The sequence below is a fragment of the Dendropsophus ebraccatus genome, unplaced genomic scaffold, assembly GCF_027789765.1.
Source record: "Dendropsophus ebraccatus isolate aDenEbr1 unplaced genomic scaffold, aDenEbr1.pat pat_scaffold_1215_ctg1, whole genome shotgun sequence".
NCBI lineage: Eukaryota > Metazoa > Chordata > Amphibia > Anura > Hylidae > Dendropsophus > Dendropsophus ebraccatus.
This window is the reverse complement of record NW_027208632.1, coordinates 1-51,391: the sequence shown is the minus strand read 5'-3', so window position 1 is coordinate 51,391 and position 51,391 is coordinate 1. Positions and strand designations below refer to the sequence as shown.

Below are 51,391 nucleotides of genomic sequence, written 5' to 3'. Positions count from 1 at the left end.
CCTTGCTGACCCTACCCTCTAATAATAATATGCTTGTGACTTGGGCAGACTATACAGCATGTGCTGATAATAATGAGATGACTATGCTGATCATGTTCCAGTCTACAGGGCAAATCCGACAAGTGGGATGCAGAAAGCATAAAATTTCCCCTATTGTGTCTTCTCTAATGGCCAGTGTGAGAAGTGCACATTTTTGGACATTTTTCACAAAAACACCACTAAAAGTAAATATGTCTATATTGAAAATCACAATTAACCCTTAGGGGACACAGCCAGTTTTGGCATTTATGACACAGCCAAATTTTTCAAATATGACATGTGTCATTTTATGCCTCTGTAACTTTGGAATGCTTTTATCAATCCTTGTGATTCCAAGATTGTTTTTTCGTGACATATTCTACTTTATGTTAGTGGTAAATTTGGATCGATACCTTTAGCGTTTTTTTGTGAAAAACTCCAAAATGTTGTGAAAAATGTAAAAATTATTGCATTTCTCTAAATTGAAAGTTTTCTGGCCAATAAGGAAGATAGTTATACCACATAAATTATTGATTAATTCATATCTATAACCAAGTCTACTTTATATTGGCAGCATTTGGTGAACATGCTTTAACTTTTTTGGGGGATTTTAGAGACGTAATTGTTTAGTAGCAACTTTCAAAATTTTTGTGAAAATTTTAAACTCAGTTTTTTTTAGGGACCAGATCAGTTTTGAAGCATATTCTAGAGGCCTGTTTACTAGAAAACGCCCATAATTCACCCCATTTGAAATCTTCACCCTTTCAAGTATTCAAATTGACATTCATACAGTTTTTTAACCCTTTACGCATTTCACAGGAATAACTTCAAAGAAAGTGTGGAAAGTAAAAATTTCCACTTTCTTTGCAGAGATCCCAATTCAATCCTATTTTTTTCATACCAAACCAGCTATAAAAAGTAAAATGTAATAAAACATTTATTCCTCTGAATCTGCAGTTTTTTATTAATACCCCCATTTGTGGACATAAAGTGTTGCACAAGCGCACAAACATGGCTCGAGAAGAGAGGGAGCACCCTTTGGATTTTGGAGCGTGGATTTGGCTGGAATAAATGTAGGAGACCATGTTACAGTTACAGAGCCCCCCCTAGTGCTGAGACAGTGGGAACCCCCCACAAGTGACCCCAATTTGAAAACTACACCCCTTAAGGAACGTAACAAGGGGTACAGTGGGCATTTGACCCCACAAGTTTTTCACAGTTTTTTGCAAAAGGGGCCCATGAACATTAAAAATCAAATTTTTCACACTTACACGTTAGTGAAACCCCAAATTTTCCAAATTCCAGAAAGCTTGGAGAAGCGAAAGCCCCCCCAAAATTTGTAAAGCAATTTCTCCTGAGTAAGAAAATACCCAATTTGTGAACGTAAAAAATTGTACGGACGCACAACACGGCTCAGAAGAGAAGGAGCACCTCTGTCTGTGTGGGCACTCCTACTGTAGCAGTAAATGCAACGACGTTTACTGACACTAACGAAGGCTGATGTTTATTAACGGACGCTGAATTACACTAACAGACACTGACACTAACGGACATTGATGCTTACTAACAGACACTGGCGGTTACTAATGGACGCTGACTGATGCTTACTAACAGACACTGACTGGCGCTTACTAATGCACGCTGACTGACACTTACTAACGGATGCTGACTGACGCTTACTAACGGACACTGACTAATGAGTACTAACGGACACTGACTGACACTTACTAACGGACACTGACTAACGATTACTAACGGACACTGACGCTTACTAACGGACACTGACTAACGATTACTAACGGACGCTGGCTGACGCTTACTAGCAGACACTGACTGGTGCTTACTAATGCACGCTGACTGACACTAACGGACGCTGACTGACGCTTACTAATGGACACTGACTGACGCTTACTAACGGACACTGACTAACGATTACTAACGGACACTGACTGACGCGTACTAACAGACACTGACTGGTGCTTACTAATGCACGCTGACTGACACTAACGGACACTGACTGACGCTTACTAAAGGACACTGACTGCCGCTTACTAACGGACACTGACTAACGATTACTAATGGACACTGACTGACGGCTTACTAACGGACACTGATAACGATTGCTGGCTGACGCTTACTAACAGACACTGACTGATGCTTACTAATGCACACTGAATGACACTTACTAACAGACACTGACTGACGGTTACTAACGGACCACTGGACTACGATTACTAACGGACACTGACTGGCGCTTTCTAACTGACGCTGACTAAGATCTCCCTTATCACTGGGAGATCACAGGGGAGGGGTATTTATTATGTGTGTGTGTTTTGTGTATACACTATGTGGATGCAGGCTCTGATCTCCTCACATAGCATTCAGCTAGTGGGGGATCAGACCCTGCATCCAGCCTCTGGTCCTCACTGTCAGACACTGTGATTGACAGCTCTGATCACAGAGCTGTCAATCACAGTACAGAGAAGCAATGTGACCAGCGTCATTGGACAAACGCTGGTCACATGCTTCCCAGGAGGAGGCCGTCCCTGGATCCCTGAGCTCAGGGTGAGTCCCGGGACCCAGGGGGCGTGGCTATCGCGGGTGGGGGCGTGGCTACTTGCGGACGGGGGTGCCGATCGCGGGGGGGGGGGGCCGCGGGAATCGCGGGGGGGGGGGTGCCGATCGCGGGGGGGGGCCGCGGGAATCGCGGGGGGAGGGGGGGGCGCCGATCAAGTGCGGGGGGGGGGGGCTCGATCGTGGGGGGGGGGGGTCATCAGAGGCAGGGGAGGAGGAGAGGGAGGGATCTCTGCCCAGCTTCCCCCGGTCCCGGACCTCAGCAGAGACCGGGACCGGGGGTTACTGCTGAATGTGCACCAGCATCAGTGGATCGTTACCGATCCCCTGATGCCGGTGATTGCCTTTCCTGGACCCCTGCTGGGGGTCCAGGAACGGCTTCACTAAACTGTCAGCTATCAGCTGACAGTTTAGTTTCAGCTCCCGGTCACTGTTTACATAAACAGTGAGCATCGGGAGCCGGGAAGTTATAGTACGTCCTGGTGCGGAAACTAACCTCCTGCCAGGACGTACTATAACTGCATGGTGCGGCTATGGGTTAAAGTGACTCTGTACCCACAATCTGCCCCCCCCCCCCCCCCAACCACTTGTACCTTCGGATAGCTGCTTTTAATCCAAGATCTGTCCTGGGGTCCGTTTGGAAGGTGATGCAGTTATTGTCCTAAAAAACAACTTTTAAACTGGCAGCCCCATGCCCAACGGCCGTGGCCTAGATTGTGTATGCATTAGGCTGGCACACCCTCTCCGTTTCTCCTCCCCGCCTTCCTCATCATTAGGAATGTTCAAGGCAGATTGTCTCCTCTTCCTTAGCTGTGTCAGCCCGGCACATGGGCTGGATCGTTAAGATATCTGTGCAATGTTCAGACAGGAGAAAATGTTCCAGTAGCATTTCTAACGATGGAGAGGGTGGGGAGGAGGGACGGAGGGGTGGTGAAAAGTTAGGACACAGATACTCTAAGCCCCGGTCGTTGGGCACAGGGCTGCAAGTTTAGAAGTTGTTTTTAGGACAATAACTGCATCACCTGCCAAACGGACCCCAGGACAGATCTTGGATTAAAATCAGCTATCCGAAGGTACAAGTGGTTTGGAGGGTTTAGATTGTGGGTACAGCGTCACTTTAAAGCAAACTTATTACTAAAAAGAAACTTTTGATGTGTCACAGGGAGCTAAAAAGACCACCACTGATCAGGAGAACAAGTACATGAGCAGTAGCCCACCACTTCCTCACTCTCAATTGACACTATAGACTTTTAGTGTCTGTACAGAGATTGCTGCGTACAGTGCTACTGTACGTTTTTCCTGACTCTTTCTTCTTATCAGTAGGGGTACACTTTTTTTTTTAATGCCAGTGCCTATTTAAATAATATGGAATTTTCTGGTAACAAATAGAAAAAAAAACTGATGTGGATTAAAATTATGTATAGTCACCATGGTATTATAATCTATTCATTAGATGACTCCTATGCTTTCCTGTTGATCTGACTCTTTGATATTAAAAACTCTTTTGTGTTCATATGAGGTTTTAGGATAATAATGTGACATTTTGGGGCAAAAATGCAGCATATCAGACCAAGACTGGATGAGAGGATGGCAAAAATTTCCACTGCCACTGTGTATTTTCCCTTGGTGCTAACATAGGCTGGGATAAAGGAGATCCAGACACTGGTGAAGACCAACATACTAAATGTAATGAACTTGGTCTCATTGAATCCATCAGGGAGGTTCCGAGCTAGAAAGGCAATGACCAGGGTCAAAAGAGCCAAAAATCCCAGGAAACCCAACATGACATAGAAGAAAGTGATGGATTGATCCCTGCACTCAATGGTTATGACACCTTTAGTTGCCTTCATATTGAGTTCTGGAGATGATGGATACATGATGACCCATGTTGTGCAGATGACACATTGGATGCTTGCACCTAGGAGGATCGTGGAGTTGGGAATTGAGGATCCCACCCATTTCCTGAGGGAGCTGTTTGGTTTGGTGGCACTAAAGGCAATCACAACAGTTATAGTTTTGGCAAAGATACAGGACACACAAAAGGAAAATATAGTCCCAAATACAGCCTGTCGAATGAGGCAGGTGATGATGGAAGGCCGGCCAATGAACAAGAAAGAACAGAGGAAGCAGAGGAGTAGGGCCACAAGCAGAAGATAACTCAAGCTCCTGTTGTTGGCTTTCACCAGTGGAGTATCCCGGAACCGGAAGAAAATACAGAGAACTGAGATAGTGAGGAGAGAGCAGGCACTGGTGATGGTAGACAACGCTATGCCTAGAGGTTCTTCATACGAGAGAAATTCTATCACCTTTGGGATGCATTTGACTCGGTTCTCATTGGGCCACTGATCTTCTGGGCACCTCAAGCAGTCATTGGTATCTGAATAAACAGTGCACAACATTTAGATACAATGTAATGTATAATCCATATAATTATAATGTAAAATCCATCACTTTATCTGTCATGGAGAGTGCCACAGTATTACATCAAAATGAGCATAAAAAACAGTGAGAACATTGCCTTACAGTGCATTGTACAAGTGATAAAATAATCTCTGATTCAAGACCTGCACCTAAAGACACTGAACAAAAAAAGTAAAGAACAATTGAAGTTTTTAAATGATTAAGATACACCAGTAATTAAAAAAATCCACTTACACACGTGTGTGTGTGTGTGTGTGTGTGTCAGATATGTATTAATGGTCTCATGTACCCAAAAGTAATACCAATAAAAACTACATCTCACGCTGCAAAACGCAAGTACAAATGAGCAAATTTACAGTGTTAGCATATCGAAGCGCTTTGTTAGCTTGGTAGTCAACCTGCTGCCTTTGAACTCCATGTTGCTCTTCCCTGGGTGCCTGGAAAAACTGTGTCCAGTCCAGGACTGCATCCAGCTTTTCCCAGTACCAGGAACAGAGGGGCACAAAGTTTAAGGAAGCAGGCTGATTGAGCTAACTGCCAAGTTAACGGTCCTCACACAGGTGGTCTTTCGAAAAAGAATAAAGAAAAGTTACAGGAATAAGAATATGACAGTGCAAAATACTTTTATTTTTGCCATTATTAGACTAACATACAGTAAATTTACTTCTGCAATTTAACTTCATTAAAAGAAGCTAAAAAAATTGTTAATTTTTCTCTTTAAAAAATGATAACTCCTCTGTGGGGGTAAGAAAACTGTTATCGGTCTTGGAAGGTGGGTATAAAAACACATAAAGGTTGTTGCTAAATATTACTGCTTCTAGAAGGGGCTAATTGCAACTAGTTTGTCTATTGGTCAGTTTTCACAGTATTATAGTGCCATCTAGTGGTAGAAGTAGCAATTGCAGATTAGTAGTAGCAATAACAATAGCAATATCAGTAGTAGTGGTGTGGTGGGGTGGTAGTAGTAGTGGTGGTGGTGGTAGTAGTAGTAGTAGCAGCAGATGCAACAGCAGCAGCAGTAATAGTAGAAGTAACAGCAGTACTTTGCAAACTACTCTACAGATATGCAACATGTAAACGTTATACCGTAGTAGATTAATATTTCTGTCAGCCCCCTTTCACCTTGAGACTATGTTCACACTACGTATGAAACCGGCTGTTCCGTGACTCCGGCCGGGTCACGGAAAGGCCGGTCTCACCCTGGATCATCATGGCCGGTACTTAAAGTGACACTGTCACCCCCTTTGTGCATTCTGACATCTCTACACAGGTGTAAAGGGTAAATTTAGTGTTTTCATATCTTATTTCATATCATATGTCATGGTGCTTGTTCAAGTAAAAAGTGTCCTTTTATCAACTGCAGATTGTATTAAGTGGGCGTGGCCTCGCGGCACTAGCGCCACATAACCCCGCCCACAACGGCACGGTTGACGCCCCCTTGACGCCCATTGGTTGTCCAACGTAAAGGGGGTGGAGTCTAGACCTTTCGGCCAGCCTGTTCCAATGGCCGGCGAGGGGGCGGGGCCAATTGTGCCGTTGTGGGCGGGGTTATGTGGCGCTAGTGCCGCGAGGCCACGCCCACTTAATACAATCTGCAGATGATAAAAGGACACTTTTTACTTGAACAAGCACCATGACATATGATATGAAATAAGATATGAAAAACACTAAATTTACCCCTTTACACCTGTGTAGAGATGTCAAAATGAACAAAGGGGGTGACAGTGTCACTTTAAGGATGATCTTTCCTCCGTGAAGCTCTGATGCGGGCGCATCAGCGCGCGCCCGCATCAGAGCTTCCCGTAGCACAGAGTGAAGCAAGCGGACGGAGCCACTCGCTTCACTGTGTGAACTGACAGGTACTTCTGCGGGCGGAATTCATTGAATTCCGTCCGCAAATAATGGACCTGTCAGTTGTTTGCGGCGTCGTATGGGAACCGGCCAGAGCGTATACAATGTGTGTACGCTCCAGCCAGGATCCCATAGCAAATAATGCTATGTTCCACCCCGCAAATCTACGTCTGGAGTTCTGCAGCGAGAACTACGGCCGTAGATTTACGTAGTGTGAACATAGCCTGAAAGTAGATTTACAGCTACTTAAGAATTGAAAAATAATGTTTTGTCCTTTTCATAAGAATTTAGGGAAATTTAAATGCACACACCGGTCTGGTTGGAAATTTCTCCATCTGAGCAGGGAAGACAATCATAGCAACAGAATGGCTGACCTTCTCGGGGAGCCTTTCTGAATCCTGGGGGACAACTATCACAACATATGGATGGGGGAACCTGGAAAGAAACAGATGAGGAAATGAATTACATGACAATACTATACTGTGGTCTCTCAACTTACAATGGCCTTAGGTTACAAAGTTTTCAACATACAATGGTCCTTTCTTGACCATCATATCTTAAAACCAGACTCAACATACAATGCTGCAGACAGCGGAACAGCTAGACTAGCTAGATCATCGACCAATAAAAGTGTAAATTGGCTGCCTAGTAGCCTCTATTAGGTAGAGTGTGATACAACATGTCCTGTACTTCTCTTTACCTGTACCAGGATGAGCTGCTCCTTTGGGCACCAGGTGAGGACGGCTGCATTTTATATTTCTGAGACCATGTGTGATATGTACAGGACCCTTCTTCCACCAGTTCTGAGCTGCTGCTTTCTACTGAAGACAAAAAAATCTCCAAGACAGCTGATGTAAACAAGTCCCTGGCAGGCTCTATCTGTCACTTTGTAGCTTCCTTTTAATGCTCGGAAGGTTAATCTGGGGTCAAGTTGCTGATGAACTCACTGTGATTATACCTCCTGGCATTAAAAATTTGCAGATACAGCCTGCCAGGGACTTGTTTACATCAGCCATCTCAGAAGGGAGGGGGAGAAATGGAGAGAAAAACTCACACACAGCTTTTTGTGTCTTCAGCAGAAAGCAGCAGCTCAAAACAGGGGGAAGGAGACTGAATTAGAGATGAGCGAACCTCGAGCATGCTCGAGTCCATCCGAACCCGAACTTTCGGCATTTGATTAGCGGTGGCTGCTGAAGTTGGATAAAGCCCTAAGGCTATGTAGAAAACTTGGATATAGTCATTGGCTGTATCCATGTTTTCCAGACAACCTTAGAGCTTTATCCAAGTTCAGCAGCCCCCGCTAATCAAATTCCGAAAGTTCGGGTTCGGATGGACTCGAACCCGAACCCGGTTCGCTCATCTCTAGATTGAATATATAATAACAAGTATGTGATGGATTGTTAGCTTCATCATGGGCTGCAGCATATGAAAAGTTATGTTTGACCAGAATACCCCTTTAACCGCTTAACGACGCATGACGGGTATACCCGTCATGCGGCCATTAAGGGAGATCAGAGAGGGCTCCCAGCGTGAGCCCTCTCTGCAGCCCGTGGTCCCCGGTTGCTATGTAAAGCCAGGGACCGCAGGTATTAGCCGCCGCGGCCAACTAATTAACTATTCAAATGCAGCTGTCAAAGCTGACAGCTGCATTTGTATAGTATCTGTGCCCCCTCTCCCTGGTGTCTAGTGGGGAATCTCCCCCCCCCCTGCAATGCGATTGCAGAGGGGAGATCTGTTGTAATGAGCCGGCCGGGGCTCAGCGTCGGAATGACGCTGATCCCGGCTCGGCAATCTATTTAGATGATCTACATCCCTGCTGCGAGTTTGTCCCCAGCCCGCCCTGTTAACCCCCCGGCCGCTGGAGCATATACTTTACCTGATCCCGGCTCCAGCTTGCTTCGGCGGTTCCCGGTGTCTTCAGCAAGCCGGAGCCGGGATTAGGTAAAGTATATGCTCGCTCCAGCCGCCCGCCCGCAGCCCCGGCCGCCTGATCAACCCCCCACCCCCACCCCCCCCCCGCAGCCCCGATCGCCCCCAAAATTGCGCATTTTTGTTTACATTAAATCCAGAAAAAATGTAATAAAAAGTGATAAAAAAGTCGCATATATGCAAACAAGGTACCAAAAGTAAAAACAGATCGTGGTGCAAAAGATGACACCTCAATCAGCCCCATAGACCAAACAATAAAAGCGTTATAAGGATGGGAATATAGTGATTTTAAACACATTTTTTAAAAGGTTTACATTTTTTAAAAGCCATCAAATAATATAAAACTTATACAAGTTACATATCATTGTAATCGTACTGACTTGAGGAACATAGATAACATGTCACTTTTACCATAGGGCGAATGGCGTAAATACGAAATCCCTTGAAATAAAATGAATTGCACCTTTTTTTTAAATTTCAAACTTCAGTGCATAATTTTTTTTCAGTTTTTCCAGCATATTTTTAAGAAAAATTAAGTCTGTATTTGCAAAGTATAATTGGTGTCGCAAAAAATTAGGGCTCATGTGGGTCTGTAGGGGGGAAATATGCAAGCGCAGTGGCCTTTTAAATATGAGGAGGAAAAAACGGAAGCGCAAAAATGAAAACTGGCTCAGTCCTTAAGGGGTTAAGGGACCCAAGTAATATCTTAAACAGTGTAAATGCAGTGTAAAATCCAAACAAGACAGCTGGGAACCATTGCTTCAGAACAGTTATAGGCCCACAGGCAGGGGCCCCCCACCCATAGCCACATAGCCCCCCTGAGCAATGAGAAGATGGCCCCTTGTGCATCCCCCTACTAGTCATGTATAAACCTGTGTAGCCCCCTATAGAAGATGGTCCCCTGAGCTGCTGCCGACTATAGTAGATGGCCCTAGTCCTAATATAATAGATGGCTCCCTGTGAGTAGTCCCCCTATAGCAGATGGCTTGCTGTGAGTAGTCTCCTATAGTAGATGGCTTCCTGTGATGCTGCCCCCTAGTTGTAGCCCCCCATAATAGTCGGAAGATAAAAAAAAAAGTTAAAAATAAACTCACTTGCCATAGGCTCTTGTGTTGCTGCTTCTTCTCCTCTTGTGTGCGCTCCTCTTTTGTGTTCCGGCACAGGTAGTGTGTATTACAGATGCTGACTGGGTCAGGAGTCTCAGCCACATGTCAGCACCCCTTAAAGGCGCACACACATCCCATGACAATGCTGCAATGAAGCACGTCACTCTCAAGTCTACCGGAGGAATGGAGGGTCCTCTAGTAGGCCCCTGAGTGATGTGCTGCACTATAGTTCCACTTCAGCGTGTATGATGATGTGGGGGGTTCGGGCGGCCATGGGCCCCCAAGGTCAGAAACCACTGCTCTACAGTCTATTCACCTCTTTGTAGTTCTCTCCCCATAGTATGCCCTTTTCATTCAGGACCAGCTTTTCACCATTGGGGCCCCAGTCATCAAAGATTCCTACTTTGATGAGTCCTCCTTTCAGATCATGAGAGACTTGCCAGTTCAATACATCATAGAGTCCTTTCAGCTCTCCTTTATCATCAAAGGCAACTCTCTCCCCGGCTGAGTTTAGAAATTGCACACGTTTAATATAATGGAAAAGCTAGAAGGCAAAGAACAGACAAAGAATGGTTATGTTATTGGGTAGTGGACTATGGACTAAATAAACAGTATCGGTTTTAAGCAGATTGATAAATTTAGCTGATAAACTCTGCTGATTCCCTAGTGAGCAGCTCTGTAAGGCCACGTTCACATTTACTTTTAGTATCCACAGTAGCGTATTATAATAGGTCCGTTTTGGGCGGTAGCCCGGGGACCTGAGCTCCTGGGGGGCCCATGGCCACCCAAAAAGACTGATACTTTTTCAAAAGCAATTTTGCACAATTCAGGGCATCATGACATTATCTATCCTGTACTATAAATACCATGCTAGCGGTACCTTAGTCACAGTGGGTTGGGGGGGGGGGGGGGGGGCCCAGACTTGGTGAACAGCCCGGGGCCTATGGTAAAATTAATCCGCCCCTGAGTATCCAGTGCCAATATTCGTCAGAACACCAGCAAAAAGGTATGCCGGCATATACTGCAGTGTACTCACTACAATGATCCTAGTCTACTAGTGACAGAGTTTGGTCCATGTTCTGAAAATATACTTTTTTAGTGAGGAATTTGAAAGTGCATAGTCACATAGTAGACTACATTTGGCACTTGTAAGGTCAATGGGCCTGCTGTAATTACTCTGCAGTAAAGCGCATTGCCAGTAATTAATGGGTTAATGCTTCAGATGTGTTTGCCTGCAGTAACCATGGCAACCGTGCACTGTGGTGACAAGCGCTTATGTCATAAAGAAGGTACCATAAAGTAATGCACCGCGCCCTGATCAGTGCTATCTTGGATGCGCCAGAGGACCTTGAGCTTGACTACTTTACTGCCCCCTACCCCTTGGAGGTTCTAGCATGGGAAAGGGGATAGTCTGCTTTAGACTACCCCTTCATCAAGTCTCCATCTTTTTGAGGAGTGGACCTGGATTTGTGAGTGAGAAGAGATACATTATACTTATAGTATGGTATTACCCTCTAAGCCCAGGGGAGGGGCAACTCTCCAGCCATGGCTCCCTCAAGGTTTCCCCCACAGGGGGTTTTTCCTCACCTGAGTGCTGGAGGGTGACTCTTCGTGAGTTGGGGTCTGCCATTTTCAGTGTCATGTAATTATAAATAAAATTGGGACCCTTTGACACCTAATTACAATGTGTTGTGTCTTTATTTTGCGTTCTTTGGTATAACTTATTATGCTTGGGAGTTGTGGATCCATCACGTATTGCAAAAATTATTGCACATATTGCATCCATCATAAAGTGAGACATCTGCCTGCTACACAGATCTATCACCTGCACAATGTAGGATGGAGCAGTGGATAGTAGAACTCCTGCATGTATATGCGTATTCCTAGACTAAAGGAGCACACAAATCTTTAGGAAAAAACATGCATAGCAAAGTTTATACCTACTTCAGCAAGGTGCAAGCATGTCCTTTTTTTTGAAACACCGCCTGGTTACCGTGTTTGGTGAAGTTCTTTTGACATGCACTGGCCTGGCTTTATGCACCCTCCAGTGTAACCATATCCCCTCTATATCCCTTCGCGGCTCCATTAGAATCAATGCTTTGAATACTTATTATCCTGGAGAAGGTGGAGGCAGTCAGAGGAGTGCCTGGAAAACATGGATCCAGCCTATGGCTGTATCCAAGCTTTCCAGGTCTCCCTAGGGCGAAATCCAACTTATCCAGATTCAGGGAGTTAAAAGCCGAATGTTTAGGTTAGGAGAAGTTGCCAAACCCCGACACTTTCATGAAGTTTGCACAACACTACTCCTATTCCTTAAAGGAGAACTCGGGGCTGGAGTGATTTTTGGAAGAGTGCTGCGGAGGGGGAGGATGAAAAAAGTTACATGCTTTCACCTCCCCCACTCTAGTGCTGTTGTCGGAATCCCATAGCTCCGTACCCCCCGTCCAGGCCGCTTCTGGATCTGTGACGTGTTAGGCCCACCAAGCCAGTCAGTGGCCGGGACCAGGGGACCAGAGCTGTGGGATACTGGCACCAGCACTGGAGCAAGGGGGGGTAAGAGCATGTCACATCTTTAATCCTCCCTCACCCAAGCACTCTGCCACAAATCACCCCAGCCTGGAGTTTTCCTTTAAGTTTGTGGCCATACATTAGGCAGCATCAGGAAGAAAATCTTGAACAGTTACCAGATCTACAGGCTGCATACAGGCATTACTAGCAAGTGGATCACTCTGGTGGAGCCTGTTATAAGCCTCTAGCACTAGTCAACATTTAGGACCCACCTCTGGACACTAGCAATGAAACCACTGCTGGGCCCAGCCCTGTTGTGGTACATCTCACAGTAATATCAGATGGATATATTAGGTGTGGGGTGAACTTTATTAACTCTTTTAGCATAGTAGAATACATTACAGCATAGTATAATACAATAAAGTACGGCATAGTATTAAGCGTGACATCGTAGAGTGTAGTATAACATAGTATAGTATAATGAAGTATAAGATCATTTAGCATGATAAAGAAAATCATAGTAAAGAGTAATAGTAATAGAGTTGTATAGTATAATACAATAGTACAATATAGCAAACCATGGTGAGCAACTGTATAACATAGTAAAGTAAAACGTATTATTGTATAGTAAAGAAAGGTAAATAGGAAAGGAAAATAGTACAGTATTGTATAGCTTATTAGTAAAGCACACCATAGAAAAGCAAAGTATAGCATAGAATACAATAATATAGCATTGAGTAACATAACATAGTACATAAAGAATAAATAAATATTTTGTAGTGTAGATATAATAGATAATAAGTAATTGAGTAATTAATTACTACACATTCTTTATTGCTCCATACCTGCCATGGTTGGAAATCCTCAATCTTTGCACAAGTCCTATTGCTGAAGGGCCCTTTCCCATCCCGACAGGACAACATGTCATATATAGCATGTGCCACTGCATACACAGCATTGTACACAGACACAGCTAATCTGAAGTTTACGGTGTCATACACTGAATTATCTACAGTAGTTAGGTTTTCTTTGCCAGTGCATGATGTGACATTGCCGGAATTATTCTCACTCCACTTACAGGGAAACACCTGTTCCCAAAACTCCTTAATAAATATATCATTGGGATACTTTGCCGGATATATACTATACAGGAAGTCACGGAAACCTGGGATATATGAACTGTATTTGGCTAAACCTATGGTTCCGTTAAGAATGGCCCATAAATCTTTTTGAGTAAAGACGGCTGAAGGCAACCAACTCCCCACAGCAATCCAGATTTTTCCAGAGATCTTGTTGGCGGTGGCAGCTTGCAGGAAAGCTATCAGCTCAGTGGCATATGCATACAAGACAATGACATTGGTCTTGGTTTTCTGAATGGCCTTTATGATGCTATCAAGGCTCTCTTTGCTCGGTGGGGTGGAGAGGGTTTTGGCAAATGCCACACATAAGCCATTCTTTGCCATTTCCAGCTGCAGCTTCTTGCTTCCTTGATCTCCATAGTCATTATTGGAAGACAAGATACCAACCCAGGACCAGTTAAAATGCTTAATCATCTGGACTACTGCAACTGGCTGAGAGTCTACTGTGCCGACTGTTCGTACAAAGGAAGGGAACAGGGTCTTATCAGCCAAAGAAGGAAGAGCCGAGGCATAGCTGATCTGCAAAAGAACTCATATAATCAACTACAATAGCACAAGACCAACTATGATTATCATTCCAGTATGAAAATAGCCTAGGGAGAGAAACTGTTGGTTAAATCAATTTCATATAATTAGTCAACTATTAATCCTCAGCTTTCCTACAACTTGATGCAAGCGGGTAAATAGATTTATACACATAGGAGACTAGTGGAGTCTACAATATTCTCCCATCCGTGTGAATCCATTTACCCCCTTAGATCAATCTACTTTTACATCTGATTCAATCTAGTTAGCTACTTGGAGTAATCTACTTGTTTACCTGGATCAATCTATGCATGCCTCAATCACTATAATTTCTGTATACAACCAATAGACTGCCTGGGTTAAAGGACAGTTTTCCATGTATATTAATATATTTTCCCTGTGCATCAATTTGATTATCCACCAGGATCAATCTAGTTGCCTGCCTGCACCAATGTATGTTGGTTTCTCATCTACATCAATCTAATTGCCACCTACGTCAATCTAGTTGCCCATCTTTGAACCCTGCCCAATTTCCTATGTCCTTTCCATAGTTTGTTGCATATACTGACTAATGGCTTGTTCCCTTCTCATTTTTGTCATGAGGCATTAAGATATAGTAAAAATCTCATTGGAATCTCAAAAATCTCAATGGAATAGCAACGTATCCGTCGGCCAGTGACTACAGAAGGCAGAAGCGTGGTGTGAAAATATTCTTAGCCATTAACCTTTGTCTGGTCTTATTTATTATTATTCCTCTTTACCTGTGGAAAATAAGTGAGCCCCAGTATTTGAGCAATTGCAACCGATCCAGATGATGGCGAATCTCCAACCACAGCAGATAATTTAGGTAAAACGGAGCGACAGCTGTAATTTGGCACCTTGGATTGGTTTCCTGACAGATAATACAAGACGCTATCTATAGCAGCCATGTCTGAATAACAGGAGTCATAAATCTCATATCCCAACGTAACATTCGGCATCAGTATTGGATTAGAGTTGATTTCATTAATGGCGAATAACACTGCAAGAACATACTGGTATTTCTCAATGTAAAACCTAAAGAGAAGGATATTAAAAGTGAAAAGTGAATTCTTAGGACTTCAATATTTTTATGCAATGTTTGTGGGCCGGGAGTTCCCATAGTTGGTAGCTAGAGATGGATCATGTCACCTCTATTGCAGCTGACTCAGCTCTGCTTCTTACCTACCTCACCTGGTGCCACTGAGAAACTGTGCCCAACTGTGGCCCATGCTAAAGGCGGCATCCAGCTGCTAGGCATTCAGTCATTTCTATGCTCCACTCCTTCTGCATTACCCTAATGATATGAGTTATATATTAGACATGTCCATGTACTATGATATGTAGCTCACTTGATTCATTTAACATATTTTCCAGTGACTCCATGATCAGCACTTGAATACAATCCAACAAGGAACACATAATGTAACTTTTTGTGTTTTCTAAAATTTCTTATCTTCGTATTCAAACAGTTCCAAAATTAAAAGGCTTTACCTTACAAGATGAAGAAATGGTGAGTAATCTCCTCTTAGTGCTAACCCAAGCTATGGGCTTAACACTCTGATATTGACCTGTGTAAGGGGTCCTCTCTTTTACTCCACAGGAGGGTATATACTATATACTGATCTGAAAGCCATTAATTAAAGATGTAGATATCTGGTGACTGATTCCTTTGGGGATGACATGGCACAGAGACAAGGAAGACATGGTGAAGAATGGGGACCAGTTGCCGTATCAACATATCGTGGCCTGCATGTGTTGTCAATGGATGTATTGTATGTTTTCCAGTAGTTGAGCAATGTAGACCATCTATATTGACAAAATAGAGCACCAACTGCTGCACAGTCTGGGGCCTACTGGTGCAATCATACAAGAACAAATGGCGTCTTATCCCTAAGTTATTTCAGAACACTTTACACCATATTCCATGGTCCGAGCTGCTGTGGATCGGTGCTCATTTTTCAGAGCCTATTACATAGTTCACAGCTCAATAATTGTGTAGCCCTTTGCTATACAATCAGCTGCATATCCCCTTTAAGATCTTTGATACAGAAAAACTCTAGAAGTAAAAATGGGCTTTTAAGCAAGTAAAAAAGGGCTGTTCCAGGTGTAGCCCATAATGAACAATGAACAGCAAGCACTACTGGCCATGGCTAGCATTTGCAATTCATGAAATCATTAGGGGCTGAATTTGGACTGTAAATTTGTAAACTGTATATTTATGGGGCTGGGTATATCATTATTAATAATTATAAAACATTGGTGTCAATGAATATTCTATTATCTGCTGCTGCACGTATTCAGAGATGCAAATACAGAACGGAGCCTAGAAGGACATATCCATATGTCAGTGCTGATGGATGACATTACCTGACATATCCCCAGAGTGGTCCCAGTTACCTTCTTTTTACCACCTCCTCAAGGAAATGATCCTATACAGTGGCCATATGAGGTGGGACATCAGGGTATTTTTCCAGCTAGTCTGAGAGCTATATGTGGGCCATATTGGAATTGTATCACACAAAGCACCAGCACTAGTCACCTGGATTCAACCAACAAATTGAACAACTACCGTGTTTCCCCGATAGTAAGACACCCCCGAAAGTAAGACATAGTTGGACTTTCGGGGGCTGGGCTAAAGTAAGACATACCCCGAATGTAAGACATAGTACATAGGGCGGTATTTTTGTACTTTTATGTCCCTGCGCCCGTCCTGTCAGAGGCTCGCACGCGCGCGCACACACACACACACGCGCGGCCCGGCACGAGCGCTGCACGTCATGTGCAGGGACGCCGGTATTGGTGCGGGAGCTGAAGGAGCAGCAGGGCCCAGGTGACTGCCCGCACCGCCCCCGTCTGGTCCAAGCGACCTTCCCCCCACCCCCCGTGCGCGCACCTGTCCGCCCTCTCTGAGGCCCCGTCCTGCCGCACCGTCCATGCGCCCACCACCCGTCCGGTCCGGCGTCCCTGCTCACTGAGGGGAGTACAGGACAGCCGCCCTCACGTGCTGCTGCTCCTCCAGCTCTGACATGGCCGCCTCCCTGCACACACAGGACAACGTGTGACAGCTGACCTGTCATCTCATCCCCTCAGTAACAGTACAGGATAGGAGGAATAATGGGCTGCAGCAGGCGGGATAACTTATAGCTGTGTGTGTTATCCTGCCAGCTGCAGCACATCCATTCCTCCTATGTTACAGTCCTGCACTGTTACTGAGGGGACTACAGTCATACACCCCTGTCCGCCCCCCTATACAGTCATACACCCCTGTTTCCCCCCCCTATACAGTCATACACCCCTGTCCGCCCCCCTATACAGTCATACACCCCTGTCTCCCCCCCCTATACAGTCATACACCCCTGTCCAATATAAGACATACCCCAAAAGTAAGACATAGTGGGACTTTTGGGAGTAAAAAGAACGTAAGACACTGTCTTACTTTCGGGGAAACACGGTAGCACACATGGATAAAAAAACGGCTGGAAAAACAGATGTATTTGTGTGCATCAGTTTTGATCCTTTTTTTTCTATTGACTTCCATTATAAAACGACCACATTTTTGTGTACATTAAAAAAAGGATGCGTTTTGATCTGTGGAAGTCAATGGAAAGACGGACCAAAATGGATGCACATAAAGGCATCTGTTTTCCATCCGTTTTTGTAAAAACAGATGAAAAAAAAAACAGATGAAACAACTTGTTAACATTTTTTAACCTTCACAATCATTTCATGCAGCTTTCTATCCCAGTGCAGACTTATTATTGAGACATGAGAAATCATTGCTGCTTCTATAATGTCACGATTATTAGAATAAAGGGTTCACTTACTTTTCACACATCCTGGGCACAGGTTTTGATGTAAATTTTACTGTTTGTTTAATAGTTTTTTCATGTACAGGAATCAAACCTCCAATGATGATCTGGCCGTCATGGTTATAAGAAAGTAATGGCAGCTCTGAGAACTGACAGGACGGTGAAGCTTTGCACATATGGAAGATGATTAAATTAATAATCCAGGAAAAAATGAGCATTATCTGAGCAAAAGGAAAAAATGAACAAAAAGAAGAGAAAAGAACAGCGGTATTACAAACACAACAAATTACAGAGAACATTTCCTATAATTACAATAAATGTGGATAAAGCAGCAATTTTCTGATACCCATTTTTTTTTTTTACAATTTACAGTTTTACCATTTCTGCTTACTGATTGCTCTCTTACATTGTCTTTGAAAGACAAAAATTTGAAATTTGAAATTATTAATAATATCTCAAAAAGCCAAAGTTATTGGAATCCCTATCCCCATTTTTACGTTATTTTAAGTCTTTATTCTCAGCATAACTATTCTATTGAATGTTATTTTATATTATAATTTTGACATTTAAAATAAAAATAAAAAAATGTTAATTAGTGGAAGTTTGTAAGATTGTAAGGATGATAAATGTATCCTTATAACATAATAATAATAATAATAATAATAATAATAATAATAATAATAATAATAATAATAATAATATATAAAAAATATAAAAAGAAAAAATAAACTTGATAAAAAATGTTATCTGCCTTAATCTGCAAATAATGATTTAAGACATAAGAAACCGGCATCCAGTCATTTAGGGCTTACCATCTGACACGACGGGCAGCTGTTCCGCTCAGGCATCATTCCATATATAGCAGGACATCAGATGTTTCCAAGCCTTTTATAGTTTTTTATTTTCCGCTGAAAAATAAGTTGGATCTATAATTTTACCCATTTTGTTCCTCTACCTTCTGCGTTTCCAGAATCACTGTAATCAATATAATGTTAGGCTCAACTAATAACAAGGTGGAAAAATGAAGAGGATAAGGACGATGATTATATAGGAGATAATTATACCTGAATTTACTCCTAATCCTCTGAGGAAATCATAAAGAAAGTTTGCAAAAAAGTAATACTATATGCTATAAAATATACGAGGATGGTACACATGTGTTCTCATTTAATCTTCCTTTAATGCTGATGATAAAAAACTGAAATGTGGGTAATAATTTAAAGTTGTACTTTTACCATCTGTTATTAATGGCACATGCATAATAGAATATAATACTCCTTTAGACCTTACTGGGTTACTGATATGTTAAGACAATGAAGGACATAGCAGGGAGCAGAGATCAAACTACTCCATGAAAAGAGTATTGACCCACTATAACATTAAATATTAGGCATTGTTACCAGAGACAAGACAATAAACCACTGGACCACCAGGTCTGAAGAAACAACTACTGGGCCACCAAGTACAAAGCTTTTCATCACTAGTTCACCCAAGAAAATAAGCTTATCCTAGAGATCTCTAGATGTTATTGCATAAAAGATTCCATTTGTATTTTCACTCAGATGATACCAATTCTCTAACCTTCCCACTCTGACTAAAGCCCCTATTCCACGGGTCGTTTAAAGGAGCAATATCGTTTGTATTCGGCCGATATCGGCCGCTACGAACGATATTCGTCCCGTGGAATAGAGTGCAACGATCAGCCGACATCGTTCATGTCGGCTGATCGTTGCAGTCGCTTGTTTTTCAACATGTTGAAAAACAAGCGACTGATATAGCAGCGATCTGCTGCCGTCGCTCCGTTGAATAGGACCGTCGGCAGCAGATGCTGCTATATCCTATGGGCTGCCCGGACGATCAGCGATCCCCCGGGCAGCCCCCCCAGCAGCTCCCCGCCGCAGGGGCGTGACATGAACCTGGTGGTAAGACTAGTCTAGGTACAAAAATGGTGCGTGGCTAATCCATAAATGTTAAAAGACTCCAAATAGAGGCCACCATGGACATGAAAATAATTCAATTATTTCATGTCCATGGTGGCCTCTATTTGGAGTCTTTTGGGCAGCGCTAACATTTATGGATTAGCCACGCACCATTTTTGTACCTAGACTAGTCTTATTCCCACGGGCCCCCACTTGGGAGCATCCCGTTTGGGCTATCCTAGTTGGCCTGCAGCCCTGCACTCTCCACCGAAGCACCATATCCTGGCATCTTCTGAAGACCTGGTACCCATTTGGGTGATATGCATAAAGCCCAAGGGGCTTGAAGGTGAGCACCCCATCAGCACCTTGCATTTTTAACTGACTTGTTTGTATGGTATCACACGAGGCGCTGCTGCCTGGCTTTTTTCTCTCTCCCTTGTCATGAACCTGGTGGGCCTCAGTGCAACATTTGCAAAATCAGTGCTTTATAAGGCTATGTTCACACGTTTTTTTAGCTCCGTTTAAAATGACGTCCGTTATTTTGAGTCTAAAAAAACATCCGCTATTTGCAAAAAACGTCCGAAAATAATGTTCATGTTCATTATTTTGACGTCCGCAGCAAAAACGTCCGTTTTTCAATGCATTGTGTGCATAGGACGTCCGTCTTAACATTGACTTCAATGCAATTGAATTGCAGTTGAAATTGGACGTTTTTTCTCCATTTTTGACATTGTGTGAACATAGCCATACACTGGTTTCTCATATGGGAAACAGAGACTTTAAGGGCCCATCAGGCCTCTGGGCCTAGTTGCAACTGCAGCTCTATAGCTATGCCCCTGAGTGGGCCATAGAGTTGTAGCTCTCCAGGCAAGGAATGTAGGGATCACAGTAAATGGAAAGCAATAGCTGAACTCTGAATACCTTCCTCGTGACCTATCCAAACTTATAGAAACAAAAGCCCAATCAGAACTCCTGCCCCACCACAATATATTCTTCCACAACACATCAAAGGCCCACACAGTTGAAAATACATGTAGGTAAATTATTTAATCAACCAAATGTGCAAAAGTCTTTATGTACATTCTTCATGACTATAGCAACTTTTATCAATGGGGTCTGCACTTTGGAATAGTCTATGACTCCAATACTGTGCTTTAGGTATAGTGTCCGGGTGTAAGTGTGGAATCCCTGTGATGTGAGTGTGAATAATAGCAACCGGACGCACATATTAAAAAATACTGAGGAATTTTCTCTCTGGAGACAGAGTAACAGAAGGAAAACTGGAAAGCTGAAGTACACAAGGCCTACACTAATCACCTTAGTCATAGTTCAGGGAAGCTTTTGTGGTGTCCCACCAGGGGTGTTTCTACTCTAAACACCCCTCGCGAAAGCCTGGTATCTCAGTAAGTTTTGCCCCTAGATTCCAGAAGTATGTTTATTCGTGTATATATGTTGCACAGCTGTAGTCATGAAAGGGTTATTGTTGTGTTTGTGATCTGTACACCAATGAGAGTTGCTGTTCTTTTCTAACTATCTCCATCCTTCTTTCTACCCGCACTTTCTTCTTCACCACTCACAGGAGCTGTTACATACACCCCTGTTTCTCTGAGGAGCAGGCATCCCTGCTGAGTTAACCAGGAGTTTGGCTCTGCCAGGTTCCCTGTCCGGGACAGACCAGCTGTAGTGTACACTTATGGAGAACACAGAGACTTTTTTTTCTAAAGATGCAGTGCTAAACACCTACAGAGAGGACAAGTCAGAGATCACTGCAGCTCATGCCATGAACATCTCAACAAAGTGCAGGACAGTATCCTAAAGTAGAGGAACTGATGCGGAGAGAGTAAAGCAGCCAAGAGCCCACGTACTCTATCCCGCAACACAGGTGACACCGGGACACCCTCGGACACTTCGCTTAACTCAGGTAACTAGGACTGGTGCTTGTGTCACCCCGATAGGACTGGTAGCTCGATACTGCAGGACAAAAGCTGGTATAGCAACAAAGGTCGAAACACGGGCACAAGTATTCTTCTCCTTTCAAGTATTCTTCTTCTTCTAAAGTTCCGGCAGCGCACAGTACTACATTGGGTTGAGACTAGGGATGGTCCGAACCTGCCGAGGTTGGGGTTCGTATGAACCCGAACGCTCGGCAGCAGATTCCCGCTGTCTGCCCGCTCCATGGAGCGGGTGGATACAGCGGGAGTAACGCCTGGAAAACTGGGATACAGCCTATGGCTATGGCTGTATCCCAGTTTTCCAGGTGGTCCTCCCGCTGGATCCGCCCGCTCCACAGAGCGGGCAGACAGCGGGAATCATTACCGAGGGTTCGGGTTCGTACGAAACCGAACTTGGTTCAGACCATCCCTAGTTGGGACCCTTATGACCTACACCTCTCCACTCCTCTGAACTTTCTCTACTCTTCTCAGCACGCAACCAAGTCAGCACAGTTACTCTACCCTCTACCCCAACAGCTCTCAGTGCAGATTTAGTGACGTCAAGTCTGTATCAGTTACGTGTTATATTTAGAGATGAGTGAACTTCGAGCATGCTTGAGTTCATCTGAACCCGTGTGTTCGGTTTGATTAACGGTGGCTGCTGAAGTTGGATAAAGCTTTAAGGTTGTCTGGAAAACATGGATACAGCCAATGACTATATCCATGATTTCTACATAGCCTTAGGGCTTTATCCAACTACAGCAGCCCCCGGTAATCAAATGCTGAACGCTCGGGTTCGGATGGACTCGAGCATGCTCGAGGTTCGCTCATCTCTAGTTATATTATTCACCTGTATCACAGAAAATTTCAGTAAAAGGAAAAGTTTATTTATTCTATTGGGACTCAGTGATTCTTGCACCAGCACCTACCCACGAGCTACACCATCCTTGGGTCATTTCCCCTTTCTGTGAGTGGCGGTACCGATAGTCCACAGTCTTATAAACAGCATAGATAGATAACTGCCAATCAGAAGCTGGTGGGAGGAGTTTTCTGCTGCTCATGAATATTCAGGACCACTAGGCTCATGCACACAATGGAGAGAAATAATTATTGTCCATGTCATTCTGAATAATATCTCTGAAACAACTGCACAGAACAATGTAAGTGATGCATCATTCTGTTCAGCTTCTCTGTCACTAGTTCATGCTACACTTACATAGGGCAACATAAGCCCACTGACAGAGTTTCTGAGGGTGGCAGGACAGATTACATGCTACAAAACATATATACACTTAACCCTTTGTTAACCAGCAGCCTATGGTTGCTGTCAGTAAATTGGAACAGAACACAGTAAATGCAGTACATATCCTTCATCTTACACAAAATCCTGTAGATACTGAATAAAATGGAGTATAGTGCCAAAACCGCATATAGTATGAAATGCACAGCACAAACACAGGGTTGTGGGATACTGCAGTGTAAATATACTTTATGTGATAGTGTGAAAATCACAACCAATAACCTAGACTGACTAGACTTGAAGCTCAACTTGGATGTTGCTCTGGCAGAGACAGGACTAACTAGGTTTCCGCACATGCTCACAGGAGCGCCTTCACTGGCCTAAGCAAGAATATGACACTGACTGGTTTGTTCAAGTCCTCTGTGAGAGATGGTTGCACTGGCGGATTACTTCACATAACTTTCTAGTGGCTTCTATGAGAAATCTGTGTGGGAAGGTCATGAGACCTACCTCTGAAACGCTTACATACAATCCACCAAAAGTGGGAGCAAAAGGAATGTAAAGCATTGTACATATATCAACTACAGCGTATGCACATGACAAGTAATACTGTACCTATGTTAACCTGGAGCTAGCAATGACCACAGGCAGGGGCGGATTAATTTTACCATAGGCCCCGGGCTGTTCACCAAGCCTGGGCCCCCCACCCCACTGTAACTATGGCAGCACTAGCCTGGTGTTCATAGTTCAGGATAGATAATGTAATGATGTCCTGATTTGTGCAAAATTGTCATAAAAAAGCAGTGATTTTTTGCAAATCATGAAAGTATAAGTCTTTTTGGGTGGTCATGGGCCCCCCAGGAGCTCAGGGCCCCGGGCTGCCGCCCAAAACGCCCCTATTATAATCCACTACTGACCACAGGACACCTTCAGAGGTCACAGCTTTCTGGCAGCACACTGGGGACTTACTGTACATAATATTAGGCAGGTGGTTGTAATGTTATGGCTGATCGGTGTATAACACAGAATGTTGTGATAGAGATCCATAATTAGTAATAAATAATTGGCCTGTGTCAGCTGGGTCATTACATTATAATAATCTCAGCTCTGTGGTAATTGTTGCTTACTCTATTTTTAGTATTTACTTCAGTTCATTAGTAAAATTCCACAGAGACAAAATCCCAAGTGAAATCTATAGGTATATAATAAATCACTGATTCTGGTATAATGTTCATAAAACATGGACTCTAATTGATCTGATGGCATAAATGCATGTCCTAGGTTTAACAGTTCACTGCGGTCCCCGATGGAAAGGTAACAATTATCAATCACAGCCACTTCTGGTCAGCTTTCTGATTTGTTGGCACTGCACACCCTAGTCTTGTGATGCTTTCTGGAAGGATTCTATAACTCACTTGGATACATAGAAAATCCATGACTATCAGATATACCGCAATCCATCTGACTATTTTATTTAATTCACAGTGCAATTCATCAAGAGTGTAAAGTTATATTCCAAGCCCTCATATATCAGTAGGTATTAATTTAGTTTTTGTTGTTTTTGCAAGTAGCAGCTACATAGGAAAACATAATAAAATGTCATAGGTATAATATCAATTCACACTGTTATATCAAATGTGTCCTGTAATCATTACTAAGATGCAAGCTTATATAAAGGAGTAATAAGAATTCATATATGTATATATGCATATAACGTAGACAAGAGCATATTGCCCTTCACATATAGAGCTCCATATCACAAAAATATCTGTCTGGCAACATGGTCCTAGGGGCCCTATTACACACACAGATATCTGACAGATTTTTTTTTAACCACAGCCAGGACCGGATTGGAAAGGAAGAGAAGTCTGTACTTTATGACCTGTTCTATGTTTATAGTCTGTTCCTGGTTTTGGTTGGAAAAATCTGTAAGATATCTGCCTGTGTAAAAGGACCCTTAGTCAAGTTACATAGCTACTAAAATGTCCCATAATTGTCTCAAGCATCTCCCACAGTATACATGCGGCCATCTATTAACCATAAAATAAAAGCCACCTGTCTACAAAAAAGACCGGTTTAAGCATAATAATAATGCTTTTATTTGTATAGCGCAAACTGACTCTGCAGCACTTGACATAGTTCTTCAATTTTGGTCCCTGTCCACATTAGGGCTCACAATCTAAATTCACCTATCTGTATATTTTGGGTGTGGGAAGAAACCGGAGGAAACCCACGCAAACACGGAGAGAACATACAAACTCTTTGCAGATGTTGCCCAGGTAAGGGCCCTATTCCACCGGACGATTATCGTTTGCATAATTGTTAACGATTAACAATCTCAAACGACCGCTATTGCGAAAGACCTGAAAACGTTCACTCATTTCCATGGAATGATAATCGTTACTTATGATCGTAATTACGATCGTTTTTTCTTCGCTATTTATTCGCTATGGCGTTCGTATCTATTGGGAACAACCTATCGATGTCTTATTCAATGCGAACGATTTGTGAACGTTTTGCGAACAAGCAACGATAAAAATAGGTCCAGGTCTTATGCAGTTAACGATTAACGGACGAACGAGAAATCGTTGATCGCTTTATAAGACCTGGACCTATTTTTATCGTTGCTCGTTCGCAAAACGTTCGCAAATCGTTCGCATTGAATAAGACATCGTTCGGTCGTTTGCAATAGATACGAACACAATAGCGAATAAATAGCGAAGAAAAACTATCACAATTACGATCGTAAGTAACGATTATCATTCCATGGAAATGAGTGAACGTTTTCAGGTCTTTTGCAATAGCGGTCATTTGAGATCGTTAATCGTTATTGATTATACAAACGATAATCGTCCGGTGGAATAGGGCAAGTTTTGCTTGTCTGCTATGGGCAATGCTCAGGACAGTTATGTGGCTTTCTACAAGCTAAAGGGCTGATAAAACTAACGGTTAACGTAGTTTATTTTTATTTCTGTATCCTACTTTAAATAAGCTTGTATCCTTCTACTGATTACATGACACATTTGATTTAACAGTTTGTATTGTCATTATGTCTATGTACCATATTATATACTTCCAATGCTGCTACTACTAGAAAAACACTCAGGAAGGACTGAATCACTGTGTTAATTTAATACCTACAGATCTGCCGGAGAAATGTAAAAGTCATTGAGTCAGCCATTTCTTTATTAGAAGAAATTGTAAGTACTTTCCTGAGGTCTGTATGAATTAATTGCACTGTGAACTGAATACAACAATCCCAAAGGATTGCAAACTAAGCACTGTGGACTGTTTACATGGGCTCCCATTGAACAAGGCAGATATTTATAATAATAGAACAGAAAATAATAAATGCCTCCCTCACACCTCCTACATTAATTACATTGAACATTTTAAACTTGATGTTACTTTTGTATCCAATGGACAAACGTTCATGAGATCCATACACTCTATGGCTGGGTTCACACTACGTATATTTCAGTCATTATTGTGGTCCTCATATTGCAACCAAAACCAGGGGTGGATTAAAAACACAGAAAGGCTCTGTTCACACAATGTTGAAATTGAGTGGATGGCCGCCATTTAATGGCAAATATTTGCTGTTATTTTAAAACAATGGCTGTTATATTAAAATAATGGCAGTTATTTACCGTTATATGGCGGCCATCCACTCAATTTCAACATTGTGTGGACAGAGCCTTTCTGTGTTTTCAATCCACTCCTGGTTTTGGTTGCAATATGAGGCCCACAATACTGACTGAAATATACGTAGTGTGAACCCAGTCTATACCACAGTACAAGCCATTCCATCTATTAGTGCTGACAACAAACCTCTATATCATAAAAGACAGGTTGTTACTGCCCTATTGTTGAATATAAAAATAAAAATAAGTACAAACAATTTTCAGTACAGATTTATATTATGAAATGTTTTTCTTCTGATTCATTATTTTTTTCCTGATTTTTGTCAGATGAACTTCTCTGAATATTTTTTATTCTTTAACCACACCATTGTACGAGAATTCTTCCTCTCCGTTCCCACCTCTATGTATGAAGTCCAATTCCTCCTGTTTCTTAGTTTTATGTTTGTCTATATCATTACATTTGTGGGAAATGTGCTGATCCTCCTGGTCATACAGCTGGATTCTTGCCTTCACACCCCTATGTATTTCTTCCTCAGCCACCTGTCCTTCCTTGATCTATGTTACTCTTCGGTGACTGTCCCTAAACTGCTCAATGTCCTTTCCACCAATAACAGGAGGATCTCATTCTATGGTTGCATTGCTCAGATGTATTTCTTTCATGTCCTGGGGAGCTCAGAGATGTTCCTCCTAGCTGTCATGGCATATGACCGCTTTGTGGCTATATGTAACCCATTACGATATACAATTCTGATGAGGAGAGCAGTCTGTGTTTTTCTAGCCGGTTGTGCCTGGCTCGGTGGCTTTGCCCATTCGACGTTCCACACTGGCTTCCTCTTGAGACTTTCATTTTGTGGACCCAATGAGCTTGATAATTTCTTTTGTGATGCTACACCTCTTTTGAAACTTTCATGTTCAGACTCCTCACTGGACGAGATCCTCCTGGCCACCACTCCAGGAGTCCTTGGACCATTTTGCTTTCTGTTAATTCTTGTGTCTTACAGCTGCATTGTGAAAACCATCTTGAGAATTAATTCAAGGGAGGGAAGACAGAAGACATTTTCTACTTGTGCATCACATTTAATGGTGGTGTCAATTTTCTATGGGACTGGGATCATTGTGTATGTACAACCAATGTCAGTGTATACATCAGTGAACAGCTTCATCACTGTGTTCTATGCTGTTATAACACCAATGCTGAATCCCCTAATATATGCTCTGAGGAATAAAGACGTTAAAGGAGTACTACAAAAATTACTAATAAAGCCCAATGCATTACAGGGTAAAACAGCATTATAGTCACAAAAAAAGTTATATTATCTTGTACACTAGTCAACTAGCAGCAGCAAACTGTTTAAACTGGAAGATGTTTGGCCAAAAACGATAATTTGAATGGCTGTACAAAAATTCAAACAGCAAACAAAGCATTTGCTGGTTTATCTGCCGATCACTGTCCCTTTTAGGGCCCATTGACACTATGGAAAACAGGCAGAAATTCCGAGCAGAACCCCACCTGTTTTCCGTAGTGTCAACAGCCACTTAAAGGGGTTATCCAGTGCTATAAAAACATGGCCACTTTTGCCCCACTCTTGTCTCCAGATTGGGTGGGGTTTGAAATTCAGTTCCATTGATGTAAATGGAGCTTAATGGCAAACCACACCTGAACTGGAGACAACAGTGGGGCAAAAGTGGCCATGTTTTTGTAACATTGGATAACCCCTTTAAAATGGCCAGTTATATGGCAGTGGCATCCATGTCAAGCAGCTCAGTTTCTGTCTATCACGTTGTTCACCCGGACTGTCTGACCGGCATCTGAAGCCAACTGCCCTGATGCTGCGCCTGATTTACTATGCTGCTGCCTCGACCCTGGTACATTGCTGATCCTCCTGTTCATGACCTGTTCTGCTTACTATGCACAATTCACCCATTCCCTGATGCAGTGTCTGGTTCTTTGGACCCGCAGCTACCACCAGAGTCAGCATCAGCAAGTGCTGGGGCCCACAGCACCTGAAGGGGCCCAGAGAGGGGCCCGTTGTTTTGATGTTCAGCCACCTAACTGTAGTGCAGGGTGATCTGACTGAACATCAGAAAATAGAGAAAGAGCAGGACCTGTCAGCGTCTTGCAGAGAGAGGGATGAAGGACCCAATCACATGATCCACAGGTCCTCAATACTACAGTGTGGAGATCAGCACAGCAGAGAGGAAGAGGGAGAAGACTGAGCTGTGTTGTGCGTATGTGTGCATATGTGTCAGTCAGTAAATGTGCGTATCAGTCACTAATGTGGGTGTGTGTGTGTGTGTGTGTGTCAGTCAGTCAGTAAGTATGTCTGTCAGTCAGAAATGGTTGGATGAGGGGCCCTCTGAGGCTTTCTCACCCAAGGGCCCGCAAAAACCTGGAGCCGGCCCTAGCTACCATGTTTGTGGAACAATATGCCCTGCAAATGTGAGTATAGTTTTTCCACATGTCACTGAAATCCTTGAAATTCACTGATGTCGTCTCCTAGAAATTTATACTGTTTGCATTTTACTGGTGGGTATTTGCACTCTATAAGACAGTTAAGGTTGAAACTACATACAGTATACACACACAAACACACATCTGTATTTAACTTCTATTGGATTATGGTCAAATACAGCTCTGTAATAAGAAATTTGCCTCTAAAAAAAAAAAAAGACAAGGTACCATCCACGATGTATAACATATTACTAAGTGCAATGATTAATGACTCATGAGACAAATGACAAAAGAGCAAATAACAGAAACCATATTTAATCTTAGGTTACAGATTATTTTCTACACTCTATTATTATATCTTTCTTATCATTGGTATTACTGTGGAATCGTAAAGATTTCTGATAGAATGTATCCAGGTCCGCCAAACGGGTTTTCTGGGTTGAGGCGGATGTGCTGACAGTGGTCTTGACGCTCCTCCCCGTGTGGTGTCAAAATCACAGTTAGTAGCCCTAAACAGAAAACATTACAAACAAATGTTATCCAGCCACTAATTTCCATGGAGGTCTCTGCTGGTTGTGAGGAGGAGGGAGAGGTGTATGGTAATGTGTATATGTCTTTTGATGAACATGTGGACTCTTGATAGGCAAGTGGCAGCCAGCAAAAAAAGACAAATTTGGTCAGCTCTCGTACAACACCATTCACACTAGGCAGGGGCAAATTGCCATGGCTAAAACACAAAAAATGCAAAAGCTCACCGCTAATGGCAAGATACAGGCTCAATACATATGTGAAACTGACTAAAAGCGGCCCCTCAACTGCTAAAAAAAAATCTCCATAAAAATACTGAGGCTCTTGGTATACAATTTGCAAATAGTGTAAACCATCCCACCACCATCTTGGGATACTTTACACTATTTGCAAATGGTAACCAAAAGCCTCATTATTTTTATGGAGATTTTTTTTTAAAAGTTGGGGGGGCTGCTTTTTGAGCCATTTTCACATCTGTATTGGATCTGTATTTTGCCATTAGCAAAGTAGCAGCCAGCAGCAGATTTTTCCAGTTTTATTGATGTGTGGATACAATAAAGTGATGTTTGTACCTGTGAACAGAGATGATCTTTGGCCCAATGGTGAAGGAATCTGAGTCCAATCTACATTATTATTAATAAGCTGGCCTGAAATGTAAAAAATCATGCAAGTTATGTCATTGGAGAAGCGCTCCACCCTCATAAACCATTCTATTATATTACCTCCATTCTTTTATCTCCATCTTATTACCATTGCCCATTTAAGCCTCTCTTTTCCCTGTTCTGCTCCTGATACTCTCCTATCATTTCTGGGCCTTCAATCCTCCCATCAGATTTCACTCCTCTAACCCTACCCACTTATTTTTACTCCTCCATTTCTCCCCTACCCCTTCCATTTTCCTAATTCGTTTTGTCCTATTTCTTCCTTCCATCTTTCTCCTCCCCCATTTTCATTAGTTATTCCTAACCTCCCTTTCCCACTCCCTAGTCTCTCTCTATCTGCGGCCATTGGTGTTAATAATTCAGTTTCACGTCATACCGATTATCCCGATGGTGCGATTCACAGCTGAGTACTGACTGTCTATAGAAAAGGACTGGTGCAGCGACTTCCCACTAAGCATAATGGTAACATTGGCTCCAACATCAAGAGGAAAAGTAATTTGATTACTTTTGGTTTTCAGAATTCTACAAAGAAAACAAACATCATGACTCTTCATGCAGTGATAATGGAGAACAAGGAATGACTAGTAGAATGGCCACCAAACTGGAGAGGAAAGACTGACGAATGACCAATAGAATGAGCAAACATAAGAATGGTTGAATGCATGTAAGTGAGCAATTGACAAAAAGAATAAAGGTATCTATGGTTACATGTAAACAAATCTAAAATGGATGGTGATAAATAAATAAATTAAAGAAAACAAATACAAGTGGATGAATAATCAAACACACTTGAATGAATAAACATGAATGACCGTATATGAATTTAAAAAAATGAATGAATTGCCCCCCAAAAAACTGAATAAATGCCTAAATATGAACAAATGAAAGTGAACAAAACCATTATATTTCGTATGATCACAATCATGAAAATTTGTAATCACAATCAGGTCCAATATTTTTACTCTACCATATAAATGTTGAGAAATCACAACTGATTTATCATATTGCCAGACACAAATCATATTCCCAAACACAAATCAGTACCACATTGTATCCAGAATTGAAATAGTAAATAAAAAGTTGTATCACTGACCCCTGACTTTCAATGGCTGCCATCCAGTCATAGACAGTAGCTTGTTCATCTTGTATAACAGTGATATTCTCTGCATTAATCTCAACCTTCAAATACGTTTTGGTATTCTCCAAGCCAAATGTTACCAAGCTGTTCCCGTCTTCACTCAGTTTTCCATTCACTGTGACACCTTTCAAGAAGAGAAAACCAAGGAGAGAATATAGTGAGGATGACATGAGGAAAATGAGGAGCAACATAAGGAGCAAGGCTTCAAGTGGATCTTTTGGTTCTAAGAAAAAATAGTAAGTGACCGTAGAAGAAATTATAAGACTTTTCGCAAATGCCTATGATTAGTAAATCCGCTGATTTGCATTCTTTTCTCTGTTTTGGGCCCCACCTGGCTAAAAAATACTGGAAAAATGCCAAAAATTAGGCGTGAAACTAGCATTACATTTACCAAAAGCAAATCACAAACCTGGATTTCAATGGGAAATGATTCAGTAAAAAACTAATTAGGCAGAGATTTTCTGAACCTTACACCAAGAGCTGTGTAATAAGATTCCCCTGTGTATTATGCTGCCTAGCCAAAGAAGAAGGACACAGCTTTTTTGGGTTCATTTGCTAGATTAGGACACATCTGCTTAGGCTGGGTTCACTTTTTTCCATCCATTTCATTGGTTCTGTTTCCATATGATTGATTATATCATTCAGAAAAATGTTGTCAACCACATTTTTGTGTACATAAAAAAATCGGATCTGTTCCTCTCCTTTTTTTAACCCCTTAACGACATCGGGCGTAAACTTACGCCCTCGCGCCCTGGTACTTGGCGCATCAGGGCGTAAATTTACGCCCGATGTTTCCCCGATCGCTGCGTGTTCGCACACCGAGATCGGGGAAGATGGCCTGCTATAAATCATAGCAGGCCATCATAGCTTCTCGGCACGGGGGGTGGTTAACATCCCCCGTGCTTACGATCGCCGCTATAGGCTGATCAATTCAGATCAGCCAATAGCGGCGATCGGAACCTTTCCGGGTCATCGGTGACCCGATGACCCGGGAAAAAATGGCGGTCGGTGCTGTCCGAGGACGGCACCGACCGCCATTACTGTAAAAAGTAATGGTGATCGCCGTGCCACCGGCCCGACCGGCGTGAACGGCCGGCCGTTAACGGCGATCGGGCCGGTGGCACGGCGATCAGAGTCCCACAAAATAGTAAATACCTGCCCTGGACCCCTCAGCTAGGTAGCCGAGGGGTCCAGAGCAGGTATTTGTACATTACTCACCTGTCCCGGGCTCCTGATCGGCGTCTTCCGGGTTCGCTGCGTCCTCGTGTTCGTTCGGGTCTTCGGCTTCCTCCGTGACGTCACGTTCGGCTTCTCTCGGCTATTTTCGGCTCCAGCGTCGGCTTTTTTCCGTATTTTGCGCTCTGCTGCCCTCTAGCAGCTGATATGTGTAATACACTTATCAGCAGCTACAGGGATGTTCAGAATGTAAAAAAGTTTTTTTTTTTTTTCCAAAATTTTTTTTTTCTATTTTCCGCACCCTATCGCCGCTGAGTGTTGATCAGCATCGCACGAAAGTGCGCTGCTGATCAGCAACTCCTCCTTTTTGGCGTAGGGTGTTTTTTTTTTCTATATTCTACTGCCACGGTCTGCTTATAAGTGCCGCACATAAGTGCGGCATTTATCAGCAACTCCTTTGTTGGCGTAGGTTTTTTTTTTTATACTTACTGTAATAAAAAACACGTAAAAAAAACACTACATTACACCACACTACACTACATTGAATAAAGTTTGACACTACACCACTACATACCCCATATAAAGATGGCCCCCAGGGTGTTTTCGGCGTCAGAGGGATACGTTATTATTGCCTCCGACACCGAAACAGCCAGTAAGGATGAATGGGGGGGATCCTTCTTTCCTCCATTCATCCTCATCCTCATCATCCAGTGACGTGTCTGGGGGTAGCGTAGCGTACGCTGCCCCCAGACACGTCTTTTCCGCCAGTACCGTCCCAATAAGAGATGACGGTATGGTGTGAAATTCTACAAACTCTGTGAGCGTACCTCAGGGTACACTTACAGATTTAGGCTGGGTTCACACTATGTATATTTGAGGCTGTATTTGTGAGGCTGTATAGCAACCAAAACCAGGAGTGGATTGAAAACACAGAAAGGCTCTGTTCACATAATGTTGTAATTGAGTGGATGGCCGTCATTTAATGGCAAATTTTTGCTGTTATTTTAAAACAACGGCTGTTATATTGAAATAATGGCAGTTATTTACCGTTATATGACGGCCATCCACTCAATTTCAACATTGTGTGAACAGAGCCTTTCTGTGTTTTCAATCCACTCCTGGTTTTGGTTGCTATGAGGACCTGACTTGAGGACCAAATACTGCCTGAAGTATACAGTGTGTGAACCCAGCCTTAGAGTATGTGCACACTGCGGAATGGCGAAGGATAACCCTTTGTGCATTCCGCAGCTGGCACCCACCGGTGGACTGATGTGGGCGCATGTCTCTACCCGTGTCATAGACTTCATTCTATGCACGGGCGGATTCCGTCGTCCATCCAAAGAATGAATACGTTGGACGGAGAGCGGAATCCGCCCGTGCATAGAATGGAGTCTATGACACGTGTGGAGACGTGCGCCTGCATCAGTCCGCCTGTGGGTGCCAGCTGTGGAATGCACGAAGGGTTATCTGTCGCGATTCCGCAGTGTGCATGTACCCTTAGAGTGTATGAAGGAAGGGACACCCGAATGCAGCCCCCAGATGCCCCCTCCCCCCCCCATCCTCGGAACAAGTGGGAAGATCGTCCGGGAACTGATCTTCCCACTGCTGGATAAAGGTCACCACCTGTACGGGGATAACTTTTATACCAGCACCCCCTCTTCTGGTCCCTCGCTGCCCTGTAGCTTGCGGCACGATACGAAAATATCAGAAGCAGTAATAGCGCCCTAATATTTAGCAGCCATGGAGCATTTTCCAGGTGACGTCCCCCACACTGGAGAACGGGAGACCCCAGAAGAAGTGCAGAGTGTGGGGTAACAGGGGGATCAGAAAGGACGCCATTTTCCAGTGTGACACCTGTCCTGATCCCCCCGGCATCTACATACTGGATCGCTCCAAGGCGCACCACACGTCATTGGGGTTCTACATTATCTAAATTCTGTCCCTTATTCCTATTTCAGGGGTCACCCTGATCCGGGGATTATTCTGATCGCCAATATGGAGTCGGGAAGGAATTTTCCCCTGTGATGAGGCTACTGTCGTCTGCCTCATGAGGGGTTTTTGCCTTCCTCTGGATCAACACAGGTTGAATTTGATGGACACCTGTCATTTCCAACCTTATAAACCAATAATTGGCCTAATACCCCCAAATAAATTAGAATTGTCCCTTTTACCCAGCTAAGTAGGTATGGCCGCCATTCCCATTAGAGGATGCCATGATGCAATTACAAAGCCTCTGTGCGGCCAGGACAGTAGAAACCCCCCACAAGTGACCCCATTCTGGAACTACACCCGATAAGGAATCTAACAAGGGGGGAAGCGGGGATATGGCCCCCGGGTGACGGCCACATTTGGGACGTGAAAATGAAAAAAAATGGTATTTTTTATTTTCTCGGCACATGTTCTACGTAAGTGCCCGTCACCAGTGGGGTCCATATGCTCACTGCACCCCTTGTTAGATTCCTTATGGGGTGTAGTTTCCAGAATGGGGTCACTTGTCAGGGGTTTCTACTGACCTGGCAGCACAGGAGCTTTGTAATTGCGACATGGCCTCCATCCTCCATTCCAGCCTCTAAATGGCGCTCTGTCCCTTTGGTGGCTTGCCCTGTGCCCATATGGCACATTATGCCCACATGTGAGGTATTTTCGTACTCAGGGGAAACTACCCTACACGTTTTGTGTTCATTTTCTTTTAACCCCTTGTGGAAATGGAAAAAATCAAGGCTAGACCAACATTTGGTGTAATTTTTGTAAACTTTTTACTCTAAATCATTAATCTTGTCATGATTTTTTCATTTTCACAAGGGGCTAAAAGATAAAAAAAAAACACTAAATGTGTAAAGCAATTTCCCTTGAGTACGGAAATACCCCACATGTGGACATAAAGTGCCGTGCGGGCGCAGGGTAAGCCTCCGAAGGGAAGGAGCGCCATTTGGTTTTTGAAGGCTGGATTTGGATGGAATGGATTTCGAGGGGCCATGTTGCATTCAAAAGGCCTCTGTGTTGCCAAGACAGTTGAAACCCCCCACAAGTGACCCCATTATGGAAACTACACCCCTCAAAGAATGTAACAAGGGGTGTAGTGAGCATATGGACCCCACTGGTGACGGGCACAAATGTGGAACAATGTGGCGTGAAAATGAAATATTACATTTTTTACACTATAATGTTGGTTTAGCCTTGAATTTATCATTTCACAAGGGGTTAAAAGAGGGGGAAAAAAACAAAATGTGTAGAGCAATTTCCCCCGAGTCCGAAAATACCCCACATGTGGACATAAAGCGCCATGTGGGCGCAGGGCAAGCCTCCGAAGGGAAGGAGCGCCATTTGTATTTTGGAGGTTGGATTTGGCTAGAATGGATGATGAACGCCATGTCGCATTTACAGAGCCCTCGTGCTGCCAAAACACTGGAAACCCCCCACAAGTGACCCCATTCTGGAAACTGCACCCCTCAGGGAATCTAACAAGGGGTGCAATGAGGATATGGACCCCTTGATGACGGCCACATTTGTGCCATGAAAGTGAAAAAATGAAATTTTTTACTTTTACGTCACATTGTTCCACATTTGTGCCCGTCACCAGTGGGGTCCATATGCTCACTGCCCCTCTTGTTAGATTCCTTGAGGGGTGTAGTTTCCAGAATGGGGTCACTTGTGGGGGGTTTCCAGTGTCTTGGCAGCATGAGGGCTCTGTAAATGCGACATGGCCCTTGAAATCCATTCCAGTGAAATCCAGCTTCCAAAAGCCAATTGGCGCTCCTTCCCTTTGGAGGCTCGTCCTGCGCCCGCTTGGCACTTTATGTCCACATGTGGGGTATTTCCGTACTCGGGAGAAACTGCGCTACACATTTTGTGTCTTTTTTTTCCTCTTATCCCTTTAAGAAAATGAAAAATTGAAGGCTAAAACAACGTTTTAGTGTAAAAAATAAATTTTTCTTTTTTCACGCCATATTGTTCGGAAAATCTGTGAAGCACCTGTGGGGTCCAAATGCTCACCGCACCCCTTGTTACATTCCTTGAGGGGTGTAGTTTTCTAAATGGTGTCCCTTTAGGGGTGTTTTTTAGGTTTTGGCACCCCAGAGCCTCTGCCAACCTGAAGTGGTACAGTCAGAAATGACCAAATATAACGGAAGCATTGAAATTCACTAGGCGCTCCCTTATATCTGAGGCTTGTGGTTGCGTCAAATAGCGCAATAGGGCCACATATGGGGTATTTCTATAAACTGCAGAAACGGGGCAATCAATATTGGGGTGCATTTCTCTGGTAATAGGTTTATAATTATGAAAAATATTTGATTACAATAAAATCTCTGCACAGAAAATTAAAATTTTCAAATTTCTTACACACTTAGCTTTTATTTCTGTGACTCCCCTAAAGGGTTAAAACACTTTCTGGATATGCTTTTGCAGAGTGTGGGGGGTGCAGTTTCTGAAATGGGGTGCTTTGTGGGGCTTTCTAACATACAGGCCGCTCAAATACACTTTAAACCTGAACAGGTCCCTAAAAATATCTGATTTTGAAATTTTACTGAAAATTTGGAAATTTGCTGCTAATGTTTTAAGCTTCCTATTGTCTAAAAAAAATGAAAGATTGTTTAATAAATGCTTCCAACATAAAGTAGACATGTTGCTAATGCTATTTAATATATAATTTATGTGGTATATCCACTTTCTGTATACGCAAAAAAGTTTCAAAGTTGGAAAAATGCAGTTTTTCACATTTTTTCACATTATTTGGGTTTTTTCATAAAGATTCGTTATGAGTATCGACTCCAATTTACCAGAAATGTAAAGTACAATATGTCACGAGAAAACAATCTCAGAATCATCCGGATAGGTAAAAGCATCCCGAAGTTATTAATGAATAAAGTGACACAGGTCATATTCATAAAATTTGTCTCTGTCATTAAGGCCATTTCAGGCTCTGTCCTTAAGGGGTTAATAGTACCTCTTTATCATCCGCTTTTGGGTCTGTTTTTTTCCTTTTAGGGTATATTCACACGGGCGGGCTCGCAGCGAGATTCTCGCTGCGAGCCCGGCAGGTCCTGTCAGTTCCCATAAACTACATACTTGCTGCGGTCTAAACGACCGCAGCGAGTATGTAATTATACCGCGCTTAACCCCTTCTACTCCCGATGGCTCCCCCGCTGTAAGCATACTTTACCTGTCCTTGCTGCACGGGTCCGGCGTCCTGCTCTCCCGCCCGGCCAATCAGTGGCTGCGGCTGGGCAACACACTAATTGGCCGGACGGGAGAGCAGGACGCCGGACCCGTGCAGCAAGGACAGGTAAAGTATGCTGCTTACAGCGGGGGAGCCGGCGGGAGTAGAAGGGGTTAAGCGCGGTATAATTACATACTCGCTGCGGTCCGCAGCAAGTATGTAGTTTATGGGAACTGACAGGACCTGCCGGGCTCGCAGCGAGAATCTCGCTGCGAGCCCGCCCGTGTGAATATACCCTTAATGTATAAGTTAAATGGGGAGCAGAATGCTGTGTGAACCCAGCCCTATAGATGGTTAATCTGCTACAGAAAGACACAGCTGCTTGTAAATGATTAGTCTGAGTCTCTCACTACATACACAGAACCAACCTGCAGTGGCCACAAAGCAATGAAAAGATTTTACTTCTATTCCATTTGAACCAAGCCAAAGTGTCCCTGTCATTTAGAAAAACTTTTGACATATGAGACATGCTTGCTTAAGGCCTAAGCATCCAGACCCCAAACAATCTCTAGATATCACTGATTAAACTATATAGTTGTGTGCTTCACATTCTGGCTGGCTACGATCTATGTCCAGTTGCACTGGATGGCTTCACAGACTTATACAGTGTATCTGGACAGAGATCACACGCAGCCGGAATCGCTTCTGATGGTAATATCTGGAGATTGTTTAGGGGCACAACTTTTTTGCCTAAGATGTAAAAAAAAAATTTAATGACAGGGACACTTTAAATAGCCGGAGCTTTATTACTAAATTTCATGAGGTTTCTCAGCAGATGAAAGGTCCTTATTAAAGTGATACTGTCACCCCTTTCTGCATAAGAGGTTCCCAGCACCATTCTTAACCCCTTCGTGCTGCAGCTAGTTTGGGCCCTAATGACCAGGCTAATTTTCAAAATCTGACCTGTCTCACTTTATGCTCTCATAGCTCAGTGATGCTTTAACGTATGCTAGCGATTCTGAGACTGTTTTTTCGTCACATATGGCACTTTATGTTAGTGGCAAAATTTGGTCACTACTTTGTGTGTTTTTTGTGAAAAACATCAAAATATCATGAAAAATTAAAAAAATTTGCATTTTATGAACTTTGAAATTCTCTGCTTCTAAAAAAAGAAAGTCGTAGCACATAAATTAGTTACTAAGTCACATTACCAATATGTCTTCTTTATTCTGGCATAATTTGGTAAACATATTTTACTTTTTTAGGGTGTTATGGGGCTTAGAAATTTATCAGCAAATTATCACATTTTCGTGAAAGTTTCCAAAACTGTTATTTTTAGGGACCAGTTCTTTTTTTAAATGGATTTAAAAGTCTGGTATCCTGAAAACCCCCATAAGTGACCAAATTTTGGAAACAACACACCTTAAAGAATTAATCTAGGGTATAATGAGCATTTTAACCCTACAGGGGCTGGAGGAAAATATTCACAATTAGGCAGTAAAAAAATGGAAAATTTAAATTTTTTAATAATATATACGTTTAGATTAAAGTTTCTCATTTTCAAAAGGAACATGAGAGAAAAAGCACCCCAAAATTTGTAACGCAGGTTCTCTTGAGTACAACGGTACCCCATATGTGGGCGTAAACCACTGTATGGGCACACAGCGGGGCTCAGAAGGAAGGGAGCGCCAATTAGCTTTTCCAATGCAGATTTTGCTGAAGAAGTTTCTGAGCGCCAGGTGTGTTTGCAGTGCCCCTGTAGTGTCAGCGGAGAGAAAACCCCCCATAAGTCACCCCATTTTGGAAAGTGCACCCTTCAAAGAATTCATCTTGGTGTGTGGTGACCATTTTGACCCCACATGTATTACAGGAAAGTATTCAAAAGAAGACAGTAAAAATGAAAAACTCGAATTCTTCCAATAATATGTTCGTTTAGTTTGAAATTTCTCAATTTCACGAGGAACAAGAGAAAAAAAGTACCCCAAAAGGTTCTCCTGAGTACAATGGTAACCCATATGTGGGCGTAAACCACTGTATGGGCACACAGGAGGGCTCAGAAGGGAAGGAGCGCCAATTAGCTTTTTCAATGCAGATTTTGCTGAAGAAGTTTCTGAGCGCCAGGTCCATTTGCAGCGCCCCTGTAGTGCCAGCGGAGTAAAATCTCCCAATAAGTTACTCCATTTTGGAAAGTACACCCCTCAGAGAATTCATTTTGGGGTGTGGTGAGCATTTTGACCCCACAGGTATTAGAGGAAAGTATTCAAAATTAGTCAGTAAAAATGAAAAACTCGAAATTTTTCCAATAATATGTTGGTTTAGTTTGAAATTTCTCAATTTCACGAGGAACAGGAGAGAAATGTCACCCCAATATATGTAACGCAGGTTCTCCTGAGTAGAACGGTACCCCATATGTGGGCATAAACCACTGTATGGGCACACAGCCGGGCTCAGAAGGAAGGGAGCGCCAATTAGCATTTTCAGTGCAGATTTTTCTGAAGAAGTTTCTGAGCGCCAGGTGCGTTTGCAGCGCCCCTGTAGTGTCAGCAGAATAGATTCCCCCCCAAAGTCACCCCATTTTGGAAAGTGCACCCCTCAAAGAATTCATCTTGGGGTGTGGTGACCATTTTGACCAAACAGGTATTAGAGGAAAGTATTCAAAATTGGCCAGTAAAAATGAAAAACTTGAATTTTTCCAATAATATGTTGGTTTAGTTTGAAATTTCTCAATTTGACGAGGAACAGGAGAGAAAACGTACCCAAAATCTGTAACACAGGTTCTCCTGAGTACAACGGTACTCCATATGTGGGCATAAACCACTGTATGGGCACAACTGGAGCAAAACCGCAGCTAGTAATGGTTATTAGAATAGCGCAGTTACTAAAATAAAATTAAAAAAATGAGATTACAGGTAATGTGGGGTGGTTACGGGCAACCAGGGGTGGTTATGGGCAACCTGAGGTGGTTACAGGTAATCTGGGGTGGTTACGGACAGTCTGGGGTGGTTATGGGCAACCTGCTGTGGTTACGGCAACCTGGGGTGGTTACAGGCAACGTGGGGTGGTTACGGGCAACCTGCAGTGCTTACAGACAATCTGGGGTGGTTACTGGCAACGTGGGGTGGTTACGGATAAACTGAAGTGCTTATAGGTAATCTCGGGTGGGTACCTGTAATCTGGCATGGTTACCGCAATCTGGAGGGGGTCATTGGCAATTTGGGGTGGTCAGAGGCAACATGCAGTGGTCAGAGGCAACCTGCGGTGGTCGGAGGAAACCTGCGGTGGTCAGAGGCAACCTGCGATGGTCAGAGGCGACGTGGCTTGGTCAGAGGCGACGTGGCGTGGTCAAAGGTGACGTGCGCTGGTTACAGGCAACGTGGGGTGGTTACGGGCAACCTGCTGTGCTTACAGACAATCTGGGTGGTTACGGGCAAAGTTCTTATAGGCAATCTGGGGTGGATACCTGTAATCTGGCATGGGCACCGCAATCTGGAGGGGGTCATTGGCAATTTGGGGTGGTCAGAGGCAACGTGGCGTGGTCAGAGGCGCCGTGGCGTGGCCAGAGGCATCGTGGCGTGGTCAGAGGCAAGGTGCGGTGGTCAGAGGCAAGGTGCGGTGGTCAGAGGCAAGGTGTGGTGGTCAGAGGCAAGGTGCGGTGGTCAGAGGCATCGTGGCGTGGTCAGAGGCAACGTGCGGTGGTTACATGTAATTTGGGTTGGTTACGGCAATCTGGAGGGGGTCTTTGGCAATTTGGGGTGGTTACGGGCAACGTGCGGTGGTTACGGGCAACGTGCGGTGGTTACGGGCAACGTGCGGTGGTTACGGGCAACGTGCGGTGGTTACGGGCAACTTGCGGTGGTTACGGGTAATCTGGGGGGGGGGGGGGGGTAGGGGTAATTTGGGAGTAAACTGCAATTATTACTATAATAAAAAGTGTGTGTTTTATTTTTTTGTATGTTTGTCACTTTTTGTACTTTATACATTCATTTTCACTGTATTACTATGATTACTGTGATATTTTCTATCACAGTAATCATAATTCAGTGACAGAGACCGAATTGGTCTCTGTCACTTAAAATTTTCCAGAGTTTGCTGGTTGTGAAGCGCATGCGCACTTCGCAACCAGCCAGGACGCCGAAGAGGAAGGAGCTCCAGGATCAGGTAACGTATAAGGGGAAGGGGGTGACAGGGGGGGGTGAAGGGCGACTTGGGGGGTGGGGGGGGACATCACTTTTTATCCCCTGTCACCAATCATTTATGGTGACAGGGGATAAAAAGTGCTGGCGGCACATGGTGCCTCCGGTAGCTGGGGGGATGGGGTGGGGGCCGTCCTGGCCCCGCAGCCTTATTCTCTGCCATCGCCGTAAAAAGCTGATGGCAGCAGAATAAGGACCCTTAGTGACCGCCATAAAAAGCCGTATCGGCGGTCACTAAGGGGTTAAGCTTATATTGTGGACATTTCATATCTTATCATTGAAAGGATTTCTTTGTGGTCTCTCCCCTCAAAATGCATGTTATTATTGGTGCACAGTGCCATAGGGGCGGGACTTAATGGCTGAGGAACCCCATATCTCCACCCACATCAGCGCCATAGGCCCCACCCGTCTGTGACATCATCGGTGTCTAGGCCCCAGACATAAGGGTTTCCACGGCTGTTGAGTCCCGCCCCTACAGCACTGTCCATCAACAATAACATGCATTTTTGAGGGGAGAGACCACAAAAAAACCTTTATACGGTAAGATATGAAATTACCAGAATATAAGCTTGAGAATGGTGCTGAGATATATATAAAGAGACAATATCGCTTTAAAGCTATACAATTATTCTTCAACCTCCATCATACCTGCTGGCATGATTACATAACTATTTGTACAGGTAGCAACATTTGCACAAATACATGTCACTTACCTGTCAATTCATCATGAAATAAGTTGACAATAACATTCTGAGCCTCAGTGATTCTGACACAGATTCTATATCTTTCATTCAGATTGCCCAAGACATGGAAAGTCTCACAAGCTGCAAAAAGAAGACATAAAACATAATCAGGCTATGTACCCACTACGGGAACATGCCGTCATTTATCAGGAAAAGTATGCATTTCTTAAGATGCATAATTAGAACCTTATTGACTATGAGTTCTGCAGTTCTGTTTGAATTGACTGCCTGAGGTTTTGCATTGTGATTAGCATTACCAGGCTTAATCTGATTGTTTATGACAAGAAGAACACCTGTGATGAAGCCTCACAATGCTTATTACATGGCAATGCCCAGACAGTCAATTTAGACAAATTTGCACAGCCACCTAATTAGCCCCTTCATGTCAGTAATACATAGATATACGTTCCTACTGCACATACCCCATGGCACTTTGGAGACATGGACTCCATATTTGGACTCTTAGAAGTCCATTCTAAATGACTCATGATATTGAGATTTTAGAGACCTGAGAAGTTTCCCATAGGCTATGTTCACACAACGTCAAAAATATTGAGAAGGCAGCCGATTTTCATGTTTAAAAAAATGTCAGTTTCTGACGAGAATTAACTGACTGCAATGGCAATGTCAATGGAATGTCATTGTCAATGTCAATGTCAATGGAAAGAAAGACGCCTAATGCACACTGTGTACTGAATAACGGATGTTTTTGCCGCAGGTATCAAAATAATGAACATGATCATTATTTTCAGACGTATTTTGCAAACAGCAAACGTTTTTTTAAGTAGTTCACACAAAGTTTTTTTTGTCACCGTTCTTTCTCCTTTTTTACTATTAAACTCAATGGACTTTTCAATTAAGCCGCATCCAAAGGGCAATTAGTAATCCCAAACTAAAATAATGTGCAAACACCAGTCATTGCACTGAGGGGAGGCCAGGCTGCTAAATAACGTCCATTATTTTAGACTCAAAATAACGGACATCATTTTAAACAGAGCTGAAAAAAACGTGTGTGGAACATATCCACACTCTGATCAGATTTGACTTATTTCTGTACTAATTTTCTTTGAAATACTGATTATATATTTAACAGAGGATATGACGTGGCTATGACGTGATTCTCATGCTATATTTTGAAGAAGATAAGGTCTAAACATTGTTAGATATGCATTTCAATATTAGAAATATATTGTTATGGAGCGTGCACTGAATAGGTGCATAATATTATGGGCGTTTACCTCCTATTATAGAGCGCATATAGTGAAACATCTGTAGAAATACATGTGTATGGTGAAGGTTATGATAAGTGTACATACTGGTATATAATTCTACAGCGCATATATAAAGATACATACATGTTTTATTCACCTCATATGATGTATAGTGACATTTTCCACATTGTAGGGCATAGATATACATGCTTTGTACATGCATTTGGTTAGTGTAGAGGTGGACTAAATACTTTATAGTATAAAGATTTATAGATTTGTATGTGCATTTGGTGTGTGGGGGGACACACAACACTATCACGCATGCACATATGATGAAATCCCTTTCGGTGTGCTGAAAATGCATTTATACATTTGCTAATACATGTGAATACAAGAGATGAGCGAACCAGGTTCGGGTTCGAGTCCATCTGAACCTGAACGTTCGGCATTTGATTAGCTGGGCTGCTGAACTTGGATAAAGCTCTAAGGTTGTCTGGAAAACATGGATACAGCCAATCACTATATCCATGTTTTCTACATAGCCTTAGGGCTTTATCCAACTTCAGCAGCCACCGCTAATCAAATGCCGAACAATCGGGTTCGGATGGACTCGAGCATGCTCGAGGTTCGCTCATCTCTATTGGCGGTAGTATTGATGTTACATACAGTAGGTTAAATATCTAATGCTTCTGGCAGGTATATAGTTATAAGTCTATTGCTCATGCGGAAAATATGGAGATGAAGTGATTGTATTTTGGGTCATATGGCTACATGAACGTGATTTCTTTGTATGAGATGTGGACATGTGACGGGAAAAGTGCTCGAGGGGAGGTACATCTCACCCAGGTTAATACATAGCGTGAGATGGTGAGTCCAGGAGGCATCGGTGCTTAGCAGTGTTATGCTGCTGAGCTATTATTTATTATTGCCGGGCCTGGACTTACATGGAATGGCAGGTAGGTTTTGGTAGTGGGACTTGCCATTCCCTTCCCCCGATCCAGTATGGGTTTTTGGGATCAGGTGAGCTCTGATCCCAATCAGCCTGAGAAGGCAAAAGGTGGGCTCAGTGTACAGGTCCTTGCTCTCAGACAGGAGTAAAACAGCCTGCGTGGTCTGTTTGGTGAGAGCTGGGAAGGCAGCCGCTGCTGGGGCCTGTTCACACCCCGCAATACTGCCGACTGAAGTGTCAGAGAGGTAACCTGCTTTGTTAGTTAGCGCCCAGACGGGCAAGACCTTTTTGTTTTGTTCTTAAAGCACAGTGTTGCTATATTTCTGTTACGGACTGTTTATGCTGCAAATAAACGCCAAGCTGTTATTTTACAAATCCAAGTCTGCTGTGAACTGTGTCCAAACACACCATCCCCCGGGAAGATCCTTACAGAGATACATATCCCTAATTGTGTGTTTTCTACCTTAGGCCTTATGCACACGTTCAGTATTATTTTTTTTCTGGTCCTGAAACAACCCGGGAGAAATTACGGATTCCGAAATTCCATCCGTATTCCATCCGTATTTCCGTAATTCCATTTTTTACTACTCATTGCTTTTCAATGCACTTCATCCGTATTTTTTTGCGGATGCCAACATGTTACAATCAGCAAACAATCCGTAACCAATTGATTTCAATGAGGGGATCCGCAAAAAAAAAATGGGTCCGCACCAGGACATGTCCTTTTTTTTTTCAGAATAGATTTTCATCCATTTCTACTACTGATAGTGGGAATAGCCCAATAGACATCAATGTGCACTAACTCGGAATCCGTAAATAAGGATCCATAATTTACGGGACGTGTGCATAAGGTCTTAGTCTTTGGATTGTATAATGTAGGGATGTACGATATGTTCTTGTATGATGGATATCTAGAAATGCTGTCATTTGAATGAGACAGGACCGTGCATTGAGCAAGTATTGGAGCGCATGTTGGAACCGCAAACACTCTAGTCACATGGTTCATCTATTTCCGTTCATGTGCATTGGGAGATATAGACGCCAGCGGCGCCATTTTGACCATCCACTTTCAGTGCACACTTCACATATGATCTGTACGGGTAATTATGATAATGCTTAATGTTGAACATGTGGTATGAATAAATGTTCTCTATAAAGGAATACCATTACAATTCCATCTTTACCCCTGACGAAGTCACTGTGCGTGACGAAACGCGCTGGGTCCACACCAGGATATTAGCTCCATGACTGTAGGGTGAATAGATACTTCTCTTATTCAAAGGGTTTGGCATTTTTTCTTTTTCTGGGTGCAATAGTTTGATGTTTACAGTTTTTTTCCAGCACTTTTTCTAGCACTTTTAGCACTTATATGTAAAAGTGTTTGCCTATTGATTTTGATTATTTGATTTAATCATGTTGTATTTAATTATTGCTATACTATTGTACTTGTTGATTTGTGATAAATTGCTATTAATATTGTCTAACGTCCTGGTGAAGTGTAGGATTATTATATCCTTTTACTTAGGTTACCATACACCCTTGTGCTGTTTTAATTGTTTTTAATCATGTTTGCTTTGGTGTTTCTTTGTTTTTGGATCATGTCAAAATAAAATAAAAATTATTTTTTTCATTTCATTGGGTGTGTGTGCTTTAATATAGTGTCCAGCCTTTTTCTTCTTTTAGGTTGTGACAATTGCTTATATGGACACTTAGCTGCACCCTGTTATACATTTGTTGTGTGAGCTCCCCCCATTTATTTGTTTGAAGCTCCTGTCACTGAGTGACCGGGGTCCCGATCGCTTGTACCGATGGGCGGGGGTAATCCACTTACCTCTGTCCTGTCGGATCGGCCATCTGTGGATAAAAGCCTGCCCCTGAGCACCAGCTCGGCCCGCCCAGTCCACCCCCTAACGTGCCGCTCACTATGCATGTATGAATATGGTTAGTGGGTGGCCCAGGGCAACCCCTTTGGTCCGCCCAGCACGCCCCTACTGTGTGCATAGTGAGGAAGCGGGCTCGGCAGCACGGGAGGTGGTAGCTCCGGGCAGGCTGAGGGGGTAGCTCTGGTCCGTTCACTATGCATATTCATATATACATAGCGATCGGCACATAAGGGGGCGGGCTGGATGGGCCGAGCTTGTGCTCCGGGCCATCAGGTGATGCCCTACATGCTCTTATGCCCCTGATTAGCATAGAGGCAATTAGGAATATGAAGACAATGCGGAGGAGAAGAGAAGAATGGCTAAGAGCACTGCAATCATCAGGTAAAGAACGTCTGCGGCATATCAGCAGGTTTATTGGGGAACTCGCTGATAGTGCCCTTTAGTTTCTCCTTGAGGAGAGATCCAGTGTCTGTTGAGTCTAAAAGTCATGCAATGCTCCACTGGGAATAAATATGCAAAGTACTTTGAAGAGAACTTTCTGGTGCCACCTATCGGAGAGAACATCCCTAGTAGCATCCAGACAACTTAGAAGACTGATTAAAAAAAACAACTTACGTGTTATCATAATGGACATCCCTCCTAAATAGAGAAGAGAGGAAATAACTTCTTTGACATTTGCATCAAGATTAGAGGTCCCTTCTATCCCAACACTGATGCTAAAAATTGTATCCCATCTATAAACCATCCACCCACCAGTGTACATAGGTATCCTTCATGTCTGGAAGGTTTAGCTCAGGAGCACGCGTCAATTGGTCATGTTTGTATATGACATGGATGATCCCCACACTGTTATACAAAGTAACTAACTATTCATTATACAATAAGCATACTAGTACCTGAAGGATGCACATTGATAGCAAGAGGTAATTCTGAAATAAAAGAAACATAATATAATTTCATTCGCTAATACATTCATGTACCAAATCTGTAAAAAAAAAAAAAAAAAAAAAACACAAAGGAGGGAAACACAGTTACATACCTTCCTGATTCCAGAATTTCCATGTCATAGTACCCGGCATGGAATGAAGCAAACACAATTACACAAATGTTTATGAAGGACAGATAATAGTCTGTATAATGGTGGTATTCTATGGTCACTGTATGTCACTATTCATGTGAGGGGAGCTTAAAGGGGTTATCCAGCTAAATCTTTTTCTTTCAAATCAACTGGTGCCAGAAAGTTATATAGATTTGTAATTTACTTCTAAATTACTTCTAAAAAGTCTCAATTTTTCCAATACTTATTAGCTACTATATGTCCTGCAGGAAATGTCTTCCAATACTTATTAGCTACTATATGTCATGCAGGAAATGTTTTCTTTTCAGTCTGACACAGTGCTCTCTGCTGACATCTCCGGCTGAGACCGCAACTGTTCAGAGTAGGAGAGGTTTTCTAGGGATTCCATAGAAAATGGTTTCACACCGGACCAGATATAGCAGCAGTATATAGTCCGGCCCTCCACTGCTCTGAGGGACAGTGAAATGGCCCCCTGTGTAAAAGTTTGGGGCCCCTGCTATATACTATGTGGGGGCAGCCAGGAGGCTATACTGTATGTGGGGGCTACACTATGTGGGGATGTTTGGAGACTATACACTATGTGGGGGCAGCTGGGGAGGGGGGGGGGAGCCATTTGCCTTCCTGCCTAGGGAACCAAAACTTCTTGTCCCAGCTCTGCTAATAAGTACTGGAAGACTTGAGATTTTTTGATAGAAGTAAATTACAAATCTATATAACTTTCTTGACACCAGTTGATTTGAAAGAAAAAGGATTTCACTTTATACCCTTTAAAGGCATGGCATTGCATGGCTGTTAGGTATGGAGAATATAGTAGTATTATCTGCACCTTATATTGCTATATTATTTTAATATTATCTGGGTACTGTATGTAACTGGTGTTTTAAAGATCTGTTCCTATCTTAACAGTAAGGTGATTGTTGAGCTCAGCAATGTTTAGAAGTGCCTTAGAGAATGAATGGAGTGCTGGGGTGCATATGTGATACACTTCATTCAGTTAAAATGACATTTTCCAAGCTTTCTCAGGATTTTTAAGGGTCCCAGCAAGAAGGCCCCACTGATCAGCTTGATATTCTTATCCTGTGGATAACTTTATAAGATGAGAATACCCCTTTGTGTGGTGCTATATCATGACATTGCACAATGATATGATTCACTTGCTTTATACTGACATTATTGTCACTCTAAGGGTGCCTTTAACACAGAGAAATTTATCTGACAGATCTTTGAAGCCAAAACCAGGAACAGACTATACCAGGCAACAGGTCATAAAGGAAAGACTGAGATTCTCCTCTTTTCAAATCAATTCCTGGCTTTGGCTTCAATAATCTGTCAGATAAATCTCTCCGTGTAAAGGCACCCTAAGAGACTATTTTCTTATTTTGACAATTCGCAAGGCTCCTTATATGGGCACTGTGTGACAGTATCATTTACATCTTGTAGAAAAAATATAAACAGTAGAAAAAAGGTCCATATCTTACCATAATAGTGGGAATTAGCTGTAAAAACAATTGTATAGCATTAGATACATGATACAGCAGATTCTTTAACAGAAATACAATTATACACACTGACAAGACAGAAAATTCATCAAGGAGTTGTTGGAATAGAATAAACTTTTTGGGTGAGCATTGTCCTGCCATAAAAAGCCAGCTGGAAGTCATTCCACGAGAAACAAGACATGTGGCTGCAGGAGGTCCTGTACACATCACTGAGCTGTTAAGTGTCCCTTTATCACTGCTAGAGGTGACCGAATGTAGCATGCGATGGCTTCTTAGATGATCACAACCAGCAGTTTGGCAGTGCATTGCTCCACAGTAAAAGGCAGGACTGAAGCACTCACCACAAGCCTCCATAACTGAACCCAACCTTCATAAGATCCCACACAGAATCTGGATTTGTCTAAAAAGACAATACAGTTTCAGGCCATATGCAGACAGCGTTTATGACCGGCCGTTCGTAACCCGGCCGGGTCACGGAGCGGCCAGTCTCTGCAAAGATCATTCCGGCCGGTACTGCGCGCCCGCATCAGAACTCCCCATAGCACACTATGAAGCAAGCAGCCGGAGCCGCTCGCTCCATGGTGCGCACTGACAGGGTTTTCTGCAGCCACAATTCAATGAATTGCGGCTGCAGAAAACTGACATGTCAGTTGTTTGCGGCGTCGCGAGGGATCCCAGCTGGAGCGTATACTATGTGTATATAAGGGTCGGGCACAGAGGCATGTTCTAGCGGTAAACAATCTCTCACCAAGAGGTACACTGCCCACATGTAGCCTCTGAGAACTGTCTTAGGGGCTTAGGGCAGAAGTGGATGGACTTTTTGGCCCCTATTACACAGACAATCAGGCAGAATCAGGCAGATATCGCCATGTTTAATAAAGACAAATGTTAAGCTAAGAAACCGATTATCAGTTGATCATTATCTTTCCGCATTTTATAAATCATCAGCCGCCGACCACACATTGCTCCGTGTAACAGAAGGTGCATAGTTGGCAGCTTATTAAAGTATATAGTAAATAATAAAGATGATACTTACCTGTCCACGCTCCCCAGTGTCCTTCTACCGTTCCCTGCTGACTGGAACCCCCGCTGAAGCTTCTACACCCATCTCTGAAGTGACTGTGACTTGGTTATTCTGTTTGTTTTCTGTAGAAGACCTGTCCGAACTCAGAGGTAAGCCATAATAACTTAGGTGCAGTGGCGGATTAAATGTACCCTGGGCCCCGGGCTGTCCACCCAACCTGCCCCCCAACCCCCCCCCCCCCCCGGGGTCAATCCGCCCACATTATACTCCGCTACTGCCCCCCCCCCCCACGCTGTCCCCAATAAACACTGCCTGCCCTCCCTCCCTGCTGGCCTTAATAAACATAATGTTTGGTCCCTTGCTGCTCCCAGTAAGCATTGTCCACCCCCCCTCCACTGCCCCAATAACATACTGCCACCTGGTTTCAGGAGAGGAGGGAGCTGATCTATAGGGGAGGTCCCAGCAGCACAGAGGATGTCAGGAGAGGAGGGTGCTAATCCTATAGGAGAGGTCCCAGCAGCACAGAGGATGTCAGGAGAGGAGGGTGCTCATCTATAGTAGAGGTCCGAGCAGCACAGAGGATGTCAGGAGAGGAGGGCGCTGATCTAATAGGAGAGGTCCCAGCAGCACAGAGAATGTCAGGAGAGGAGGGTGCTGATCTATAGGAGAGGTCCGAGCTGCACAGAGGATGTTAGGAGAGGAGGGTGCTAATCCTATAGGAGATAGTCCCCCTCTTCCCCCTTATAGATGGCACCCTCTTCCCCCCCATATAGATGGTCACCCTCTTCCCTCCTTATAGATGGTCCCCCTCTTCCCCTTATAGATGGTACAACCTCTTCCCCCCCTTATAGATTGTCACCCTCTTCCCCCCCTTGTAGATGGTACCCCTCTTCCCCCCTTGTAGATGGTACCCCTCTTTCCCCCTTATAGATGGCCCCCCTCTTCCCCCCTTATAGATGTCCCCCTCTTCCCCCCCTTATATCCTTATTGATGGTCCCCCCTCTTCCCCACCCCTCTTATAGATGGTCCCCCTCTTCCCCCCCCTCTTATAGATGGTCTCCC

The 51,391-nt window shown here is 43.3% G+C and overlaps 3 protein-coding genes and 1 long non-coding RNA gene across 4 annotated transcripts; 1 reads left to right on the top strand and 3 right to left on the bottom strand.

Annotated features, from left to right (window-relative positions):
* Window positions 1-4,052: 4,052 nt before the first annotated feature.
* On the bottom strand, window positions 4,053-15,321 carry LOC138774994 (extracellular calcium-sensing receptor-like). The gene is made up of 6 exons (XM_069955758.1): window positions 15,284-15,321; window positions 14,833-15,127; window positions 13,253-14,065; window positions 10,216-10,443; window positions 7,176-7,299; window positions 4,053-4,969 (listed from the first exon to the last, which is right to left on the bottom strand). The coding sequence occupies exons 1-6, from the start codon at window positions 15,319-15,321 to the stop codon at window positions 4,053-4,055; spliced, it is 2,415 nt and encodes an 804-aa protein (XP_069811859.1).
* An 11,641-nt stretch (window positions 15,322-26,962) lies between these two features.
* LOC138774993 (olfactory receptor-like protein OLF1) lies at window positions 26,963-27,931 on the top strand. The gene has a single exon (XM_069955757.1). The coding sequence runs from the start codon at window positions 26,963-26,965 to the stop codon at window positions 27,929-27,931; it is 969 nt and encodes a 322-aa protein (XP_069811858.1).
* A 1,455-nt stretch (window positions 27,932-29,386) lies between these two features.
* On the bottom strand, window positions 29,387-30,263 carry LOC138774992 (uncharacterized). The gene is made up of 2 exons (XR_011360451.1): window positions 30,188-30,263; window positions 29,387-29,596 (listed from the first exon to the last, which is right to left on the bottom strand). It is a non-coding gene; the product is annotated as an uncharacterized lncRNA (long non-coding RNA).
* Window positions 30,264-30,627: 364 nt separating this feature from the next.
* On the bottom strand, window positions 30,628-47,680 carry LOC138774991 (inter-alpha-trypsin inhibitor heavy chain H1-like). Its single transcript, XM_069955756.1, has 5 exons — window positions 47,625-47,680; window positions 47,344-47,367; window positions 42,656-42,766; window positions 31,371-31,539; window positions 30,628-30,799 (listed from the first exon to the last, which is right to left on the bottom strand). Exons 2-5 carry the CDS (start codon window positions 47,360-47,362, stop codon window positions 30,643-30,645), a joined length of 456 nt encoding a protein of 151 aa, XP_069811857.1. The 5' UTR covers window positions 47,363-47,367; window positions 47,625-47,680; the 3' UTR covers window positions 30,628-30,642.
* Between the last annotated feature and the right edge of the window lie 3,711 nt (window positions 47,681-51,391).

What these genes read in the sequence shown, in the direction of transcription:
- LOC138774994 (XM_069955758.1), bottom strand. Translation starts at nt 15,321, where the DNA reads ATGGGCCACAGTTGGGCACAGTTTCTCAGTGGCACCAG. An exon ending in GGCTCACTTATTTTCCACAG is followed by an intron (nt 14,066 to 14,832) that starts GTAAAGAGGAAT and finishes GTTCTTTTGCAG; the next exon opens with ATCAGCTATGCCTCGGCTCT. An exon ending in AGAAATTTCCAACCAGACCG is followed by an intron (nt 4,970 to 7,175) that starts GTGTGTGCATTT and finishes CTGTTTATTCAG; the next exon opens with ATACCAATGACTGCTTGAGG.
- LOC138774993 (XM_069955757.1), top strand. Translation starts at nt 26,963, where the DNA reads ATGAACTTCTCTGAATATTTTTTATTCTTTAACCACACCATTGTACGA.
- LOC138774991 (XM_069955756.1), bottom strand. An exon ending in ATTTCATGATGAATTGACAG is followed by an intron (nt 31,540 to 42,655) that starts GTAAGTGACATG and finishes TCTTCTTGAAAG; the next exon opens with GTGTCACAGTGAATGGAAAA. An exon ending in GCAGCCATTGAAAGTCAGGG is followed by an intron (nt 30,800 to 31,370) that starts GTCAGTGATACA and finishes TTTTCTTTGTAG; the next exon opens with AATTCTGAAAACCAAAAGTA.